Raw genomic sequence first — 72,089 nt, 5'->3', positions numbered from 1 at the left:
GCTAATAAGTTTGTCGGTTATAATTTTTTAAACGGTAGTTTTTACAGGTAACCTCGTAATGATTTAATATTATGAGGTTACTTGTATGATACATATGTACTTGTTTAACAAGGTATCTTTCAAAGGGAGTCAACCAAAATTTTATTTAAGTACTAGAGGATGCCCGCGACTTCGTGCGCGTGCTATTTAGATTTTTATAGATCCCGTGAGAACTTTTGATATTCCGGGATAAAAATTTGCCTATTTCGATAACAGGGACGCAAGCTACTTCGGTACCAAATTTCATATAAATCTGTTAAGTGGATGGGTCTTTAGGAATCCTCTTTGATTTTCCGGGAATAAAAGTAGCCTATGTCCGTCCCCGGGATATAAGCTAACCCTGTACCAAATTTCGTCAGAATCGGTTACACTGTTGGGCCGTGAAAAGGTAGCAGACAGTCTACCAGTCTTCTAATCTTAGGTTTAGTATATCAACGGTGTGTTGTGTCAGGATGCGATTCATAGTGTATTGTTTATGTTACGACGTCGCCGCAAATTTCACACGGTGCTTCGACGTGACGCAACACATCAGTATTTGAGGCATGGGCATTCTTCATACCGTTGGCTTCATGTTGCCTTCAATCATTGTTCTTGCGCCGTGGAGAAGCATTTAAGAGGCCATAACGAAACAAAATTTGAGAAGGGTAGATATTTATTCACTGTAGTGTATCGAAAAAATCCATATCCATATCATATCATAGGCACAAGAAACCAAAACTTTACTATCCTGTGATGCATACAACTTTTCACCTCAATAGTGAAAAAATACAATATGTAAAAAAACGGAATTATTGAAAAACTTAAAAAAAATAAAAATTAATAGTTTAAATAATAAAATAGAGAATTTTAAAAGTGTTTATGAAATAAAATGCTGGTGTAGAAGATTTCGAACTTTTGTTGAGACAACACTTTTCTTCATTGAGTGAGCAAAAACGATTTTTGCTCACTGGTTTTAGACAGCAAAGGTGCCCTTTTTGAGCTAGTGAGGTGAAGAAATTATTTATCTATGTACTTATTTTAATAAGTAAATAAAAAGTTTTTAAAACAACGTGTGACTTAACAAACACCCTGTATCTATAACTCCACGGCGAAGAAACTTGTTCTCGCATGTTTATATTCGCTAATTAACTTTTAAGTGTGTTGCGTTAATTATTGCTAAATTATTATTGGATGCCACTGATACAAAAATAAAGATACCCAGTAAATCTAAAAATTAGAATTTTGCTGATTTTATTTGAATATGAAAACTACGTGCAAAGTAGTCACAAATTATCGATCTTATTAAATAAGAGATTAGTTAAGTGCGAATCACAATACTTGCGCGGGCAGGATTCCATAGCCGTACTAACTGCTGAAAACTTTGGAAGTTATTTTTAAAATTGTAGCTTTTTCCAAAAAAAAATCTCTCTGATAGTCACAGTCATAGTCATTCATAAATTATAAAACACATTCATAAATAAATATACATTACGTAATGATTTTTAAATATCTATTTTACAAGGTTCGAGGTAGTGAACCAAAACTTTACAGTACTTGTGGTTTATTTTTAAAATGAATGTGACACACACAGACAGACGGACTGAACGAAACTATATATTTTTTTGTTTTACTACGGATCTTAAGAAGCTATAAGTAGTATTACATTATGAAAGTCATAATAAAATTATTTTATGAGGTATATGGATGGAAATGATTGCATAGTAGGTATTTATCATATTTTTCTTATAAGTACCTAGATATTTTTCATGGAACACTCCGGAGGAGAGGTGTTCTTGTAATTTCATATATCAATGGCTTAACATTGTTTGTTAATTTTAATGTATTTAAAAACATTATTGGGAGCACTTAAAGTTATTATCGGTTTTATGACATACCTACTGAATGAGCTATTTAATATTTAAGTTCAAAAACTTTAGGTACCCATTTGTACTATCAGAATTTAAAAATTGTACTTACCAACTTTTAAATTTTAATTAAGAGGGCTCTCTGCGTCACTCGTTTCATACAATCGTAGTTCCAATTTCATTTGAATATTAAGCAACCAAAGTCCATGAAATTTTGCAGACATATTCTAGAAACTAATATCTATGTCTGTAGTTTTCCAGATTTCTGTTAAAATATTCGGTTTCAAAGTTACACGGTCTTAAAAATTTTCATACAAATCTTTGAGCTCCTGTAATTTTAAAACTACATATTTTTAGAAAATCTAAAACACCACAGACACAGATATTAGTTTCTAGAATATGTCTGCAAAATTTCATGGACTTTGGTTGCTTAATATTCAAATGAAATTGGAACTACGATTGTATGAAACGTGTGACGGAGAGAGCCCTGTTAAATCTACTTTATAGACTCAACTGTAACACAAGCTGTATACCTAATTAAATACATCGGTCAATGAAAAACATGCTTCATAATAATATGCGCTTATAGGTACCTAATAATAATATTATACTTACAATAAATATCGAAATTTTTCGAACCTTGGTAATTATGAAATATTTATGTACAAACTTATACTAAATATAATATACAGTTGGTACCTACTTTCATTTATTATCTTAATGTAGGTACTTAACCAAGCATTTCGCATACAAAACTTATTTGGGCTTATACATTATCATAATTGCATTAATTAGGGGCGACCTCATAAGGTACCGTGTAACCAGTTATAAAGGTAAAAATATTAAAAAGATAAGAAAAAATATCATAAAGGCAAAAGATAAATGGCGTCAAGTCGTTAATTCACTGCTAATTAAACGAACACCTTTTCGACATCAATCAAAAAGTTGTTGAAATACAAGAAATTGGTTCGAGAAAACCTGATTCTGAGTAATGAGTAAAAAACTTCGTTTTCATTAGTGACACGTTGGAGCACGATCATTATTTATTACAATTTTTAAGCTCTACACATAATGATGCTGCAGCAAACGGAGAATAATTGTTAGAGATTTTCTGTGATAGAAAATGCCCGTAGAAAAAACCGTACAAGTGCCAGTCAGACTCGCAAATGAATGGTTCCGTACCATTATGCAATTATTGATAACATTTTTCCGTACCTCTAAGAAAAAAGGAAACCTTATAGGACCACTTTGTAGTCTGTCTGTCTGTCTGCCCGTCTGTCGTGTCTATCAAGAAAACCTATAGGGTATACTTCTCGTTTACCTATAGACATGTTTGACAGGTAGGTCTTATAGCACAAGTAAAGAAAAAAAAACCGAATACTGTAAAAAAATAAATTAAAATGTGTTAATGAACAGATAATAAAATTAGTATTTTCAACTTCCAAAGTAAGAACTATACCAAGTGGGGTATCATATGAAAAAGCTCTACTTCTACATTCCAAAACAGATTTTTATTTATTTTTATGCATAAAAGTTTTTGATTTATCGTCTAAAATGTCGAAAAAATTACTCAAGTACCCTCCGAAGCGAGTCTGAGTCGCACTTGGCTGATTTTTGTTTTTTTTGGGATGGAACCACAAAATGGTTGAAGGATATTTCGCTTTGCTTGTGCTTTAAGATTGCTGCACTTATAGGTTTTGTTTCCATTGACGGGTCTTGACACACACGACAGACCAACAGATTCTCTAAGTATTAGTCAAAATATAAGTACCTAGTTACAACTTTTATTGAAACTTCCAAAAACAGTATTATAATATAAAGAATATAAAAAAAAGCATGCATAATGTGGCCATGACCTACTGGAAACCGAGACAGGGATAAAAACTTCCTGCATAATGTACGAAATACTGCAAATTCATTTGAATTTGACCAATAAATATCAGACCTTTGACGGTTTATATCAGTAGCTACCTACCAATGGTAGCTAAAGGTATAGGTATTTAATTTTGAAAGAAAACTTTAATCACCCGTCAAAAATGGGTTAAAAAACACATAACTTGCTGATGTCGATAATTTCGTACACATGGTAAATCCATGGTTTAAAACGATAAAAATCTGATAGTAAACTTTAGCAAGCAATTTAGAAAGGACTTGAGAATAGTGAAAATTACGTAAAAAATAAATAGCAACCTAATTATTCATTATATTATTCAATTTAGGTAATAATGATTATAGTAGTAAATAAGATTATATTATGTACTTACCTATTAAGCGTAAGTATTATCAAACACACCTAGTCTCTCCTTTCACTAAAGGTTGTCTGGTGGAGATTGCTTTAAGCAATAAGGTCGCCTTTGCACACAATTGTTTTTAGTTTATAGTTTTGTCTTGGGTTTTTCTTGTTTTGTGTGCAATAAAGTTTTTTATGTATCTCTATCTATAGATCTACCTAAGTACCTATTTCGTCTGTTTGAGTTGAGATGAATGTATTAAAAATTTCATACAATAATTTCATTATTATCACCTTAACTTAAATGTTTAAAATCACTATAATACCCGGCAGGAAATATTGCACATCGAACTTTAGAAAGAGATATTGGTTTTGTAGAGCGTTGTCTCTGTCGTTGAAGTAACGAAATGTCACATAGGTATGAGTGTGACACAGACGGTGCTCTAGGAAGCCGAAATCTAAGTTCAATGTGCAATGTTCCCTACCCGGGTACTTTACTCGGCTTCGCTTCCAATTTCACTCCGCCTTAAATTGCTTTATTTTCGGCCTAGACAGTAGCTAATGTACTAGTAATTCATACACTGCGCCATCGCATTATTTTATCAAGTAGGTACTTAAGAGGGGTCTCTCCGTCACTCGTTCCATACAAACGTAGTTCCGATTTCATTTGAATATTAAGCAACCAAAGTCCATGAAATTTTGCAGACATATTCTAGAAACTAATATCTATGTCTGTGGTTTTCTAGATTTCTGTTAAAATATTCGGTTTCAAAGTTAAGCGGTATTAAAAATTCACATACAAACCTTTGAGCCCCTGTAATTTTGAAAAATCTAAAACACCACAGACACAGATATTAGTTTCTAGAATATGTCTGCAAAATTTCATGGACTTTGGTTGCTTAGTATTCAAATGAAATTGGAATACGATTGTATGGAGTAAGTGACGGAGAGAGCCCTGTTAATTTCAATTTATTCCAAATATACCAAAAACCAGACTTCAGCTGCAAGGTCAAAATATTCAAGTACATAACACTACATTATTCACGTATGACCGACGCCGAAATGTCAGAATTATACACGGACCGAACTGCAAATATGCAGTTGGCATATAATGTCGGTCATTTATCAGGAAAACTCAACATCAATTCAGTGTGCCTCATGAATGATGTATCCATTTTGATGCGACTATACAAAGTATACTATTAGCATTAATAAATCTGATCAAATTGTGATAGTGCTGACTGCTTATCTAGGATTATGAAATAGTTTCAGTTTTATGCTCTTCCGTACCTCAAAAGGAAAAACGGAACCCTACTAGGATCAGTTTGTTGTCTGTCTGTTCGTCTGACCGTCTATCCGTCTGTCCGTCTGTCGTGTCTGTCAAGAAACCTATGGGTGACCTAGAATCATGAAATTCGACAGGTAGGTAGGTCTTATAGCACAAGTAAAAGGAAAAAATCCAGAAACCGTTAATATGTGGTTACATCACGAAAAAAAAACCGGTCAAGTGCGAGTCAGACTCGCGCACTGAGGGTTCCGTACTCGTGTATTTTTCCAACATTTAGCACGATAAATCAAAAACTACGATACATAAAAATAAATAAAAATCTGTTTTAGAATGTACAGGTAAAGTATTCCTTTCGTATGATACCCCACTTGGTATAGTTACTGTTATGTGTAAAACTGCATTTATTAATCGTGCATGTCAAATAATGATTCAGTAGCCAATAAACCATGAGTTAAAGTAGACGTGTTTCCTTTCTTCTGAAAGCCAATTCAAGTGAACCTTATTACCACAACATATGGTCCTTCGAGCCGGATCGAATTCGCGAGTTACGATTCTAAAAATACATTCCTACCGGCGATAATACATTTTTGTTCGAAGCGTGGACATTTACTTACCTACGTAATCTATCATTCATTACTTTGCGAAGTTATACAAAAATTATGCTGTTTTAGAAGATAATTTAAAGTGAACGTGTGTTTGTAGTGAAATACAATGAGTGTACCACTAAGTAATGAACAACAACAGTTGGTAAATGCATTGGAAGACACGTATAATTTATTACAAAAAGCACAAACCAACTTAAAGAAATGTTCAAAGCAGAGATTAACGCGAGGATACATTGAGGCGCGTCTGCAAAGTATTGAGGGATACTGGCAAAGTTTTAAGACTACGCATCAAGAACTGGTGAAATGTACACCAAAGTGCAAAAGGAACGAAATTCCGTATTTCCTCAACGAAGATTTCTTTGTCGTCGAAGATTTGTACACTTGCACCGTGGGGGATTTAAGGGATATGCTTTCATCGCCGTCACAGCTCTCACAACCAACAGCAAGTATGAAACACAATGAATCTATTGTGAAATTACCTCGAATAGAAATACCAAAGTTCACCGGATCTTATGAAGACTGGCCTACATTCAGAGACCTATTTACATCATTAGTTCACAATTCATCATTAAGTAAGGTTGAAAAGTTACACTACCTTAAGACAAGTGTCGTCGGTGAACCTGCTGAACTCCTTAAACATGTTTACGTATTGGAGTCAAATTACGAACAGGCTTGGAACATACTGAACCATAGATATGGTAACAAAAGATTAATCGTAAATTCCTTACTGCACAAATTATTTAATTTGAAGAAACTCACTTCACCCTCCGCTAACCACTTAAAAAACTTATTGGATACCACCACTCAGTGTCTGAACAATCTTAAAAATCAAGACATACCTACGGACTCCTGGGATCAAATTATTATTTATCTAGTTGTTCAAAAATTAGATACGGACACTCACAAAGATTGGGAAGAGTACTCATTTCGAGAAGACACGAATAGATTACCTGCCTGGGTTGAGCTAAGGACATTTCTGGAGACAAAATTCCGATCATTGGAGATGGTGAACCCCACAACTATTAAGGCGAAATCTTTCCATGTGACCACTTCAGAAGATAACGACTTTGCCTCACCACCAAGAACGTGCTATATGTGTAAAGCTGATCACAATCTATGTCACTGTAAAGAATTTTGTAGCTTACAACCATCAGAACGATGTGAATTTATTAAGAAAAATAGGCTTTGCTACAATTGCATGATGATGGGACATTCAGTGATAAGATGTAGGGTACCGACATCTTGTAAGATATGCCATCGCCGACACCACACATTATTACATACTAGCGACGGAGCAGCTGAAAATGTAGAATTACATCACAGTCTAATAGAAGAAGAAGAAGAAGCAGAACCTAAATCAGAAAAACCAGAGCAATCAGACATTGCAATATCTACACACTTTGCTTCCGGAAAGTCGACATCACTACTACCTACTGCCTTAGTCATAGTAAAGGATGATGAGGGTCATAATACAATTTTACGAGCTTTAGTGGATCAGGGTTCTCAAGCCAATTTTATTACCGAGAGAGCAGCACAACTATTGAAGATAAAAAGAATACAAGCTAAGGGAACAATCACAGGGGTTGGTAATACACAAACAACAGTTAATCACATGGCACAGCTCGAGATCTTATCTAAATATGAGGAGGAATTTAAGCTTAGCATAAATGCGTACATAATGCCGACGCGATTAACGACCCAATTGCCATCAAAACCTATTACAAGTACAGTCTATACGTCACATATACAAGGAATCACTCTAGCTGATCCAAGCTTCAACACACCAGGGCGAATCGACATGTTGTTAGGAGTTGAAGTTTATGCGCAGATATTGAAGGCTGATATTCTGAACGGTCCTCCAGGCTCTCCATGTGCTCAGTATACAAGCCTCGGCTGGATTTTATTCGGAGATATACATGAAGAAACTTCACAAGAACAAATACTTGTAACGCATCATGAATTCAAGGTAGATGACATGAGGGACGGAGATACAGATATAACAAGAATGTACACTAAAGATAAAGAAGATTGTGGAACCATATACAAGGAAACACGTAACAGAAATGAAGATGGGCGATACCGAACAGAAAATCCAAAATCAAAGAGGCTATTACAGCTAGAAAGGTGTTCCAAGAAGGATAAGAAATTAAAGGTTAAATATACACAAATAATGAATGAATACGGTGAAAAGAGACCTAATATAGAACGAAATCCTAAAGACGAAAGAAACAATCCAGGCTTTTATCTAGTTATCTTTTATTTTATTTTTTATCTTTTAATTCATCGTCCAGTTTTTAAATACGATATTCAAACTACGCAGACTAGTTCGATATTCGATACCTCATATATAGGTACAAAATATAATGTAGCATTCAACATCGAATTGCGTTTGAAAAATGTAGAATATGTCTCAGACATACAAAAGATAAATCAACAGTTTCCCCAACCAACCACCAAGGAAGATAAGGATTTTCAACGCATTCTTTGGCACCCTAACAACCAATATCCAGTTAAGGAGCACCGTATCGTTATGGTGACGTTTAGTACTGCATGTGCACCATATCTCGCGGTAAAAACTCTTCACCAAATTCCCAGTGATGAAAAGCAGATTAACTTGGGAGATGACATGCTGAAGTTTCATATAAAATTACCGCCTGTGTTGTTTATCATAACAAAGAGAAAAATATTGTCTGATATACAAACTCGGTTTACTCCTCTTGGTTGTTTGGCTCCTTCACTTGTACCTGCAAAATTAATTATACAAAAGGTATGGCTTCGAGATTTACAGTGGGAAGAAGAACCGGAACCTGAAATTAAAAATGAATGGTTAGAAGTCAGAGAAAGTTTAAATGGCGTTACACATACAAAGGCGAATAGATCGTTAGACACTTTACAAAAAACTTTGAAGGAGGTTACTATACTTGAATATTGTGATGCTTCGATGAAGGCTGAGGAAGCCGTTCTCCTCTTCAAGTCACTGAAACAAATCGGCGAGGCGATGCGAATGTATATGACCCAAATATTCCAACTCTATGATCGTATTATCAGAGCTACAAGGAGACCCTAATAGACGGGCCAGATCTTTGTTAGAAATAGGGCGATCACAATACTCGAGAAAGTTGAAAATAAATGGTACCACATGCAATACCAAAACAGAAGAATTTAGCTGTAGAAAGATTAAATAATGAAGATACCGAACAAGAGAAGGTAAAACCAATGGATACGTACTTGAGCTGAGTGTTAAGGTTGTAGATACCACTTCAGTTTGTAAAAAAAACTGAAGGAAAGCCTCCAGGAAAGGGACATTTAGGACAGATAGTTAATATACATCCTGATCCCGATAGACTCACTAGAGTTTATAGTGTGAAAAGTGGATACAGCAATGTAAACCGATCTATTTCTATGTTTTGTTTTATACCAGTTGATCTAATTAAGTAATGAATTAATGAATTTTGTATACCTATTTGTTTTACACAATTTAAAATTTAATTTGTCTATATTTAAGTATGATGCGAGAAAACCATTTTATTGTCAGCGATAAAATAGTTGCTTAGATGATTTATACATGCTGTAATGGACCTAATTTCGTGAAATCATTTAATATGTTTAAAGAATAATTATTTAATTAAAAGGTCTCTTAGAGCCCTTTTGGCGGGCGGCATGTTATGTGTAAAACTGCATTTATTAATCGTGCATGTCAAATAATGATTCAGTAGCCAATAAACCATGAGTTAAAGTAGACGTGTTTCCTTTCTTCTGAAAGCCAATTCAAGTGAACCTTATTACCACAACAGTTACCTTACTTTGAAAATTGAAACACATTTTAATTTTTTTTTTTACCTGTATTTGTACTATAAGACCTACCAAATTTCATGATTCTAGGTCAATGGGAAGTACCCTATAGGTTTCTTGACAGACACGACGGACAGACAACAAAGTGATCCTATAAGGGTTCCGTATTTCCTTTTGAGGTACGGGAACCCTAAAAAAATTAAAAAGTTGTTATGAACAAATAATTTAGTACTTAGTGAGGTTTCTGTCGTGGCTAAGTTACCACTTTTAGCGCTCCGGTACGATGCCGTGTAGAAACTGATATGGGGTATCACACTAATATTATAAAGGCGAAAGTTTGTATGTGTGTGTGTGTGTATGTTTGTTACTCCTTCACGCAAAAACCACTGGCTACTTTTTATCCCGGAAAACCAAAGAGTTCCCACGGGATTTCGAAAAACCTAAATCCACGCGGACGAAGTCGCTTGCGTCAGAACTCCCATACCCCTTCCAAGTTAGTCCGCTAACATAATTTGTATCGATACAACACTATCAAATGCAGTACTGAATGATTCATGAAGTCGATCCATAAATCTGTTGTCGGCTAGAAATAAGATTTTTTGGCTAAAACCGAATTTACACATTATTGATACGGGTTTTATAAGCTTGTAAATAAGTGCGTCTGGTGCTTGACACAGACAGTTGAGGATAGTGCGCACACTTGCCGACAAAATTATCATACCTTCTTCCTGCCCCAAACTCCCGTTTAAACTATACGATATCCTCCCTCCTAATATTCCCTGTCCTTTAAATCTTGAATATTTCTTAATGTTATTGTTTATGTTATTTTTAGGGTTCCGTACCTCAAAAGGAAAAACGAAACCCTTATAGGATCACTTTGTTGTCTGTCTGTCTGTCTGTCCGTCCGTCCGTCCGTCCATCCGTCCGTCGTGTCTGTCAAGAAAACCTATAGGGTACTTCCCGTTGACCTAGAATCATGAAATTTGGCAGGTAGGTAGGTCTTACAGCACAAGTAAAGGAATAAATCTAAAAACCGTGAATTCGTGGTTGTGTCCGTGTGGTGGTAAAATACCAAGTGGGGTATCAAATGACAGGGCTTTACCTGTACAATGTACATTCTAAAACAGTTTTTTGTTTATTTTTATACATAACAGTTTTTGATTTATCGTGCAAAATGTCGGAAAAAATACCCGAGTACGGAACCCTCGGTGCGCGAGTCTGACTCACACTTGGCCGGTTTTTTTATATAAAAAATAGTGAGTAAAGAAGCAAAATGTTTCGTGCGTGTAGATGGAATGCCGACGACATAAGAATGGAAACTCGCGCGACGTCTTGCGGTTTGGTGGTAAAATGGTACGAATTGTTATTTGAACTATCTTACAGTGTGCGAAGCCTCCAAATAGTGCAGTGTGGAGATCATTTGTCAAGTGGCAGCATTAATATTTCATGTGTCAGTGTATTTTGACGTTTCGCCTCCGTAAGTGCATTGACGGCTCTTGTCTGCGCATACGTAATAGAAAGACACCATTTCGTATACCTAGATTATTATTTATTTATTTTAGGTGCTAAATGATGCCCGTGACTTCGTTCGCGTGGATTTCGATTTTTACGGATATAAGTTCGCCCTTGACTGCAATCTCACCTAGTGGTAAGTGATGATGCAGTCTAAGACGATACGGGCTAACCTGGAAGGGGTTTAGCAGTTTTCATTAAACCCATATTCCTTTGGTTTCTACAGGCATCGTATCGGAACATTAAATCGCTTTGCGGCACGCATTTACTAGTAGGGTGATTACTAGCCACGGCCGAAGCCTCCCACCAAACCAGACCAGAAGTTTAGAGATTATAAAATTCCAAAGTCCTGCCGGTAATCGAATACGGGACCTCCCACTTATAACTTACCTCTGCCCCAGGAATGCCGTCGAAAAACGGATGGCTTTTGAAAAATCCTGTAGTTCCTCCAAACACACAGATTTTACGAGAAGCTACTTCCTTATTTTTTAAGCAGACTAAGGAAAACTGGGAAAACTAAAGCATTTAAAGGAAATAAAAACCGGCCAAGTGCGAGTCAGACTCGCGCACTGAGGGTTCCGTACTCAGGTATTTTTTCCAACATTTTGCACAATCAAAAACTATTTTACATAAAAATAAATTAATATCTGTTTTAGAAAGTACAGGTAAAGCCCTTTCATATTATGATACTCCACTTGGTATAGTTATCTTAATTTGAAAATTGAAACACATTTAAATTTTTTAAATGATGTAACCACGAATTCACGGTTTCAGATTTATTCCTGTACTTGTGCTATAAGACCTACCTACCAAATTTCATGATTCTAGGTCAACGGGAAGTACCCTATAGGTTTCTTGACAGACACGACGGACGGACGGACGGACGGACAGACAGACAGACACAAAATGATCCTATAAGGCTTCCGTTTTTCCTTTTGAGGTACGGGACCCTAAAAATCAGCTTATCTTTACATTTCACCTGTATCAGAATATTTGTCAGGTGTTAATAGTTGATACTAAAGAGTAGAGGGCATTTACACAAACGGTCCTAAAGATAAACACCTATGTCATCAGTAGGTAGCATGTCGTGTAATTTACGGCAATCGTCTAAGTATCAGTATTAAAAAATCGTAAAACCTTAAACAGATCCACTTTGATGGTGTATACCTAAAATAAAAGCGCTTCTAAGTATAGTACGGTTCAATTTAGTGTAAGGTTTTTGACAATTTTGTATGTTCGGAATATTTTTAATATAAAAGCAATCGTAAGGAAATCTTTTTATATTCTATTGTTTTTGACCGACAAGCTCTTTGCCCAGCAGTGGGAGATTAAGTATGTTGCTTTATCACAAATACCATAATCATTTCATTCTGTTCGTTCGATATCATTCTTCTTTTTTTAAGACAAGTAGGTACGTAAAATGGTGGATTTCATCATCATTATCTTAACCCATCTCTAGCCCACTACTGAGCACAGGTCTCGTCTCAGAATAAGAAGGTATAAAGTCGAATTTACATTACAAATCTTGCCTGCCATGCTGGCCAAGTGTGAATCGTCACATTTCACACACGTTTGGGCACATTAATGAGGACTCTCAGACATGTAGATTGCCTCAGAATGTTTCTCTTACCCGTTAAATCCAGTTTCTTTTTTTCTTGATATAAAGTTAAACAATCAAGGTACCTACGTTAGCAATTTTCCCCCCTTTCTTAACATAGGTATAAATAGCAAACAAAAGAGCATGCGGGTCACCTAAGATGTCTTATGCACATTTGCAGCACCAAAGGAACCGCCAATGCATTACTGGCTTTTTAGGAGTTTGTTGACAATATTACTGTCAATAATATGTCACATAATACCACTATACATGGTCCGGACTATCGCATAATAACTTGTAATAACATACAGCGATCGGTAGTAAAAGGGGAATCATAAAAATGAAATGAATGACGTCATAAAAACGTTCATCGAGTTGTGACTCCATTTATGCGTGTAAGCCGTTGACATTCCCCTTTATCTTTATCTGCCTTCGCCTTAAGAGGCCATAAGGGCGGTATTTCCATAATCTATGTAACATTGTATGTGTTACGGGCTGAGTTCGATGAGTATAATGAATTAACTTTGCCTGGAAGAGACCGTATATGAAAAGCCCTTTAAACCCGACTTAAAAAAAAAGGTTTTTCTCTATGATTTTCTAAGCATTTAATAGCCTCAATACTGACACAGAGTGCAATCCTTCGGTTCAAACACCACCCGTTGTACAATAATTGTCGTACGTACTCCATGGAAGGGTAAGCGGAAATACTAGTCATGATTAGCACGGCTAATATTCTTCTTTTTTTTTAAAAACAGAACCCAAGCTACATAACTGTTTTACAACGTAAAAATTGACAGCTTTTGTAATTCATCTGGTGGTAAGTGATGATGCAGTTTAAAATGGCAGCGGGCTGACCTGGAAGGGGCATGGAAGTGGTCCCGTTAATAGATCTCAGCGATTACTTACAATATTATTTCCATCAATTTATGTAAATGAAGCGAAAGCAGTAAATTACAAAAGCGAAGTAAAAGTAATCACGATCATCAATAATAATCATAATATAATCTATAATAATGATAATATAATATAATCATCATAATGATAATCATTGGCAATTGCGTAATTAATGTATATCCACGCTACGAACCGTTTCGCAAAAGTTCACCAGTAATCCTTAGTAGCTAGGCAGTTACAGGTTTCCGGAATAATTCCGGCAATCGCAGCGATTCCGGCGATCGTAAGCAATGATTCCGACGATCGTAATGCGATCGTAACTTTATAATTTACGATTATGATGCAACCCGTAATATTATCGATATCGAAGCTTATATTATTGCCCGTTTTATTTTCCTCTCGTGATTGTTCGATAAATAGTGTTGTAAATATTCATGCGTTGTTATTGAAATCTTGAATTAGAGATGTCGGCATTATGTTGTGGGGAAGACGTTTGTGGCTTTGTGATTATGATTATGTATTCTGATGATTGTTTTACGGTTTTCTTGTTAGGGGTGGCGCTCGATATGCTATCGCATTGGTTATATTACGTACTCTAAAATTAGATTGCAACGACCGTACCTACAACCATAATGATAATTTATGTTCTAAGATTAATATTAAAGGTCTTAGGATTATTTTATAGGCCAAGGATTTCGTATAACAACGGAATATTTTTACAAATCACAAGATTAAAAATAAAAATTAGATACATGGCAAAAATAATGGTATGAAATCAGTAAAAGGTCCTTTATCTATGTAATATATTTTTTAACAAAGATAGTACAATTTTTAAATTATGACTGACTTCAAAAATATAACATACTACATTCCCGGGAGTTGTCACAACAATTTGATTTATTCCGTCCTGGAAACTCTTAGATTTTCCGGAATAAAAAGTAGGTATGTACTTCGGACGGTCCGTCTTCGAAATGCAAGACACATAAATGTCTAAAAACATTTGTCTTTACAGACATACAAACACACTGTCATATTTATAATATTAGTATGGAGTAAGTACCTATAGATAAAGTGAAATTAAATAGAGGGCATTAATTAATTTTAAAAATGCCCAAATTACCAGTTAACTTTTGAATAAATTAAATAAAAGTCGCACATCGGTTTTTGAGGTTCCGTAAGGAATGCCAACGGGACCCTATTACTAAGCCTGCGCTGTCCGTCCGTCTGTCAGCGAGATGTATCTCATGAACTGTGCTTAATAGGTAGAGTTGAAAATTTCACAGAATGTGTATTTCCATTGCTGATATAACAACAAAATACTAAACATTTAAACATGGCCGCCTTTTTAAAATGACTCACACTTGACCAATTTTTTCTTATATCGATTTGATGAGAATCGCAAACGAGCGTCATTTTGGCTTTACATGCTTATGACCTCATTTAATGATGACGGTAGGTACAAATATTATTGTCAGCATTTTGGATTATTGTCTGCATAATTATAGCGTCCCGCTGTGCACAATTTTTGGCAAGCAATTTTAATATGTACTTAAAATATATCACTGAACTTTAAAAAAAGTTGTTATGTATTTACTTACCTAAATTAAAAATATTAAATTTTTAGGGTTGAACTTTACAGTTTATCGCTTTTTATTTATTTATTTATAAAACTTTTAGAATAAAGGTATATACAGGGCAATTTTGTTGTATTATGTATGGGAAATACCTACCTGAAATGACAACTAGTTGATTATTATAATCTAACTAGACAGGGCCCCCCACGGTCCGTCCCTGCATAACTGCATCAAAACTATTGACTGCCGAGGTAACTGACTGCGCAGTTCGTGTGCAGTTGACATAGCAAGCCAGTACTAGAACTGCCCATTGAAACGCGAAATACGCAGTCGTCAAGCAGTTGCGCAACTGACGCCAAGCACAAACCTTTGACTTTCCTCTCCAAATAACAATTTACGTCAATTAACTTCGTATACGAACTTAATTCCAGTTATTACGTATTTTACGATTTATCAAGCCCTTTGGAAGTTTTGACTCACGGTACAAGATAGCTATAATAAAAGTCAAATTTAACCTTAACAAGACAATTCCAAAACTTGTTAAAAGTGCGTGGAGCTTAATACTACATAATTATTATACCCGTGGGCAGGTAGACATTTATAGATTATTTATTATATATGCAAATGCTTTAATAGCCTTTTAATGGGTCAGCCGGTTGCGCGATTAAATATTTGGTGCAGAGCAGGTAGGTGTAGAGGTGTTATTGGGCATAGACTGAAAAAGGTATCTTAAAGACTAGATTTTGTCGTTTTAGGGTTCCATCCCCAAAGGTGCCAACTGCCAACGGGACCCTGTTACTAAGCCTCCGCTGTCTATCAGTCCATCTTCTCAGGAACCGTAGGTACGAATAGGTGTCTAATAGGTAGAGAGTTGAGATTTTCAGAGACTGTGTTTCTACTTTCTATTTATTTTACCGCTATATCAATAGGTAAATAATGACACAAAATTGAAATGAAAAATGAAACCGAATTTTATAATGGCTGCCTTGCAAATTAAAAAGTACATAGTGTTATATCTTGTATGATGGTACGGAACCCTCCGTGCGCGATTCCAATTCGTACTTGATCGGCTTTTTGTCATTATTGGCATGATTCAAATGAGCAGACGCTATAGTAGTTTAATTCCATTAGCAAGCATATAATATTATATCTAAGAAATAATAGAGTAGGTAGGTAGTCGCAGGAAGACTGAAGGAGACTTCATTGGATAGCAGCGGCGCGCGGCGGGGTTGCGTAATACCGGAAGTCCTTACAACAGACCTATGCCCAGCAGTGAGCATCTATCGATTAATAATGATGATGATGATGATCATTATTATTCATTAAGTGTTGTACCTGAATTGTATTATTCTGCGCCAAAATTAATGTGCGTTCTGTCGCCCGGAGGTGTTTGGGCAGACATGGCGGGATGTAGTCATTATAGCATGGTTAATAATGAGCCTATGATAATTTATGGGCGATAAAATTTGTCGGAACGAAATTGTTAAGACGTATAATTCACTCAAAATTGATATATTCATCGGCATCTGAGGTCATGGTTCCGTCGCTGTTTTGGTGTTTTTTTTGTTTGTTTGGTTTTCAGGGTTCCGTAACCGTGTCAACCCTATTACCACAGTTTTACTATTTGTAAGCCTCCGATGTCCGTCAGTCCGTTCGTCTGTCTGTCAGAGGGCTAATGTTAGAGGTTTAAAAAGCTCATGTATTAAAGGTTTAAAATATTCACAGAATGCCGCTATTGTCGCTACAACAACAAATAATAATAATTTCAAAATGACCGCCATGAAAATTAAAGGAAAAAAAAGTGTTACTGTACTTATTTCTTGTACAAAGGTATGGAACCCTTTGTGTGGGAGTGTGTAATGTTTTCATATACATATAGGTAAATACCTATGAGAGCTTCTTTTTCCACCATAACTTCAAAATGCCGGGACTAAGTTGGACCTCGAGTGACGCTATAAAATTGAAAAAAATTCAGTATGGGCGGCTCTGTAGCGTCATTTTTAACCCCCGACCCAAAAAGAGAGGTGTTATAAGTTTGACGTGTGTATCTAATATCTATGTATCTGTGTATCTGTCTGTGGCATCGTAGCTCCTAAACTAATAAACCGATTTAAATTTAGTTTTTTTTTTTTGTTTGAAAGGTGGCTTGAGCGAGAGTGTTCTTATCTATAATCCAAGAAAATCGGTTCAGCCGTTTGAAAGTTATCAGCTCTTTTCTAGTTACTGTAACCTTCACTTGTCGGGAGTGTTATAAATTTTTAATTTACACTTGTCAAATGTGAACATTTTTGGTCATTAGTTCATTTTTTGACAGGGCAGTTAACATTTTATTTATTTTTAAATTACCAACAGCTAAATTAAAACACAATTCTCCTACTTTAAACCACTCTTTATCGATTTACGATTGAGTGTAAAGCAATAACACTTTAATTTAACAGTAAACGTTTACATTTACGAATTACTCGGAAACGACAAACATGGCCAGCTGCCCGGGATAATGATGGCTCGTAAGAAATTCATGCAATTTCATTTCCATTATCATTTTCATAAAAAGTTGCATTCATAATGAGAATTTTTTTTCTAAAGGTAGCTGCTAACCGGAACGCTTCACCCGTAATGTAACATGCGTAGTATGCAAGCATCCATGTACTAAGATTAAGACTATGAAAGTGTATCTGTCTGTGTACTTATTCTTATAAAATCTGGTCCAAACACACTTTGTATTCCGGAAAATCAAAGACATTCTTAAATCTAATCCAAGTGAATGTAGTCGCGAATAAAAGGTAGCCAAAAACTCAGGTCGATCTTTTACTCCGTTGCGCCGTTGCAACACAAATCAACAAACACAATTTTGCCTTTATGATGATGGGTAGTGGATTATTATCCACTAGCTGCTGCTGCCCGCGACTGGCGTAGAAGATAGTAGACAGACAGACAGACAGAAAGACTTTCGCATTTATAATTTTTATGTAGATGCTCGCTGAAGCACGTCTAGTCGTTATTGGCAACTTTTTGATTTGCGAGATAAAAAATAGCTTAACACGTCAGCTCTTCAGGTCAAGTTCTTAAACTAGGCATACTATGCAAAAAGTCACTTTAATCCCTTGGGCATTGAAGGACATATCAACAAATAAACACACTTTCGCATATATTATAATAATATCTAATATGCGTAGTGATTAAGGTATTTGTGGGATTTCAAGTTACATGCAATAACCACCAGTGGGAGTGCACCCTAATAATTTCACCTGAATTTAATTACATTGTTAAATTATAATGCTCACCTTTGTGTAAAGTGGGACAAAAACCCGATGATTATACTTATCCATTGACTGATCACTTTTTACGTTAATTTTATGTTGTAGTGGAAAATTATTGTAACCGTCTATCTATACATATAAAAATACTTGCCATGACTGACTGACTGACTGATCTATCAACTATACTAAACCACTGAGCTTAGAAACTTGAAATTTTGATAGTAGGTTTCTTTTATGACGTAGATGCACTAAGAAAGGATATTTTATATCCACTCTTAAGGTGAATGGGGTTTTAAGGAAGATGAAAGTTTCTATGAATGCTCGCCATTTCTCAAGTTGTATCAGCTATGAAAATTGATATTTGGGAGTTTGGTTCAAAAATGATGCAATAGGGGAAGCAAGTTTGTATGAAAATCCGTTATTTGTCAATTTATATCTACGAAAATTGGTATTTGGGTTTTTGGGCAAAAATGAAAAAAAAATCGGGATTTTCACAAATTCCGCTCGAGCAAAGTCAGGGCGGGTTAGCTAGCTTTAAAAATTCCACAATGTGAAGTCTTAATTGTTATTGCAGCAGCATACTTAATAAATAAAAACTAAAAAAAAATTAGCATTTAACATTGAAACACTTAATTTACTAAGTCTATATGTCATGTAGGTATGAGCTATGATGAAATAATTAACTATATTTCATATATTCATTTATCTGGAATTACGGATAATTGCATACTTTTTATCTATACTACGAGTAAGTAGAGTAAGAGGTAAAGTTTATAGGTTTGTTTGTAGGAAGGAAGTAATCTCTGGAAATACTGAACAGATTTTGAAAATCTTTCACCAGTACAAACCTACATTATTCCTGAGTGACATAGGCTATGTTTTATTTTCAAAAATTAGAGATCCCTGCGAAAATTGCAATGAGCTACCCGTGCGAAGCCTAGGTGGGTCCCTAGTTCATTAATACATGCAATAATTTGCACATATTAAATTTTCGCTTGATCCATACTCTATACTAATACTAATTATTATTATTATAAATGCAAGCGTGTCTGTCTGTTTGTCTGCTAGCTTTTCACGGCCCAACATTTAACCGATTTTGTTGAAATTTGGTAGTGAGTTAGCTTACATTCCGGAGCAGGACATAGGCTACTTCTTATCCCGGAAAATCAAAGAGTTCCCACGGGATTTTCAAAAACCTAAATCCACGCGAACGAAGTCGCGAACAAATTCATCTAGTAAAAAATAAATAAATAAAATGTTATTGTAGAATTACTAATTTTGACTCCAGAATTTAATAACACGCCATCAACTCCAATGGAAACGTACCAACAAACAGTTTGACAATATTTATTGACACGTTACGACACGATTAAACTCATGTTATCGTCGGACGTCGTCTATTTTGCATTTAATGCGTCGTAAACTTTTACGACTGTGTCGCGAAGTCCGTACGATTCTCAAATTGATATTTTATCGATATGTGTCAATGTGTTTTCGAATTTAATATAGTTACCCACTTATATAATATTAATGCATACTTACTATGTTTTAAGAAATGTTTATATTTTTATAAGCGCATTGGTTGGCTTCGTCTGTCTATTTAGATTTTAGAACCTATTTAGAAAGGGAGAGATTATTAGTAAGTATAATTAACTAAATATAATTAAATATATTAATATTCTAAATAGGTTCTAAAATCTAAATAGACAGACGAGATAATAGAGAGAGAGCCAGCGCGTGCCAGACCTTTGTCATTTTATAAAAGCTGAAGTATTGTTACCAACACAGGGAGGAACGATCAGCGACTATGAAGTTTGAGTAATGGTGGATTTCAGAAACAACAGGTAATAAATGTGTAAAAAATCTTACGTCAAAATATATTAGGTACTTAAAGACTAATTTTTTTTATATTTTTAGACCACACGACACGATTATATACGACAAAGTGGAGATGATTGTATACTTTGCATTTGTCAATAAAACAACTCGCTTGCAACTCTAATTCGTCGAGAATTGTAGTCAGATCAACCGATTAAAAAAAAAATCACAACCAAAAACACAGCTATTCGCAAAAGAAAATTCATTCATTTGCAGTCTGTGGCTCGAGGCGACGTTCCGCTTCCGGCGCGCAGAGGGCGCTGAACGCGGCTCCATTTCCGGCGGAAGGGAGCATGGCGGCACTTCCGGTCGACGACTGATTGGGGCTTTATTAAAAACTGACACCTGCGGCGGTGAAATTGCGTGCTTTGTTTTGTGTGTTGTGCTTTCCTTGTTTTTGGTGATGAGATATCGATCGGCTGAGATTGTTATTTGCTAAACTGGCTAGTTTCTTTGATTCGGGATTTTATAATCATCATCATCGTCAAGCAATAGACGTCCTCTACTGGACATTGGTCTCTTGTAGGGACTTTCACACGCAAGAGTCTTCGGCGCCTGAATTCAGCGGCTCTATGCAACTTGGTTGATGTTCTCCGTCCACCAAATGCGGAGAGGGGATCCTTCACCGGTGGGTTTTCCGATGCGAGGTCCCCAGTCTAGCACTTTTCATCAGGATTTTTAATTTTTATTAAATAATAAAAGACTAGAGGTGACGTGAAATCAAAGATACCTCGTCGTTTCAAAGCTTACATAGCCTACCGCTACGCGACAGGTCGACTCCAGGGTATAATCTATCTCCATTCTAAATTTCAGCCCAAACCGTCCAGTAGTTTTTGCGTGAAGGAGTAACAAACATACACACACACACACACACACACACACACACACACACACACACACACACACACACACACACACACACACACACACATACAAAATTTCTCCTTTATAATATTAGTGTGATTGCCATATCGAGCTTTCGCGAACTATACATTTGACAGTCATCGATTTGACAGGTGAAGCCTCGACGTTTTCTTACAAGTCTCATAAGTCATAACTGTCGTGAACGGGCTGTTGCCATCTTGAATGTCATTATCACTTGTCACTGGGTGGTGATTCACGTGCTGAATTTTCGACGAAAAACAACTCTGAAAAAAAGGTTGTTGTAATAAATTGTCCCCAATCCCTTACAAGACATCAAAACAAAAGCTACAATCATCAAAACAGTGAGAAGAACAATAAAAGGTTTTTTACGACGTCCGAAAGCAAATATGGGTGACAAGTTTAATCGTTTCGGGAGCCTCCCTGGGTCTGTTGCGTAACTCGTGATTGATGCATTGCGACTGTCACAATCGACATTATTATAGACTAACTAGCCGATGCCCGCGACTTCGCCCGCGTGGATTTAGGTTTGTCGAAGTCCTGTGGGAACTTTTAGATTTTCCGGGATAAAAGAAGCCTATGCCCATAATCCAGGATATTATCTATCTCCATTCCAAATTTCAGCCGAATCCGTCCAGTAGTTTTTGCGTGAAGGAGTAACAAACATACACACACACAACACACATGTACACACACACACACACAGATACACACAAACTTTTGCCTTTATAATATTAGTATGATTAGTGTGATGGTCTATTATTATAATTATGGTAATAATGATGGTGAAAAACCGATCAAGTGCGAGTCGAACTCCCACACGAAGGGTTCTGTACCATCGCACAAGGCATACGTAACACTTTTAAGTAGAACACCGCAAGTTAAGATAGACTGCGGCATCTATACCACATTTTTTTTGTGATGTAACCACAAATTCACGGTTTTCGGATGTTTTCCTTTACCTGCCAAATTTCATGATTCTAGGTCAATGGGAAGTACCCCATAGGTTTTCTTGACAGGCACGTCAGACACACGGACTGACTGACAGACAGACGACAAAGTGACCCTATAAGGGTTCCTTTTTCCTTCGGAAGTACGAAACCCTAAAAAAAAAAAAAAAATTATATGCCCCAAGCGTGCATCAATTGAAAGGATTGCGACTATTTTTGAAGCAAAATTTTGTAATACAGGGTCTGTTCTTTATTACTGGACCCTGAGGGCTAGTTTGAGTTTGTATTGTTAAAACTATTGTATCGGACTTTAATCGAACGGTATCGTAGATAGAGGAAAACTGTTGAGTGCGGATTTTATAGGAAAACTCTTTTATTTTGACGACAATTTTGACATTTCTATATAAGGAGTGAGAAAGTGGAGGCAAGTGGCATCATAACGGCAAAGGTTTCTGCCTTCATGAAACCGAATTAGGGTATCGCGCGATAATTTGATAATAACTTGTTTTTTTTTTTATTTTATTCGACCAACCTACAACTTTTATACATAAAATATTTACAAAAATATAATTGTTTAAAGCTAAAAAGATACATAGTATAAACGTTAATAAAAGGCTAGTACAAAAGATAAAGTTTTGCCGTTGGCCGTAGCATACGTATAAAAATATAGAGAGAAACATACGGGACAAGAAAATGGACAGGACGTGTCATCCCGTAGGTATATTTTTATATGCCAACGATGTCAAAAAATCGTCCCGATCCATCCGACACGAGAAAAAACACGTCACGTATGCTACGACCTTAAATCTCACCGTGTTGTGACCTGTGTCTCCGAACAGTTTTAATTTGAAAGGACATTCCAATTATTCTTTTTTTATTCAAATACAACTTGCCCTTGACTGCAATATCACTTGGTGGTAAGTGACGATGCAGTCTAAGATGGAAGCGGGCTATTCGGCAAAATCACACTTCACACTAATACTATAAAGGCGAAAGTTTGTATGTGTGTGTGTGTGTGTATGTGTGTGTGTATGTTTGTTATTCCTTCACGCAAAAACTACTGGACGGATTTGGCTGAAATTTGGAATGAAGATAGATAATATCCAGGATTAGCACATAGGCTACTTTTATCCCGGAAAATCAAAGAGTTCCCACGGGATTTCGAAAAACCTAAATCCACGCGGACGAAGTCGCGGGCATCATCCATCTAGTATTTCAATAATTCCTGATTTCCTGAGTGAGATTGAAAAATGCCTTGTCTTATGTATGAGGCTCAGAAATATCTTCTTAACTGTACTAATGGTTAGTTCAAACAAAGCGTTTAGGAATATTAATAAATCATCGAACACACTGTTTGCACACATATTTTAGTGTAGTTGCGCTAATCATAGAAGAAACTCGGCGTTAAGTTGTTAGCAAACACCTTGAAGAGTACTTTGCTAGCGATGTGTAAAGGTTGCCACATAATGGTAAATACATGATTATTTGAAGTTGTTTAGAAATTCAAAGTTTTGATCGACTAATGAAACGTATCGCGCCGGCCCATTACTGAGCACTGGTCCTCTCTCTAAATGAGAAGGGCTTAGACCATAGTCTGCCACGCTGGCCCAGTGGAGAGTGACAGGCATACTTATTCCTTACAGAGCATTATGGAGAACTCGCGGGCATGCAGGTTTTCTCATGATGTCTTCCTTCACCGTTAAAGCAAGTGATGTATTTTCGTTGTTTAAACATCTATTTTGACTAAGAATGGGAAATACAGATACATAATATGAGTGTCTGTTATACTTTTCCAGTCAGCCGATTTTGATGGAATTCGGTACAGAAATTTGATATTTTTTCCATACAAACAAAGCAGAGGTCTGAGTGATTTTTAAGAACCACGAACCAAAAGTTAGTTTCTATAGTATCTTTGTTTTTAACCCCCGACCCAAAAAAGAGGGGTGTTATAAGTTTGAAGTGTGTATCTGTGTATCGGTGTATCTGTGTATCTGTCTGTGGCATCGTAGCTCTACCACTAATGAACCGATTTTATTTTAGTTTTGTTTGTTTGAAAGGTGTTTTGATCGAGAGTGTTCTTAGCTATAATCCAAGAAAATCGGTTCAGCCGTTTCAAAGTTATCAGCTCTTTTCTAGTTACTGTAACCTTCACTTGTCGGGGGTCTTATAAATTTTTAATTTACACTTGTATTTAACTCATTGTCTTCATATCACACTTCAAACTAATACTATAAAGGCGAAAGTTTGTATGTGTGTGTGTGTGTGTGTGTGTGTGTTTGTTACTCCTTCACGCAAAAACTACTGGGCGGATTGGGCTGAAATTTAGAATGGAGATAGAATATACTCTGGATTAGCACATAGGCTACTTTTTATCCCGGAAAATCAAAGAGTTCCCACGGGATTTTTAAAAACCTACATCCACGCGAACGAAGTTGCGGGCATCAGCTAGTCAATAATTAAGAAGTAAGTCTGTTAGACTTATAGATTTACCGCGAGCTGGTTTGAAATTTGAATCCCAACCGTATCAAGTGGGTGATGTACTTGAAAAGAGCAACCGCCGAGTTTCTTGCTGGTTCTTCTCGGTACGAACAGCATTCCGAACCAGTGGTAGATTATTTTGACGATTCAAAAGCACTTGCAAAAGTTTAATTGAATAAAATCATTTTGAATTTTTAACTGATTTAAAATCTTGTTGCAAATTGCAATACGCATCATATCGTACTGGAATTAGTCTGCACAACGCCATACGAGACCGAGAAAAAAAATTTGTTGCGCCAAACATCAAAAACAAGCAACAGAAAACAAAACAACGAGTAGCTAGAAATCTGTTTCCACAGAATTACAGAAACGATTAGAGTGTTCGTGATTAAATATTAGCGTCGCTTTAGCATTTAGCGTCAACCGGCGTCGGTTTAGCGTAAATACGTTAAAATGGCGGTGCGTGTGCAACGTTCCCAGAAGGACGAATGGTCAATAGGGCATATTTGTAGGTGTTTGTCCAACAATCGAGCCTGTATCGGCTCGTCACGGAGCGAAAAGCCGCCTACAGATGTTCCGACAAATCTGCTGTCGATACGTTCCAACTCATATTCATATTGATTTATTCATTAAATGTCAATTAAATACCGTGATAAATAGTAATTAATTGATTTATTCATTAATAACTATATATAAATACCGTGTAAATACAAGGAATAATAAAATTGTTGATAAACGTCTCTACAGATTGTCAATTCTGAAGCGCAACATACTTAACGACCTCACTAGATGGCGCCACAGGTATCTTCAATCTGAAATTAAAATGGACAAGGCAGCCTGAATCACGCTAACGAAGTTTTAATTCCAGAAGACTAGGTATGGGCTGGGCCCCCTAGCATGACAGCCGCTTGGAGGAAAATCTATCTATTTACGGTCGAGCCTCCAAATCCTGCCACGTATAGCAGGGTACCTAGCTTCAAGGCAAAATGAAATAGGTCTAGAATTTTCTAGGCAAGTGGGATACAACTTAGACCTCATTATTGCTTTCTTTAAAGAACTATTGTCATCATGGACAAGCCTATCATGCAATAAAAAAACCCACTGCACCTTCAAATAAATAAATTTATTTCATTTCAACTGAAATTGGGGTGTATATAGTAGCCGAAAGACGTGTATTTATGTCGACGCGATAATAAGGGACAAAAGGACCGCGTAAGTTTTTTGAGGTTGTGGTCAGGTGTTAATAAGGATTCGGTAAATTTTTGACAAGTTTTTTATCATACATGTAAAGCTGCTTATAAAGACTTAAGTATTTTTATTTCGGCACTATATAAATATATCACACTTAATATCATAAAGGGGAAAGTTTGTGTGTGTACATATGTTTGTTACTCTTTCACGCAAAAGCTACAGACTGCACTGATTTGGATGGAATTTAAAATGGAGACAGCTTATACCCTGATTTAACACATAGGTTAGTTTTATTCCGGAAAACCGAAGATTTCATTGGACTTCGAAGAAAGACGTTATGAGGGTACCTGCATGCTTGAGAGTTCTCCATTTTGTTCTTAATAGTACAAATATGAAGTATGCTAGTCCGCACTTGTCCAGCGTGGTGGACTGTAACCTGAACCTTATCTATGACGCATCATTCTGAGAATAATCATACTTCTCTCAGAATGATGTCTACAGTCATACTGTGACGTGCTCATTCATAATCGTGGCATGTGTGTGGGAGTTGTATGAATGAAAACAATCAATCAATCAGCCTGTTTGCGTCCACAGCTGGACATAGGCCTTCCCGAGAGCGCGCCACCACATAAATATGAAAACAATATTTATTTTATGCCCCACTTCAGATAAAATTTGTAGTTACAATCTGGAATGGAAAAGAAAAGCAAAGATTTCCACACAAGCGGTAAGCACAATGGGCAGCACTCAGCGGCCCGCAGCAATAAAATCAAACAATGCGACCCGACCTCTAGCCGAGTAAATTGGAGTTTGTCGTGTCTCATTCACATACCACGAGACGGTAACGGTACGATTTCTAAAACAATAAGAAACATTTTCGTGTGCGTTATACTCTAAAAATCATCTTTGCATTTTAACAGGTTTGACAGGTCTAAACATTAAACTAAATTAGTATCTATAGAAAGGCTATTATTTCGAGCAAAAATCGTGTTTAAATCTCTGTCAATCCATCTGTCAAAATTAGTATAGGGTCAGGGTTCGTCTTAGGGAAGCTATATGCCCAAGAGTGAGCATGCACAGGCTGATGATGATGGGTATCAAGTTGTAAGCAAACCCCAAAAAAAATGTTCGGAGCAACCATTCTAGTGCGTACTACAGAGAGATCATTGGTTTTAAATATGGACCCGTGCCTATTTATAACTATCTACTTTTAAATCAAGAAAAATAATATTATCACACAAGTAGGTAGTTTCTTGTTAAAAAGGCAAAAATTATTCAGCAAGAAACAGTTAAAAATTATTTTGCTATAATCCGCCAACAGAATAAATCTGTATGGTCAAACATGCAGTTACAAGCTAAGCACCGCTTACCTCCCCAACCAAGCAATAAAGCCAAGTTCCCAAGCAAGCACTGCCACCACCATTCACATGCAACACCACACAAGACTTTTCCACTACTCTCGACGCACGTTTCGCCCCGACACCGGAGCATCCTCAGGAGATTTCGACTTTACAATGCTGTATTGTCAAGTGACGTTCTAATCAAATGCGCGGTATTATATACTGTTATTTAGTCCCACAACTGTTGCCCCACCCATTACCCCCCTCACCCCCTGTACTACCCCCGCACCCCTCCAGTCTACCCCTTTCAAACAAACGAAGCAACGGTGAATTTGAAACATTAACTTGTTCATTGAGTAATTTAAATTGATTATTATTATTATGTTTTATTATTTCTAATTGTTCAAACATGCTCAATCGAAGACCTTTATCGCAAGTGTGTAGGATTTTATATGAATGGTCGGATGATAATTTGTGTCCACTATCTAGGAGATGTTTAGCAAAATGTGATTTTTGGGGTTGGTTGTTCCTAACCGCGGCTAAATGTTCTTTGTAACGTGTTTCAAATTTACGACCCGTTTGACCGATATATGTGGCTTTGCAGTCTGAGCATTCGAGTTTATAAATGCCGGATTTTTGTTTGTTGTTTAATTTATCTTTACCGTTGCAAATATTTTTAAGTGTATTATTAGTCCTAAATGCAACATGTATATCATGCGCTTTAAGTGTCTTAGCTATACGCTCGGACACTATTCCAAAATAGGTTAGACTGGATTTGTATTTGTTTATTTTATCTGATGGTGATGAATATAAATCCTTTTTGATCCGTCGTAGTTGTTGCTTTTTTATTATATTATTAACAATATTAATATTGTACCCATTTGCCTGAGCCATGTGGTAAATAATTTAATTAGGTAAAACTGAATAATAAAAATTATTCAGTTTTACCTGACTTGGTGAGACTTTGAGTAGGATATCGTTTTAATACTGCCACATCCGGAAAAATACAGATCACTTTTTTTTATAAATCATAACTTAGAAAACAATACCTAAAAAAAAAGTATTACCAACCCTGCTTTATACCTACTATTCAAATCATTACTCCACATTATCCATAATCATTATAATTAATATACGTTCAGTCGTTCATGTTATTTAAGATTCACATAATGCGATAAACCTTTACCTCTGGATGTATTTACTAAAACAAACTTTTTTATAGACCGCCTGGTAACAAAAACAGAACTACTGGAAAAACATAAACACTAGTGACGCGGGTAAGCATAAGAGTTTCAGAATTTGGAAAATCACGTCCACATTTAATGGATCATAGTGTTTTAAGTCCTGTAAACAAGATGTCGTGTCGTTTCCATCACGTCACGTGTAAAACTGGCAAGAATTGATCAGAGCCAGTACGCGTATATCAGACACTGGAAACGTACAGACCACTAGGTTAACGTACAATCAGATTACGTCTCTGCTCCATTTCCCTCCGATATTGGACACCTTGCGAGATGGATTTATGTCAATAGTCTGTGTATTGAGTACTAGCTAAAGTTTCGTTTCCATTTCAACGTATAGTCTGCTAGCCGATGCCCGCGACTTCGCCCGCGTGGATTTAGGTTTTTCGAAATCCCGTGGGAACTCTTTGATTTTCCGGGATAAAAAGTAGCCTATGTGCTAAACCAGGATATTATCTATCTCCATTCTAAATTTCAGCCAAATCCGTCCAGTAGTTTTTGCGTGAAGGAGTAACAAACATACATACACAAACACACACACACACACACACATACAAACTTTCGCCTTTATAATATTAGTGTGATGTATAGTCTATCGCCTTTATAATGGGGAGTGCTCTGAAGAGCAGTTTGACCTCATTCCACCCTCCTTTTTCTACAACCGCACCGCACGCCACCGTAAGCAATTTCACCCTCACCACCTGGGTGCCTGGTGCACTTCGACCGCCCGTTGTGCCAGATCCATTTTTCCACGTACCTACATGCAAACTGTGGAATCAACTCCCATCGCGGTGTTCCTACCTACTAGATACAACATGGGGTTATTCAAGGGGCTACCAACAAATTCCGAAAGGCCGGCAACGCATCGGCGGTTCCTCTGTTGCTGCAAATGTTCGTGAGCGGCGGTGATCACTTAACATCAGGTTTAAAAGTGTAGTCCACGTGGACGAAGTCGCGGATATAAGCTAATTTGCTTATAAATAAATGTTCTGCTAAACAAAGATTATGTTATCGTACATGTATTGAGATTGAGAAGGCACTGTGTATACCAATACATTCATAAGTTATTAATAAGTTATAAGTTATTGTTACTATTGTTATTTTGATATTATTTAGATCCTACATATTTGGTAGACTTATTTATTCAGTGTATTGTGACTTACGTAAGTGCTTTTATAAGTCTGAAACGAAGAAATAAATACAAATACAAGTATATTGAAATTTCCAAACTGTTTGATCGCCATGCGCTTGTGTTTTCATGACCGCGCCATTTGCTTCGTCAATACGCGGTCGTGTTGAAAATTTTCCAAATCAATTAACGTTATTAACCGTCCAGAAACAGCCGTGGTATGAATGTTTGAGCTATTCATACAACAATAGTCGTTTCAATTTTACCACATTATCATCATCACGCGATGTTTGGGCAAACTATCGTTATAATGGGATTTTGAAATTGGAATTTCACTTGGCCACACTCGGCGCATAATGAAGTGTCAATTAAGTTGCGTTTCCGTTCAAATGTACATTGCTTGTGTAGAAAGAACACACACATAAAAAAAAACCGGCCAAGTGCGAGCACTGAGGGTTCCGTACTCGGGCATTTTTTCCGACATTTTGCACGATAAATCAAAAACTGTTATACATAAAAATAAATTAAAATCTGTTTTAGAATGTACAGGTAAGGCCCTTTCATATGATACCCCACTTGGTATAGTTATCTTATTTTGAAAATTGAAACACATTTTAATTTTTTTTTAAATGATGTAACCACAAATTCGCGGTTTTCAGATTTATTGCTGTACTTGTGCTATAAGACCTACCTGTCTACTAAATTACATGATTCTAGTTCAACGGGAAGTACCTTGTAGGTTTCTTGACAGACAGACAGACAGACAGACAACAAAGTGATCCTATAAGGGTTCCGTTTTTCCTTTTGAGGTACGGAACCCTAAAAAATTAATAGTTGTCTAGATGCTTATTTATTGGTAGTGTTATTTTTAATTTCATCACAGCAGAGAATAATCGCACGCATCAAGTCGTGGGTGTCAGCTTGTTAGGCGATAATTAAGCGCATACCTTTTTTTAAATTCAGATACAAGTTAGCCCTTGACTGCAATCTCACCTGGCGGGAAGTGATGATGCAGTCCACAATGATAGCGGGCTAACCTGGAAGGAGTATGGTAGGTTTTTATTAAATCCATACCCCTTTTGGTTTCTACACGGCATCGTACCGGAAAGCAAAATCACTTAGCGGCACGGCTTTGCCGTTAGGGTGGTAAATAGCCACGGCCGAAGCCTCCCACCAGACATAACCTAAAAGTATACCTAAAATAAATTACAGTTATTCAAGTCAAAATATAATCTATGAGTTCTTTAAGCCTATCAATTATTGAACATTGAGTATAATATATATTATTATCAGCGTTAAAAAAGTTATTCAAATTAAAACATAATCTATGAGTTCTTTAAGCCCATCAAAAGTAAATTATTGAACCTATTATAATAGTAGCATTAAAGAAAAATTTAATAGTTAGTTATCAGGCATATAGTTAAGAGGGGTCTCTCCGTCACTCGCTCCATACAAACATAGTTCCAATTTCATTTGAATATTAAGCAACCAAAGTCCATGAAATTTTGCAGACATAATCTAGAAACTAATATCTATGCCTGTGGTTTTCAAGATTTCTGTTAAAATATTCGGTTTCAAAGTTACGCGGTCTTAAAAATTCACATACAAATCTTTGAGCCCCTGTAATTTTAAAACTACATATTTTTAGAACACCACAGACACAGATATTAGTTTCTAGAATATGTCTGCAAAATTTCATGGACTTTGGTTGCTTAATATTCAAATGAAATTGGAACTACGATTGTATGGAGTAAGTGACGGAGTGTGCCCTGTTAATGGCGACGGTGTTTTGACCGTGTTAACACCGCTCTCGGCACTATCCGGCGTCTTGGAATACAAATGAATGCGAACCGGGAAAGCCATAGAGATGGATGATATCATAATTTGGAAAATTAACGATAATCATAATCACACTAATATTATAAAGGCGAAAGTTTGTATGTGTGTGTGTGTGTGTGTGTGTGTGTGTGTGTGTGTATGTTTGTTACTCCTTCACACAAAAACTACTGAACGGATTGGGCTGAAATTTAGAATGGAGATAGATTATATCCTGGATTAGCACATAGGCTACTTTTTATCCCGGAAAATCGAAGAGTTCCCACGGGATTTCGAAAAACCTAAATCCACGCGGGCGAAGTCGCGGGCATCGGCTAGTATTACATATTTATTATTAATTATTGTTATGAATGAATGTATTATTAGTATGTATATTATGAATCTGATCAGGATTAAGTTTAACTGCACTAAAAATAGGAACCTGTTGAATTGACTCATTCACATGATACAGCTGACCTACATACATCAATCACTATAGTTATCCATACTAATATTATAAATGCGAAAGTGTGTCTGTCTGTTTGTCTGCTACGTTTTCACGGCCCAACCGCTGAACCGATTTTAATGGGCACAGACATGAGGTACATCCCGGGGAAGGACATAGGCTACTTTTTATCCCGGAAAAGAGTTCCTACGGGATTAAGTTCCACGCGGGTAAAGCCGCGGGCACCCTCTAGTCTTAAATATGGTAACATTATGTTACGATTCAACATTAGCTAATGTCAAAACATGTTGTTTAAATAAAAATTCGACTATAGATAACTATATTCTGATTCGGGTGTACCTACCTAATAGTTTTATATTAGACATTTATTTTTAGGCATATTGTTTTTTCATAGTGTATTTTATCATGTCACGTCTAACTTAGTTGACGGACCTTCAATTTTTAGGATTCCGTACCTCAAAAGAAAAACCCTTATAGGATCACTTTGTTGTCTGTCTGTCTGTTGGTCTGTCCGTCTGTCGTGTCCGAAAACCGTGTATTTGTGATAACATCAGAAAAAAATTAAAATGTGTTTATGTACAATTAATAATAATTAGTACTTATTTAATATATTTAATACATATATTTATTCAAAGTAAGATAGCTATACCAAGTGGGGTATCATGTGAAAGGGCTTTACCTGTATATTCTATAACAGATTATTCATTTATTTTTATGTATAAAAGTTTTTGATCTATCGTGCAAAATGTCAGAAAAAATACCCGAGTACGGAACCCGCGGTGCGCGAGTCTGACTCGCACTTGGCCAGTTTTTTATGCTTAAAGTGATTGCCATTGATTAGCCTCCACTTTTTACTGCCCATAAATAATAACACGTTTTACAAGCTTGTCAGCAATTAATCAAAATTAATCACAGTGATTGAAAAGGCACCGGCCTCAGGAGGTCAGGAATTCTATTCTGGGCACGCACCTCTAACTTTTGGAGTTATGTGCGTTTTAAGCAATTAAATATAGGTACTAGTTTCTTTATCGGTGAAGGAAAGCATCGTGAGGAAAGCTGCATGCTTGAGAGGTCTCCATAATATTCTCAAAGGTGCGTGAAGTCTATGTAAATGCGTATATGCGGTACCTAATAGGTCTATATAACTGTATTAAACAAGATGTTCGAATGGCGACCTTGCACCGGAAAGAGCTTGAAGGTTACGCTACAGACGCTACAGCTTGAAGTGAAGGCTTGTAAATTACTACAAATTCTATTTAAAAAGTGCATAGTTTCTTGAGCATCTACCTATGTAATGTTTTGCTGTGTGTGTGGAATAAAGACTTTAAAAAAAGTGTTCTTTAAGTTTAGTATCTAACATTTATTAGCAAGGGTAAGTAATGGTCGAAAATATTAACAAGTGTAAATTAAAAATTTATAACACCCCCGACAAGTGAAGGTTACAGTAACTAGAAAAAAGCTGATAACTTTCAAACGGCTGAACCGATTTTCTTAGATGATAGCTAAGAACACTCTCGATCAAGCCACCTTTCAAACAAAAAAACTAAATTAAAATCGGTTCATTAGTTTAGGCGCTACGATGCCACAGACAGATACACACGTCAAACTTATAACACCCCTCTTTTTGGGTCGGGGGTTAAAAAATGCTCCATTTAGAAGAATACTGCATATATCAGAGAGTTCTTCATATTGTGTGAAGTCTGCTAACCTGCACTTGGTCAGCGCGGTGGACTACGACCTAAACCCTTCTCATTTATCATAGGAGACTTAGTCCAGCAATTACTATGTCCAACAGTGGGCGTCTATCTCTTGACGACGTTGTTGTTAATGAGAGTATTAGAAGCTCCACATATTTCCCTGTTCCCACTTGTAGATTTATGCAGCATTTAACTTGAGTCGGTTCAGATTAGCAGTTCAAAGGGCTTTCCGCTGACCCCAGCGGCTTGCGGCGCTTTGTGGCACAGAGCAGCTCGCTACAGAGGGCACAGCTTGAAGAGAAGGCTTGTGAATAAGTGAAACTATGTATCTCTAAGATAGTTAGGTACTATGTTTACTAGCTTACCTATGTTGATAATATTTTAAAAATACTTTCGGAATAGGTACCTATGCCCGACTAATTTCGAACCTAATGTACTTTCTAAAGGGATTCTGTTCACAACGCGGTGACCAGAAGACCGCGAGCCGCGTGGGTTAAGACACGCATGCCACTAAAACATGCTGTTAGAGGAGCAGAGGTCCGACTAAAGGCCGATTCACACCAATTGCGTACACGTGACACACGCGTAGTGCCGCGCGTAAACCCCTAACACACCGGGTTACGCATACGTCCACGCTTTACGCAAGCGGTGTGCCATGTTTCATACAGTTCCATACATTACAACGCAATGGCACGCGCTACGTCTACGCTGCCGCAGACTGTGTGAACGAGCTATAACAGGTGAGTTCAACCGTCAAACAGTCTGCCCATCCACATATTTTGGTTAGCGTGGTGAACTATGGCCTGAACCCTTCTCATTCTGAAAGGAGATCCGTGCACAGTAGTGGACCGATGATGGATTGATCAATGATGATGATACTTAATTATGTACGTAATTATGTATGTATATATGTATGTATATACTTTATTGCACCACAAAACACAAATGACAGGTTACACAAAGTATAATATAATGTTTTACCGTTTATTTCGCAGCTTTTGCTTATCAACTTCCTTACTCGAAAATACAAAAGGTTTAAAAAAGTCTTCAAAAAAAACATTATATCTACTATTAATTAATACCTCAAAAGATTAAAAAGCGAGATTATAAATTCTAATCCACACAAACTCGGGGTATTTTTAATGTCACTAAATTCACGCAAAGGAAGTCCTAATTCCTTTATTTCGGTGACAGTACCACACGAGTGGCTTGTCCCCGTATTTTTAGGGTTCCGTACCTCAAAAGGAAAAAGCAACCCTTATAAGTTCACTTCTTTTTCCATCTGTCTAGTGTCTAGCTAGTCTGCCTGTTTGTCAAGTTTGTCTCAGGAACCCATGGAGATATCAAATTGAAATTAATACGAAATATTAAAGTCTTAAAATCCGTTGACAGTCAGTCAGGTAACCGGGACATGTTCTCAAACATGGCCGATACAATTTCTTTCAGACCATCGTGACGGGCAAAATGGAGGGAAAGAGAGAATTGAGAGGCAATTGAGTTGGTAAAAGAAGAACTTCGTAGCTTAGGAACATCCGAGAATGGCCTGGGATAGCCAATATAGCACAACTTTTGTGTTTGACGAAACACAGAAATGGCGGAAACTATATGACGAGATGTTGTTGTGATGTTGATAATGTGTTGTACCTACTTATCATTTCAAGGTACGGAACCTTAGATGCGAGAGTCCGACTCGCACTTGTCCAGTTTTTTATACAGGGCCGTACTCGATTAATCTTGCTTATCTTCCATCGCGGGCGAGTTGAATAATCGCGGCACCGACGAGTTTAACATAAATTAAGTTTTCCACGACACCTGAGATACCTCCCTGTGTTAAAGACATTACCAACTTACTCGTGTCACTCTACAAGCGATTGTAAACTTAATTGCTTTTAAATTAAGAGTGGTGTAGAAGGAAACAGTAAGTTGGTTTTAGTGTAATAATAAGCCGTATTCCAACGATGTATATCATGGGCACGAAAGAAAGGTTAAGTGTGAACATTTGTTTGTTAATGCTCTCTTGTAATGGATTTCTGTTTTTTGTCCGACAGATGATAAGTTGTTTTAGTTGAGTTGATCGATGGTAGCGCTTTTTACTCGTTAAGATGTTGTTATTTTTCATTCGTATAGAATTAATTTACTTATCAGAACGTTATATGGCATCAAATTATAGCTTGTGTATAATTAATCTTGGTAATGAATATATTTTATGCTTAATTTTTTTATAGGAATGTTAATATTAGTCAAACTACCTAAGTGTGTAGCTATAAAAATTCTACACGGTCAAAGTGCAAACGAGATTCAAACCGATAAGGGCTTTTTAAAACTTCAACGTTAACGGGAAGTACCCTATAGGTCTTCTTGACAGACACGACAGACGGACAGACAGATAAACAACAAAGTGATCCTATAAGAGTTCCTTTTTCCTTTTGAGGTAGGGAACCCTAAAAATTACGTGGATCCATTGCGGCGTTATTGACGGGCCGACGAATAAACCAACAAACAAACACATTTTTACATCTATTACTAATAAATAAAATTGAAGTGACTTTCTGTTTGAACGGGCTAATCTTCGGAATGGCTGAACCTATTTTGACGGGACTTACACAGACAAGTAGAGGATTAACCAAGGAGTAACATAGGCTTTTTAACTGACTTTAAAAATGGAGGAATTGTGTTTACCTATGCACTGATATCTCCGAGATTTCTGAACCGATTTTTTTTTATCGATAGAGGAACTTTGCGACATTGTTCCATAAAAAATTTGGATTCCAACTCCTCAATTCTGATGCTGCAGGGCATCTGATCAATTCACGCAGGCGAAGCTGTGGGCATCATCTAGTTAGTATAGTTAGGTAGGTTAGTATAGATAGTGATTTAAAGAAGATATATAGTTGGAAACGATGAAAATATAAGTAATACTGAAATCATAAATTCCAGAACGAAAGGATATAAAAGCGGAACAATAATATTTGGACATAAAAACGAGCGTATGACATTCGACAATAAACGCGGGAGCGTTATTGTAAATGCCGAACGGAGTATAAATTTTTCATTTGTATCGAAAAACTTTTGGCTCTGCACTTACAGATATAGATACCTACTAACCTATCAAAAAATTAAAAAACACGACTGTCCTGCCAAAAACGAACTATTTAAAAATTAAATACTTTCACATTTCAAAATGGTGGCATAGAGCCACCCTATTAACTTTTTTTTTTTAATTTATAGTTTGTGTCACTTGGGATGATATAAAGATTCTAACAATACCCCATACATCTATATCTGTTCAGGCATTTGGAAGTTATGGTGGAATAAATAAACTCTCACCCTCTTTGATTCGTGTAATAAGAATAAAATTTTGTTAAGCTAACTGTACCTATTTACTATTTTATGATGGGTCATACATAATACTATTTATAAAAGCAACCATAACCGTAACCTCAATCTTAACGACACGATCAAAAGGGCTCTTGCCACCATAGACGTTCCTGCGCTCATTGAGCCGGCAGGGATTAGTCGGGATGATGGCAAGAGACCCGATGGATTGACGCTGGTTCTCTGGGAACGGGGACGGGCGCTAATGTGGGACGCAACGTGCGTTGACACATTGGCCCCGTGTCATGTCAGGGAGACAGTATCAAGACCGGGAGTCGCAGCAGAAATGGCTGAAAACGGCAAGCGGCGCAAGTATGCCTCTCTTATTGAGAGTTACATTTTTGTTCCGTTTGCCGTGGAGACCCCGGGGGCCATGGAGTTTAGTGCAAAGAAATTTTTACGAGACATTTCACCGCGTTTAATAGCCTCATCGGGTGACAGAAGGGCTGGCTCATTTTTTGCGCAACGGATCAGCCTGGCTGTCCAACGCGGAAATGCAGCCAGTATTCTTGGCACCATTCCACGCGGGCATGATTTGTATAGTAATTAGATAAGGCTAGCTTTAAGTTTTATTGTAATATTTTCATTAAAAAAATATGATTAAAAAAAAAACCACAACCTTAATTCCCTAAAATCCGCCCTAGTCAAATGTACTGTAAAGGATATGCACCGCCTGCCCTCTCACTTTGAAGATGAAGGAAAAGCAAGGATATGAATCTCTTTGCAATAGTGCATTGTAGAGTTTACATCTCTTAAGTCCCAAGGAGTGACACGTACGTTGAGTGTTTTCTAGAAGGTTTGTGTGGTGTTGTGTGTTGGTGGTGTGTATTGCTTACTTTTCCCGCTTCTATAGTATTGGGAGGGCGGACAGCGCATACCTATCACATACTGCACAGTTATACCTAACTAGCATAACTTCGTCCGCGTGTCCACAAACCCCTATTTTACCGCCACGGAATTGAATTTTCAAAAATCCTTTCTTAGCGCGGATGTCTTCGTCATAATAGCTATCTGCATGCCAAATTTCAGCCTGATCCATCATGTAGTTTGAGCTATGCATTAATAGATCAGTCAGTCAGTCAGCTTTTCCCTGTTAAATGTATAGATTTTTTAGGCTGCCTTAAAATTGTCGAGTCAGCCATCACAAAAAGTATTCAAATGTGTACCATCACGGAAAAATCGAACGTCTATAATACGCAAGTGAAAAATGCCAGAGCTGCCAATTACACTAAAAAATGTCCGCGGGCACCAATTAAAATGATTTACATATTGATAAATCGTTTCTATAAGCCCGGCTTAAATATGGTTTTATGGCGAACATGGCCGATGGTGTCGCGTTACGGACGCGGTGGCTTTATGGGAGCGCTTATTGAAAAACGGGGTTTCCTTTTCATTTATTGCCAATACAATTTTGGGAACCATGGTGCAATAAATCATGCACCTGTATACATCTACATACCGTCACAATGTCACCTGCGTATCGGTTTGCTATCGGATATAAAAAATAAATAATCGTTTATGTAGTATAGAAGCAGGCGTTATTTTGTTGAAGTCCATGATATACAAGGAACCAAAAAAACGCAGCACCACACGAATATTATTGTAAATTGAACAATTGAAAAGAGCAACCACCGAGTTTCTTGCTGGTTCTTCTCGGTAGGAACGGCATTCCGAACCAGTGGTAAATTATTTGACGATTCAAAAGCACTTATAAAAGTTTATTTGAATAAAAATCTATTCTATTCTATTCAAATCCCAAAACCTGGTGGCGTATGGCTTGCTTGATGGCTGGCTTTTCCTGCATGTTTGTCTGTGGAAGAGCGGGCGGTGCATGTCGCATGCTGCATGTTGCCCATACAGATTTGTTTGGTTCACCGGATTATAACAAATTAAGTTTTTGGTTCCTTGTAAATAAAAGTTTATTTCAGACGTTTCCATCCATAGATTGTTAGTAACAATTTTTGCTTAATTACTAAGTTAGTAGTGTTAGTTCATTAATAGGTACAATTCCTTATACTCGCCCAATAGCTACCTCAACACAGTGATGTAGTATGGGGTTGTCGGGCCTGGCAGCAATTACCTTTATAGCTCGTTCACACCTGCTGCGTAAGCGTTGCGTAAGCATAGACGTAGCGTGTACCATTGCGTTGTAATGTATGGAACTGCATGAAACATGGCACACCGCTTGCGTAAAGCGTGGACGTATGCGTATTCCGGTGTGTTAGGGGTTTACGCGCGTCACTACGCACGTGTCACGTGTACGCAATTTATGAGAATCGGCCTTTAGGATGCCGTTGTCGCTGGTACGTAAGCGCTGTAGGAGATACGCTGGTTTTTTACGCATGATGGTCATCGCAAAAGTTGCTCTGGTACGTCGGCTCGGCTTTGCCTTGCAGCGGTAGTGCGTAATTATGATTCTTCATAGTTTATTGGATAATCCGGTGAGCGCTCACCTTAACATTAATAGAATGTTAGAACGTTAATTAAAAATTCAATTATTAAAAATACATAGAATTGAAATTGACAAGTGTAATTCCCAGTAATGATTGCGAATGGCACAACATCGCATGTCAAAATGCAATACAAATACATTTCAATTATTTAGCGAACTATTTATACGCTAGCTTTTTATTATTGAAAAGTTGCAACTTTGTTCTCTTTCATCTTTTATGAAATGTAAATAATTTAGTAGCATCGTTACGTTGCGATATTCGATGTAATTTTTTTTACGATAAACTTTACTACCATGTGGGTTAATATTACCTATAGTTAAGTATATTAATTTCATTTATTTCAACATTTTTATTGCACCTAAGTATGAGTACTATAATAGGTACTACGTAGAATAATAACTTTTCAGCCAGCACATTAAAGCATTTAAAATCAGCTTTTTGGATTTTTTAAAAGAGTTTTTAATAACCTACCCAGTGATACTCGCTCCATCAAGATGAATCTAATGAGGTACCTACCTCATTTATCAAAATCGGTTGAACCGTTGGGTAGGAGGTATACATAAGGTCAAACACCTAACCCTCCTTTTGGACTTCGCCACAGTGGTGTAAAAATAAAGGGAGGCCCTTGACCATGAGGAAACTTTGCCTGAGATTTGTCCATAATGTTCCCAAAGCTGTTTGAACTTGAGGTCCCAGAAGTCTGCCAATTTGCACTGGGTTATTGATGATGATTGTATAACGAAACTAAATATCATGGACACGTCGAAAAAGATCAATACTTAAATTTAAATATTTTATTCGGCTTTCGAAACACGTAAGATATAAACACGTACCTATTGTGAGACAAGACCCGTGCCCCGTAGTGATTATGGATGTATTAAATGAATATCAAGGATTATGTTACGTCACAGAGAAGATCAAAAAATAATAAATAATTCAATTAAAGAATTTATAATTTATAAATTCAAATAAATAAAAAAATAAGTTCGGCTGTCGAACGTCAATGATTTACACGTGAGGCCACGGTATTGGTACACCGGCCGTTTAACACAAATCATCCATTAATTACATAGTTGCGTGTGAAATGATGCTAACACATTAATCGTCGGACATGCAAGAGGTGCGCTGAGATGTTAGAGTGGATACCATCAAGAGGAGTACATTTGTACCTACTTTAAATAAATGATTTTGACTTTGACTTTGACTTTAAAAAAGACACTTTTTCATTCGTTCTAAGTTTGATGGTTATCCTAATAAATAAATATCAAGAGCATGTTACGTCAAAGAGAAGATCAATAAATAATGGGTAATTCATTAATTCAAATAAATATTAAATAAGTATTTTATTAGACTGACAAACGTCAATAATTTACACGTGAGGCCACGGTATTGGTACACCGGCCGTTTAACACAAATCATCCATTAATTATAGTTGCGTGTGAAATGATGCTAACACATTAATCGTCGGGCATGCAAGAGGTGTGCTGAGATGTTAGAGTGGATACCATCAAAAGGAGTACAATTGTACCTACTTTGAATAAATGATTTTGACTTTGACTTTGATTTTGGATATTTAAAAAAAGACACTTTTTCATTCGTACTAAGTTTGATCTAATAAATAAATATCAAGGGCATGTTACGTCAAAGAGAAGATCAATAAATAATGGGTAATTCATTAATTCAAATAAATATTAAATAAGTATTTTATTAGACTGTCAAACGTCAATAATTTACACGTGAGGCTACGGTATTGGTACACCGGCCGTTTAACACAAATCATCCATTAATTATACTTGCGTGTGAAATGATGCTAACACATTAATCGTCAGACAAGCTGAAATGGTAGAGTGGATATTGGGAATATTTTCATTTCCAGGGTCCCTTACCCGAAGGTTGTCATCGGGTACCAAACCTCCGCTGTCCATCCGTCTGTCTGTCAGCGGGCTGTATCTCGTGAACTGTAATAGGTAGAGAGTGGAAATTTTCACAGAATGCGTGTTTCTATTGCCGCTATTAAAACAAATAAGTAATGAAAATTTCGAAATGGTTGCTGTAAAAATTAAAAAAATTAAAAGTGTTCTTTCTTGTACCAAGGTATGGAACACTTCGTGTGAGAAACAGACTCGCACTTGGCCGATTTTTTGTGTAATTATACACAAAAAATCGGTAAGTATACCGTTTATCGGTTCGTCCTATCTGTTACTAATAAATAGCGTTTAAATATCATGGGTGCGAATCGATGCTAAGACATTAATCGTCGGACATGTTTACACGACTTTCAATGCACGCGAGTTTAATGTGGCATATCATTAAGGTTCAGTACATAACAAGCGTTTTAGACGCGCGTTTTAAATGATATAATATTTTGAAAGCTTGACATAAAAGTTTTGAACTCTAACTCAAAGCATTTATTCAAAATAGGTAGGTACCATTGCACACTTTTTGATTGTCGATTGTCGAATTTGTAAGAAAATTATGTAGGTAATGGCGTTAAATAATTCATTGCGTAAATTTTAAAGCTACGAGCTTAAAAGATAACTTTATTAACTAATAATAATAATTACTTACCTACTGCCATTATTACCATTTTAATTCAAATTATATTGCTAGTAATATGTACCTAGTTACTAGCACCTATATTTATTTTTAGGGTTCCGTATCTGAAAAGGAAAAACGGAACCCTCATATGATCTCTTTGTGGTCTGTCTGTCTGTCTGTCCCTCCATCCGTCGTGTCTGTCAAGAAAACCTATAGGGCATTTCCCGTTGACCTAGAATCATGAAATTTGGCAGATAGGTAGGTCTTATAGCACAAGTAAAGGAATAAATCCGAAAACCGGGAATTTGTGGTTACATAATTAAAAATAAATAAAATGTTTTTAAATTTTCAAAGTAAGATAACTAACTATACCAAGTGGGATATCAAATGAAAGGGCTTTACCTGTACATTCTAAAACAGATTTTCATTTCTTTTTAATTTTAATAATTATTTATTAATTAATTAACATTTTCATTTCGTTTTTGATTTATCGTGTAAAATGTCGAAAAAAATACCCAAGTACGGAACCTTCGGTGCGCGAGTCCGACTTGGCCGGTTTTTTATTTTGCTCTAAATCTTATCAGTGTTTAAAATCAAGTTTAATATGAATGCTCATGTACTTATTACGATATGCTAATAAAAACTGTAGAGAACATGTTTTTTGTTTGGAATGTGCTAATTTTTGCGCCTATCCATCATTGACTTGCTCTACATTATCGCAACTGACAGGTTTTAAAAATAAATGCAAATTTCTTGTTAATTAGGTATGTGTGCCTACCCAATAATTAATTTCCACTCTAACACCGGAATTCATATCTATAACCTTAACTAGCAGATGCCCGCAAGTTCGTTCCTATGGATGAAGGTTTTCAAAAATCCCGTGGGAACTCATTGATTTTTCAGGATAAAAAGTAGCCTTTGTCCTTCCCAGGGATGTAAGCTAACTCTGTAGCAAGTTTCATCAAAATCGGTTAAACTGTTGGACCGTTCGTGAAAAGATAGCAGACAGACAGACAGACACGTTTTCGTGGGATTTTCAAAAATCCATATCCACGTGGAAGAAGTCGCGGGCATCATATAGCATTAGTTATAAATATTCGTAATGAATATGCATTTGACATTCGACACGGCTTGCACGTTTATTAATAAATATTAATTGCATATTCCGTATAAATTAGGTAGGTAAGTATTGATTTCAAATAGCTATAAACTACAAGGTAATATCTTGTAGGAAATAATTACTTACTGTGAATAAAGAATCTAATTAAAGTCTACAGCCAATAGCTCAATAGTTTTTTGTGATAGGTACTTCTTTTCTTAGCTGTATTGGTTTCGTGTGAGACTATATGGCATCTGGCAATCTTCACTTGGCCAGCGTGGCGGACTCTGGGCAAACCCCTGGCATTCTAAGAGGAGACCCGTGCTCAGTAGTGAGCCAGGGATGGGTCGATGTTGATAGGTTTGCCGCGGGGGTGATAACTAGTCACGGCCGAAGCTTCCCATCTTCCCAAATCAGATCTGAAACAATTATTTAGAAAATGTAAGGAAATACTACTGAGTTTTTTTATTAGGAGTATGGATTTAATAAAAACTGCCACATCACTCCTAAGCTAGCCTGCTTCCATCTTAAGAGTGCATCATCACTTACCACCAGATGAGCGGACGACGAGTTGATCATGATAATGTGAAAAAGTAATAAGTGGGTTATTGCAGGGTAAATATATTTTTCCCTGGTTTTTATATTTTATTATACAATTATAGACATTCAAGTTCATAAATAATAATGAAATAAAAAAGCTAGTTCCCCTTTATCTTTGATTTATGGCTACGTACCTATTATAAAATTATTGTTGACTAGCTGACGCCCGCGACTTCGTCCGCGTGGATTTAGGTTTTTCGAAATCCCGTGGGAACTCTTTGGTTTTCCGGGATAAAAAGTAGCCTATGTGCTAATCCAGGATATTACCTATCTCCATTCTGAATTTCAGCCAAATCCGTCCAGTAGTTTTGGCGTGAAGGAGTAACAAACATACACACACACACACACACACACATACAAACTTTCGCCTTTATAATATTAGTGTGATTCAAACATCGGATTGTCAACAGCACAGGAGTGAAACTGGAAGTGTAATTGATTGTGTATTGAGTCGTGGCAATAAATATGTCAAAATAGATCTATTTGCGCCGGGGGCCATAATAATGGTTGCAATACGTTTGCACGCGGAATTAATAAATACTGCCCATAATAGGGCTGGTACAGATCTACACTAATATAACTAGGAGGTAGAGTTTCATAAAACTTCGAGAAAGAAGTTAGCTGCCGAATCTAACTCGGCTGGGCAGCGTTCAGGAAGCTTCGACATGTCTTCTCGTTCAAAATTCCTCAGTGATTGAATACCAAAGTCTTCGAACAGTGCGTGTTGCTAGTGATGACATAATATTATGGATCCGAAACATGGTCGCTAACAGCTATAGGGCCTCATAAGAAAGCTCAGAGTCATTCAGCGGGCGATGGAGACAGCTTGGAGTTTCTTTAGTGATGAAGTCAGAAATAAGGAGATTCTTTTTTTTTATTCAGATATAAGTTAGCCCTTGACTGCAGTCTCACCTGGTGGTAAGTAATGATGCAGTCTAAACTGGAAGGGGTATGGTAGTTTTTATTAAGCCCATTTGGTTTCTACACGGCATCGTATCGGAACCCATCAGAATAACCGACATAGCTTTCGCTTCGAAGATGTAGTGGCAATGGGCAGAGCATTTCGAAAAGCCGATAGATGTTGGGACCCCAAGGTGCTAAAATGGCGATCTCGCACTGGAAGGCGCAGTATAGGTAGATAATATTTTGATATTTATAAAGGCTTTATCTTTACCTATCAGAAACAGAAATAGACAGATTACTTATTTGGAAGAAAATATTAAAATATACTCATTCAAGGAGTATTGATTAAGGACATAATAATTTGTTTGTGGATTTTAAAAATATTACCTAGTAAAATATATACGCATGCTTTAACTTTGACTGATGCAGGTAAACGTAACAACTGACACCTTTGATATATTCCGGCCGAATTCAGCATCTATGACTAATATATAATATAATGAATTAAATAATGTGAACTTTAATTCCAAGAACTAAGGTTTATTTTCTAACCTATATCTATAGAATATTTGAGTCACAAGAGATAGCGTCTTGATATTATCTAAAGTCTAAACTGATTGACGTTAAACAGCATTTTGTACGCATTATACTATACTAATATAACTACTGAGAAGAGCCAGCTCTCCAACAAAGAAAACCTCCAGTGGTTACTTTTCAAAAGGCAAAATTTTGAAATTATTGCGTCCTTATTATGTATTATTTATATATATTATTAATATTTATTATTTATTATTGCGTCCCTCCACTCCTGCCGCTTATTCTTTGTCCCGCACCACAAAGCAGTGACATCTAAATGACACCCAGTAAATATTCATAATTCATTCGCAATTAAACGCGGCGCGCCGTCAACTATCATTGCAAGTAAAATATGTGCAAATTGCGTTGCTTAACTGCTCTGATGTAGCGGGATATGTTAATTTTATATTAATGGCTTATATTAATATCTTAGATTAGCAGCTAGTATCCAACTGAAAGTCGATTTCTGAAACTGAAACCCATTTAGTAGACTGTCAATACATACCCTCGGCCAAAGACGTCTCGATACCAACCTAGGGCGGAAAGTAACTCACAACGATCCCACTAGATGGAACCACAAGTGTGTACAATCAGTCACTATGAAGCTTGAATCACGCTAAAGCAGTTTTAATCCCAGAATACTATATTATAACACCTAGCATGGATGGCTGGAGTGAAGACTTCACACACCAGACGGAAACGTTTAAATGCGCGAACCAGCCCAGAAAGAAGAAAGAAGGAAGAACAATTCGAAATAATTATTTGCTTAAAATAAGTTTGAATTTATGTAGTTCAGTGGTTCAACTTCGGCTTTTCATAGAAAAACTTTGTCCCATTTTGGCCAAAGCCAAGCAAAGCAGAAGGTTCTTCGAAGGTGGGTTTTTGACCGAAGATGAAGGTTTGTACCTACTTGTTATGCTTGTAGGATATCATCATCATCATGATTATTATCGTTAACCGAAAGACGTTTACTGTTGGGCATAGGTCTGTTGTAGGAACTCCCACACGCCACGTATTGCGCCGCCTGAAGCCAGCGGCTCCCTGCGACAAGTCTGATGTTGTCTGTCCACCGACGAAGTGAGTGAGAGGTCGCCTTTCTACCTTTGGACCCCAACGTCCATTAGTTTTTCGAAATATTTGCCCCGTACACAGCCACTTCAGCTTCGCAACCCGTTGAGCTAGGTATGTTGGTTACTCTGGAACTCCTACGGATCAACTCATTTTTGATTTGTTTACCTCGTAGGTATACCTAATTAGGTTTCTTAGATTTATTTGTAAAAAAGCTGCCGTTTAGGAAATGAAGATTGTCAAAGTTCAACAAGATGTGAAGTGTGAAAAATATGTATTTTGATTTGGAAAGACTCGTTAATCGTTATAAAATAACATTATCAGCCATTTCTAGTTTCCACACTAATTTTATACAACCGTAAGTGGTAAATTACTACTTTAAAAGGTATTTTCATTTCGTTAGGTTTGAAATCGCGTAATGTGTTGTATAAAAATGAAATAAATAAACTAAATCGATACTAAGACTTCGACACTATATTTAGTGGATTTGTTTACAAATTAGCTAATAGGCAGTAAAGCTTCCACATTAAAAGCTTTTTTCTCGCATAATATATTGAAATGAACATGTTAAGGGCAGGTTATTCGAGACTTCATGAAAGGAGCCAGATATTATGACCATTCCTGATCAAATTATGAATATACTAGCTCATGTCCGCAATGTCGTCCGCGTGGACTACACAAATTTAAACCCCTATTTAATTTTACTCCTATAGGGATAGAATTTTCAAAAACCATGTCTTAACGGATGTCTACGTTATAATCCCTACATCCCGATCCATGCAGTAATTTGAGCTGTGCGTTGATAGATCATCAGTTAGTCACCTTGTAGCGGTTGCCACCTTCACAAGATGTCGCTTCTAAACTCAATCAATCAACAACGCTCGAAACACGAACCCCAGCCTGATAACTCACGACCTACGCCTAGATGGCAGCACGGGTAGCTTAACTGGAATACAAGGAGAAAACACGCAACTTCCAATCGCATTGACAGAGCGTTTACCAAATTGCACTATATATAGAGGAGTCAACGTCTAACCGTCGGCCCAGCTGGCGCCACCGAGCACAACACCGCTCGGTTGGGAAATTTCCCTATTGCTACGGTCGAGCACACAGCCACAGCTCCCGTACAACCTTTTCCTTTTATACCCTTATGAAGACTAGATGAAACCTGCAACTTCATCCGCGTCGGTTTTTTTAAAAATCCCGTGGTGACTCTTTGATTTCCCAGGTAATTTGCCTAAATCTTTAGGATACAAACTATCTCTGTGCCAAATAGATGATGCCTGCAGCGACTTGTACTTCGATATATATAAATCCTGTATTAATTCTTTCACTTTCCGTGATAAAAAGTAGCCTATGTCCTTTCCAAGAAAACGGAAGCCAGAAGGGAGGGCATTCCAAATTCTGGCAGTGCGTAGAAACGAGGAAGTGAATCGCTTCGTACGAGTTCGTGGAATTTCGACTATGTAGGCCTCATCATCATTTTCTATCTGGTGTGATTGTGGTCAAGCGCTTGCCTATCATATAATGAATTTAAAAAAAAAAAATGCGCCGATGTTCTAAACTTTGGAGCTTAGAAATAACCAGTGCTTGCTCGCCAATGGGACTTCTGTAGCAATAAAATGCCTGTACGTTTAAAACAAGCTTGAAAAATCACTATGTCAGAAGAAGAACCTGGCTTTAAGAGTCAATCGATAGCGATTCGAAAGTGTCTGCAAGAAACAACATTTCTCTTTAAAGGAGATCATTCTAGCTCCATACATTTTTGGGCCTTTTCTGAAAGTGCCGGCCAACGAAAAAAAATGGTACGAATCGTTAGAACTAGCCATTTGGAGTAATAGTTAATATGGCAGAAAAGTTGTAGGATTGCTCTGAACCAAGTTATACAAGGTCGAAGATTCGTCATTTTCATACATTTTATTGATTTCTAAAAGTGCTGGGAAACATAAAATAATGTTAGATATTGCTAGAACTAATGATTTGAAGCAATTGTCATTATGACCCGAAGGCTGTGGGGCCATTATATATCGTGTTATACAAGTTATACGAAAAATTAATATACTTTGTATAATTAATTGCAACCGATTTTATGATTTTGTTACTGTTCTGATTGTTTTACACGAATTTGAATACACGTACAATTATCTTGTCTCCCACGAAGTGCTGGATCAGCTGCAATGTGGACAAAATTCGTTTATACATACCTGGATTGTATACGGCCTTGTAATACTAGGTGATCTCATCCAGCCATCTCCCAAACTTCTGCCACTGGGAATTGGGATATCTCCGGCGAGCTCTGTGATGAATGCACCATTTGGTTATACGTACTGTTCACCATAGTAACTACGGGCTTGCTTCAGTCGATAGCTGCCCAAAGCAACCTGCGTCAATTCTTCTGTGAATCTAGGAAAGTCATTGAACGGAGGATGTTGGCTTCCATAGCCTGGAAATGAGCTCTCCTTCTATTATAATTACATATTGTTTGTGATAACAAGTTCTGCTGAACTGTTTTGCTCACTGGCCGTTCATGGATTACGTCAAGAAAATCACGTGCATGTACGTTGTTGTCTATCAGAACATGATAGCCGTTCAACAATGCTGACAAAATCTTGAAATAATCGATCATGTTACTTAATGTCCGGTTACAAATCCTGAATAACCCTGAGTAAAAAAAAAATCTCTTCCAAAGCGGTTGTTAATCATTTACATTATCCAGCAGCAAATGGTAAAAAGTCTAGATTTATTGGCTTCGTCAGTAGTTAGCTGGGTTTTTACTGATGTTTTGTTACTGGGATTTGTGCCACATAACCGCACACCTCAAGAAAGAAAGATTACCTCAAGATTGTTTATGGTATCTCTAAAACCATGGACTAAGATAAAAAACCAGTAAAAATCTTCTATATCATTTAAGGTATCATTTAAAATCTAGGCATTGTAAGTTGCTGCAGCGTGTAGATTATTGTTCCATCGCAACAAATATAAAGGCTTTTAGTGGTTTCGGAACTTGTGGTTAGGGTATGATTTTCACTGAAAAAAGTAATTAGTGCTTTTCTGAAGATACATGTACATGCCTGTATCTGTCTGTACATGCCCTTTATAGATAGCCTTTCTTTCTTGAGGCGTGCGGTTATGTGACACAAATGCTAGAAACAAAACATTTAAATGAAATCCAGCTATTTACTGACCAAACCAATAAATCTAGGCTTGTTACCATTTGCCGCTGGATGGTGGAAGTGATGAACAATTGCTTTAAAAGAGATTTTCGTTTGCTCAGGATTGATCAGAGTGACCGGGCATTAAGTAACGTGATTGATTATTTCAGGATCGCGGTAACATCGCTAAACAGCTATCATGTTGTGATAGACAATAACGTGTACTACAGACGTGATTTCCTTGACAAAATCCATGAACTGGTCAATGCGCAAAACAGTTCAGCAGAACTTGTTATCACACACAATAATTATAATAGAAGAAGAGCTCATTTCCAGGCTATGGAAGTCGACATCCTCCGTTCAATGACTTTCCTAGGTTCACAGAAGAATCGACGCAGGTTGCTTTGGGCAGCTATCGACTGAAGCAAGCCCGTAGTTACTATGCAAATGGTGCATTCATCACAGAGCTCGCCGGAGATATCCCAATTCCCAGTGGCAGAAGTTTGGGAGATGGCTGGATGAGATCACCTAGTATTACAAGGCCGCATACAATCCAGGTATGTATAAACGAATTTTGTCCACATTGCAGCTGATCCAGCACTTCGTGGGAGACAAAATAATTGTACGTGTATTCAAATTCATATAAAACAATCAGAACAGTAACAAAATCATAAAATCGGTTGCAATTAATTATACAAAGTATATTAATTTTTCGTATAACTTGTATAACACGACATATAATGGCCCCACAGCCTTCGGGTCATAATGACAATTGCTTCAAATCATTAGTTCTAGCAATATCTAACATTATTTTATGTTTCCCAGCACTTTTAGAAATCAATAAAATGTATGAAAATGACGAATCTTCGACCTTGTATAACTTGGTTCAGAGCAATCCTACAACTTTTCTGCCATATTAACTATTACTCCAAATGGCTAGTTCTAACGATCCGTACCATTTTTTTTCGTTGGCCGGCACTTTCAGAAAAGGCCCAAAAATAATGATCTCCTTTACAAACCGCCTTACCAACAATCTTTATGGCTATATTCTTATCGCGATCTATTAGAAAAACATTTTATTGGTGCAAATGATTTCGCTACTTAAAGTCAAATACATAAACGTTATATTCGCTTGAGGGTAATAACTACTTGATTAAACACTTGTACAATATTACATCCGATGGATGCAAAAAGCACTTCCTTCCCTTCAAAGGGAGGCGTTATGCCACTTTTACCTTTGTCAAAATACCGGACCAATTGGTCGTATATTATATGCTATGTCGTCAAAATATGTGTACATTGTTAATATGTTAGAGCTTTTAAAACTACAAAAAAAAACGATAGACCCGCAGTTGTTACATTTTAAAATTACATGGAAGAAGCTTTGTCAGGTGTTTTAAAGTTTTAATGAAATCGCCAGAAATTCAATAACTTCTGTATGTGTAAAGCTAAACTGGCAATAGACGGCACCCAAACAAAAAAAATTAACATATATCAGGATTTAATGGTGCCAGATTTACCACACTGCATCGTAAAACGCAGTGTTTGGGAGACACTGAGTTTAATAATTCAAGCAATTCAATGTATTCGTGCTGAGTGGGGAACTTTATTCGTTCGACGTTTATTTGAATAGGTTTACGTCTTTATAAGTATGAGTTATTAGTAAAACTGAGTAATTATTAGTAAAGCTGAGAGACAGCCTCGCTCCGGGAAGCCTTCGGGTAATTACTCGGCTTCAGAGAGTGAGCTTGAATGGCTGGGATGACGACTGCGGCAGAAAGAGACACTGCACACACAATGGACGGAAACCTGCCCAAATAGAAGAAGAAAAAAAGTAAGTGTTTCGTGGACAAGTCACGTTTTATTTGTTATAATATTTTTATCGTGTTTTGTTGAGAGTCTCGTAAGTAGAGTTCGTCCAGAAATAATAGACATTTATTTATCAGTTGGAACAACGTCGATGTTTTCTTCTAGCTGTGTTGCTCTATGGATGATAGGATATAAAAATCCATATTAGATAAAACGACAACCATTCCACAGGGTAACGGTATGCCATAATTGCAACAAAAACGGAATTACCTCACGAATTAAACTCGGTAATAGAATGTAGAAACAACCAATAAAATGTGTTCTCCAGCGATAAAAATAACTGTTCAAGTGCCATTTAATCCGTATCTATGGAGAAACGACGGACGTTTATGGTTGGAGTGAAATAAAATGAGATTAGGTAGGTTTTCGCGGATCAACAAAAAAGTGAATTACTTTTTAGTACTAGCAACATTGCCATTTTAATCACCTTTTAGATCTTGTGATGGATTTATTACATACAATGTATTTTACATAATTCGCTCTGTTTTGGGCGCCACCCTATTAGGTACCACGCGTTCACTATCCGTCCGTCCGTGCGTCCGTCTGTCAGCGGGCTGTAGTTATCTCGCTAACCGTAATAGTTAGAGAGTTGAAATTTTCACAGAATGTATATTCTTACTAGCTGACGCCCGCGACTTCGTCCGCGTGGATTTAGGTTTTTCGAAATCCCGTGAGAACTCTTTGGTTTTCCGAGATAGAAAGTAGCCTATGTGCTAATCCAGGACATTATCTATCTCCATTCCGAATTTCAGCCAAATTCGTCCAGTGAATTTTGCGTGAAGGAGTAACAAACACACACACAAACACACATACACACAAACTTTCGCCTTTATAACATAAGTGCGATTGCCGCTATAATAACAAATCATAAAAATTTGAAAATGGCCGCCATGAAAATTAAAAAAAAATTAAAAGTATTATTTCTTAAACAGTGGCACGGAATCCTTCGTGTTCGAGTCCAACTCGCACTTGACCGATTTAATTAGTATTATCAACATTGCCATTCACATTTAATAAAACAAGCACCTTTTAGATCTTGTAGTAGATTTATTACATACAAAGCCTTAATAGCTCAACGGTTAAGGAGCGGACTGAAATTCGAAAGGTTCAAATCCCACCTGTTTTGACGATATCTTAAAAAAACATATTATTTTATTTGGCACTAGCTGATGCCCGCGACTTCGTTCGCGTGGATGTAGTTTTTTAAAAATCCCGTGGGAACTCTTTGATTTTCCAGGATAAAAAGTGGGCTATGTGCTAATCCAGAGTATAATCTATCTCCATTCTAAATTTCAGCCCAATCCGTCCAGTAGTTTTAGCGTGAAGGAATAACAAACATACACACACACACACACACACACACACACACACACACACACACACACACACACACACACACACACACACACATACAAACTTTAGAGCCTCGATAGCTCAACGGTTGAGAAGCGGACTGAATTCCGAAAGGTCGGCGGTTCAAACCCCACCCGTTGCACTATTGTCGTACCCACTCCTGGCACAAGCTTTACGCTTAATTGGAGGGGAAAGGGGAGTATTAGTCATGATGAGCATGGCTAATATTCTTTATTAAAAAAAAAAAACTTTCGCCTTTATAATATTATAGTGTGAAGTGTGATATAATATTAGTGTGATAGTGTGATACAATTTCCTTTACAGACAGGTAATGTGCTTCTAAAAGTACGAAACTGCTTATTACATATACAAGATTGTTAAAATTTCATAGTATAATATTATGTTGAATAAAAATTCAAATTAAGTAGACGCTATTATCACACAATTGCACTTGAATTTTATTTGAATATTTCAAAAACAAAGTAATATCAATTTAAAATTTCAAGAATAAATTACTTGGGTATCATATTATTTCAATTGTGCCCACGTGGGTTATCCATACTAATACTATAAATACGAAAGTGTGTCTGTTTGTCTGTCAGTCTGTCTGTCTGCTACCTTTTCACAGCCCAATAGTTTAACCGATTCTGACGAAATTTGGTACAGGGTTATCTTATAACCCGGGGACGGACATGGGCTTTTTATCCCGGAAAATCAAAGAGTTCCCACGGGATTCCATCCGCTTAACCGATTTGTATGGGTACCGAGGTAGCTTGCGTCCCTGTAATTGACATAGACATTTTATCCCGGAAGTCGAACAGTTCCCACGGGATCTTTAAAAACCTAAATCCACGCGGACGAAGTCGCGGGCATCCTCTAGTATCTCGTAAAACGTAATAGGTAGAGACTTGACAGTGTATTGCAGTTTATAACAACGAATAATAAAAACAATAAAATGGCGGCAAATTTAAAAAAAACATTAAAAGTACATACTTAGTGTTATATCTCGTACAATGGTACGGAACCTTACGTGTGTGAGTCCAACTCGCACTTGACGGTTTCACCAGAGCGAAGCAGGTGCAGGCAGGCAATTAGTAATTAATGAAAGTGAAGATAAAGAAAATTTATTGAAAATTTGTCATTTTTATCAATTTACAATTTCAATTACGATAACCTAAATTAATCTTAGAATTTAGTGAACAACTATAAAATGTTTCGTTAATCCACAGCGTAAATACATACAGTGAGGTGACGCCCTTTATGTTTGCGGACGAGCCAACTTTACGTAGCACTTCCATTGCGCATTGGTGAGCGCCGTGTTCTTATAAGCAAGAGGTCCCGAGTTCGCTTCCTGGCAACAATTTTGGTATTTATAATTTCTAAATTGTCCTTGGTCTAGTTTGGGGTGGGTGTCTTCGGTCGTGGCTAGTTACCACCCCACAGACAAAGTTTACTGCCAAGCGATTTAGCATTCCGGTACGATGCCATGTAGAAACCAAAGGGGTATGGGTTTAATAAAAACTGCCATACCAATTCTTGATTAGCGCGCTTACATCTTACTTACACCATCACTTACCACCATGTGAGATTGCAGTCATGGGCTAACTAGTAAGTATAAGAAAAAAAATATTTGGGAATGGAAAAATGGTGATTGGTTGGTGACTCAAAATGGTTAGCCACCCATTGAGATTTTTGTCTCTATCATCTGTATGGGATTACGTAAAAGAGAGTAACGCTATACTAAATTTTTTACGCGGATAGAGTAAGGCGTCTTCATCGGCCGACTGTATGATGTATCTATTTAGGCTGTGGTAAATCTTAGTAGGGCAGGCAGTTTCGTGAGATTTTATAGCTGAGTTGGATTGTAAATTAACAATTTATCGCTTTATTCGCCTCTCGTTTAGATTTTATATTGCCGATACAGGTTATTAATTATTGTAAATGGCAGTAAACTTTATGGCGCTGTCGGTCTGTGCTGATGTAAGTGTTGAATAACCTTCCATTAGGCCTGAAACATACTTTTAACACGCAACGCAATCCCGATGAAGCATGAGGTTTACCCTGTAATTGAATTAAATCCGGCAAGGTTGTACTTTCTTTTCCATGATTACAAACATAATACTATATAATATTATAGTTAGTAATAGTTATAGTAGTAATAATGGCCGGTCAAAGTGATAAATTAATCACTTTGCCCATCACTCTTGGGCATTATTAATAATGGCCGGTTCTTATTAATAATGCCCAGTTAATCACGTTGCCCGTAACAGTTACATCAGAGGCGATGTAACTCACAGATAAACCCTCAATAGCTCAACCGGTAAAGGAGTGGACTGAAAACCGAAAGGTCGACGGTTCAAACCCCGCCCGTTGCACTATTGTCGTACCTACTCCTAGCACAAGCTTGACGCTTAGTTGGAGAGGAAAGGGGAATATTAGTCATTTAACATGGCTAATATTCTTTAAAAAAAAAACCGACCGAGCGACGCCGACGGACGGACGGATAGACGGACAGGACCAAACTGTAAAGGTTTCTTGTTTCACTACGGAATCCTCAAAACACTTGAATTAGAACATCAGCTCAACCTTATTATAAGCTCATAAAACTACTCATTTCCATTATAAAAACATAAGTTATAATTAATATTAAAAAAATAAACAATTTATATTCTTGCAACATCCTTAAACTATTAATTACCGAATAAATCACGACTTTACATACTACCTAATTATTTCCAACCATTTATTTTGTATAATCAGTGGCAATAAATCTTTGAACAAAAAGTTATGCTTAATTTTAATATTATCGACTGTATTTTTGTTATGACTTTGTTCGCGTAAAAAGAATAATATGATTTATTTACCGAAAATCTACTTACTTTATTGGTAGTAAGTTATCATTTTTTTTTCTTTTTCTTTTTTATTTATTGATGAACCCATCTTCAACCCACTACTGAGAATGGAGCTCCTCTCAGAGTGAAGAGGGTTTATACCGCAGTCCTCCTATGCGAATTTGCAGCCGTTACACAGCTGTCTGGCTCATGCAGGTTTTTAACCCTCGACCCAAAAAGAGGGGTGTTATAAGTTTGACGTGTGTATCTGTGTATCTGTCTGTGGCATCGTAGCTCCAAACTAATGAACCGATTTTAATTTAGTTTTTTTGTTTGAAAGGTGGCTTGATCGAGTGTTCTTAGCTATAATCTAAGAAAATCGGTTCAGCCGTTTGAAAGTTAACAGCTCTTTTCTAGTTACTGTAACCTTCACTTGTCGGGGGTGTTATAAATTTTTAATTTAAACTTGTCTCACGATGTTCTCCTTCACCGTTAGTACACTGTAGGTAAATAATATTTTTTTTTAATTTTTAATGTTTATGGTTACTGAAGTCGGTTTTTATTTTAATCCATTGAAGGTTTTCTACGAAAAATTTCTTTGATGTCACTCAGTGAAGCTGCAATGTAGAACCAGCCGACAAATGAGCTTGACAGCTGTCATTTTAGTGTTGATGATAATTGAGTTAGCTCATCAGCTCTTGCACTGACGAGATTATCTTGTACCTGTAATAGAATTAAAAACAGTATTGTACCTAAAGACAAAATTATACCTAATGGGATATGAAAGGTTTTGTGCCTCCCAGGCGCGGTGGTAAGAGTGGTAATCTTGTTAGTGGCAGATCCCGGGTTCGATTCCCAGCAGGTTTAGAATTTTGTAATTCCTAAATTTCTGGTCTAGGCTGGCAGGAGGCTTCGGCTTTGGCTAGTTACCATCCTACCGGCAAAGCCGTGCCGCCAAGCGTTCCGATACGATACCGTGTAGGAACCAATGGAGTGTGCGTTTAATGAAAACTGCCTTACCCCTTCCAGGTTATCCCGTTTCCTTATCACTTACCGCCAGGTGAGATTGCAGTCAAGGGCTTGCTTGTGTCTGAATAAAAAAAAGCCTATTGATAAGTTAACACTGTTCAAATAAATCCAATAAAGTAAATGATAGGTAAATAATTAATTCCTGTCATTGTATTTAAATTCAAACAAACTTCTTTCGTTACTGTAGGTAGGTATAGTGAATACTGAATAGTCTAGTATTTAAAAGAAAAAGGTTATTAGGTTAAGGCACCCCAAAACCGAAATAGCCTAGTAGGTACCTAAGACACCCGTAGCGCCTAAACTACTGGGCCTATTTTGATGAATGAGGTGTCAATTGATTCGTTGTAAGGTCTGAGTGACATAGGCTATATTTCATACGAAAAAAATGGACCTAGCGGATGTAACATCAAAAAGAGTCGAGGTTTCCAAAAAATGTTTTCCTATTGTATCGAGTGGGATGTCAAATTAAAGAGGAGAAAATTCTGAGCTCATGAATATAATTAATGGACGATAACATTACAATACACCAAGCGAAAGAAAAACAATTTTACTCTGATATTTCAGAGTTTTTTAACAGGGCTCTCTCCGTCACTCGTTTCCACTCGTTTCATACAATCGTAGTTCCAATTTCATTTGAATATTAAGCAACCAAAGTCCATTAAATTTTGCAGCCATATTCTAGAAACTAATATCTGTGTCTGTGGTGTTTTAGATTTTTCTAAAAATATGTAGTTTTAAAATTACAGGGGCTCCAAGATTTGTATGAAAATTTTAAGACCGCGTAACTTTGAAACCGAATATTTTAACAGAAATCTGGAAAACCACAGACATAGATATTAGTTTCTAGAATATGTCTGCAAAATTTCATGGACTTAGGTTGCTTAATATTCAAATGAAATTGGAACTACGATTGTATGAAACGAGTGGAAACGAGTGACGGAGAGAGCCCTCTTAAGACGATCGCAGTCGGGTTTTAGTTTTCAACTTTTTCTTGTTCTTTTGAATATTGCTAAATAAGGACGGAACATGAATTTCACATTCAAGGACTCTTAATTTTAGTACTCGCTACAATAGGCTCGCAACTGACAGCTAAAGCCACGAGGTTTGACAGCTCCAAATTAAAAAAACTGTCAAACTGTGTCAAAAATATTATAATGGAAAGTCATATCTTAAGTTAATTTTATATACTAACCATATACCAACATACACATTTATAACTTCGGTGTCTATGTATGTACATATTTAATTAACTTTATAAATATTAATGCGCACTTAATTAATCACTAACTTGCGCTGTTTGTTGCGATTACGAAACGAGGTCGCGACACGAAAAATAATTATAGTATACTTTGTTACAACGCTTCATGTATACTTCACAGTCTTTGATAACATGTCAAGCTATATCATTATGTAGAAGTGGCTTATTCTCGCGACATCGTATGAATTAATTCAGTTTTATAGCTCCTTCACACTGGCTGCGTAAGCGTTGCGTAGACGTAGCGCGTACCGTTGCATTGTAATGTACGAGTATGGAACTGCATGAAACATGGTACACCGCTTGCGTAAAGCGTGGTTTACGCGCGTCACTACGCACGTGTCAATTACGCAATTGGTGTGAATCGGCCTTTAAGGGTTCCGTAACTCAAAAGAAGAAAGGAACCTTATAGGATCACTTCGTTGTCTGTCTGTCTGTAGTGTCTATCAAGAAACCTTTAGGGTACTCCCCGTTGACCTAGAATTATGAAAGAACACTAAATAGGGTAGGGTGGTAACTAGCCATGGCCGAAGCCTCCTAACAGAAAAAGTTGCTTAAAATGCTGAAAACGCAAATAACTCTAAAATCTTAGAATAAAAACCTCTAAAATGTTAGGGATTTTTGCCCGGTATTGAATTTAACCTCCGTATTAACCTCCGGTCAAGGACTTTACCCACTAGGGTATCACCGCTTAGGTAATTAGGTATAATAATATATCTATGATATACCTATACAATGTAGTGATATCGACAGGAAGTTGAAATAACTTAGTAATCGTGCATTGCAATAGCATATATACATAGATAACTTTGTATTAATATGCACATATGTAAATATTTGCATATTTAAAGCGCCGTGTTTAAATAATGGATTTTATAATCGGTTTTTTAACGACCACGTTTTATGATCACAATTAGCATAGGAATATGGTATAGGTAAAGTGGTTGTGAGTTTTTGTGGGTGGATTTGTTAACAAACAATGTTTTGCATGAGTACCTACCTACCTAGATAGGAAAAAGTTATACTGCTGCCTATTATAGTCACTAGTATAACTTTTCCCATATACTTAATAAAGGTACCTACGTAAATTTTCAGTTATAATAATAAAATCATAGTAATTTATTTTGCGTCAATTGTTATAGGTGATTTTTAACCCCTGACCCAAAAAGAGGGGTGTTATAAGTTTGAAAGGTGATTTTTAACCCCCGACTCAAAAAGAGGGGTGTTATAAGTTTGACGTGTGTATCTGTGTATCTGTCTGTGGCATCGTAGCTCCTAAATTAAAAATTTATAACACCCCCAACGAAGGTTACATGAAGTAACTAGAAAAGAGCTGATAACTTCCAAACGGCTGAACCGATTTTCTTCGATTATAGCTAAGAATACTCTCGATCAAGCCACCTGTCAAACAAAAAAAACTAAATTAAAATCGGTTCATTAGTTTAGGAGCTACGATGCCACAGACAGATACACACGTCAAACTTATAACACCCCTCTTTTTGGGTCGGGGGTTAATAAAGAATCTTGTCTCATTTAAAGCTTCATTGAAATTCAGACAACAACGAGATGAGTCAACACAAAAATTAGCCCAATTAAGGGTACTTTAAACGGCTAAAATTAAAAATAAAATACTTCCAAGATCACCGTAATCGCTCGCCCGTATCGTAAATCCGTGTAAGTAGGTGGCGGAATACATTACCGTCTGTTATCGTGCGTATATTTCACCTTCATAACATGGTATAAACATTTTTTAATTCAACATTAAATGTCGCAATAAATTACGTTTGGAGTCGTCGGATCGTCCCACGCGATGCGCATCTATAGACCGAACCTCGATTAAAATTTCTTACGTACTTGTCCATATAGAAGTTTTACGGCGATTATACTATTATATTTTGATATTCTATATCTATAAATAGCTGATACCCGCAGCTACGCCCGCGTGGATTTAGGATGCATGTATTATACATATAAACCTTCCTCTTGAATCACTCTATCTATTAAAAAAAATTGCATCAAAATCCGTTACGTAGTTTTAAAGATCTAAGCATATATAGGGACAGACAGACAGGGAAGCGACTTTGTTTTATACTATGTAGTGACTAAGCCACATATCGATTTATCTCTCCCTTACCCCATAGTAGTAAATTTAGTAAAATTACATTTAACATTGAGTCTCCATTTTAGGGCAAATATGAGGCAATTTAGTTCCTAAATAAACTATATTTAAGAAACTAGAAAATTGAAAAATTTACATTCATGTCACACTTTCCCTTATAATAATTTCAAATGTCTTTAGTTTCTGTAAATTTTTTTTCTTTTGGGAAAAATAGGCGTATTTCGAAACGCCGATTTGAATTCTCCCTTTGCCGTTTTTGATTAAGAAATCTTGAACAAAATTCATTCACCCGGCCTCTCTCGGGGTGAGGTGCAGTTGGAGAGAAAGGATGACACGCACAGATAACGTTATTTTCTTCATCTGTGGAAATGACAGTAGTGCCATACCTACCTATACCTACTACTATCGAAAAAAAATCATAACTACAAAACTATCAAAAATCGCGGAACATACATGGGGGTGATTTGGATAACCCACAACATACCAGATCTAATTTTTTTTTATGACGTCAATTGACCGGCCACCCTGTATACCTACCAACGAGTTGTCGCTACCGGGAACGGGGCTCTTAAGTCAGTCAGTTTTGTACGTCGATCCAATCCAATCCAATCCAAAATCCAATAGACGGTCGGGATCCCAAGGCGATGGAAGTGCCAACTCACTGGAAAGCGCAGCAATAGCAGTCAGCATGTGAATCAAACGGGTTCTCAATCTCTATAGATAGAAAATTATGTCGGTGTTGGCAAAGTTCATAGCAAACGTTTTTCATACACATGTTTATTCAAATGTTTATTTATTTGCATCGCGGTAATTTATTGCCCAGGATTAATGTCACTGACATAAATTATTGTATAATACTAATATTTTGAAAATATACCTAAGTATATCTATATTTTTTACATAATAAATGACTCTTAATACAGCAAAGAATCATAAATCAAATCATGACCTAGTAAAAAAAAAATTATATCTACCTATTCATTAATATTAGGTATGTTATTTACTTTTGTTTCTAACTTGTCTATTTGAGTTTTATAATAACTTAGGTTGACCAAAGTTCTTATAAAACTTCAGGCATAGGCATAGCTCATATTATAATTTATTGTATTTTGAAAAGTGAAGACAAATAATTCATATGCTTGAGTGTGTGACACATAGTACGCGACAAGTTGAGATGGCAATCGGGTTGGGGACGCCTAGCACACCCAGCCTCCGCGCTATCCCGGTGCGGGAAAGCGCGGGTGACGTGCGGGTGTGCGGTGCGTCCCCCCGCCTCATACCCCGATTGCCATTTCGACCTGTCGCTGTCGCGTACATATATAACTACGCGTAAAAACCAGGGTTGGCATTGTTTTTTTAAAAAAAAAAACAGCCCGGGTAGCATCTCTGACTTAATAGTTCGATGCTTACGCATCTTTTGATTTCAGGGTTATTTTCAATTAAGTAACTTCCACAATTACTGTTTTAAAAAAAATCTACACTTGCATACCATTACACTCACACTTGTGCAAATAAAAATGAATACTTTATCGCCCGAGGCTCATTTAAATATTAAATTATTGCCCATAAACAAGATAAATCGTTAAAAAATTCGCTCGTAAAATAAATTATAATCACCCAAATCGACTGTCCCAAATTCGCTTTTCGTGAAAATCGATTGTAATCTGAGCCATCGATTATAATTATGTCTCGGTTTCGTTATCGATTGGTTCGATGTTTATGCATGAATCGAGTTAATTGTCGATTCACAGACTTATGGCAAACACGCAAGTCGTTAAAAAACCTGTTAACGTTTTTTTTAACGATTTGCTTAACATTTTGTTCGTGTCAATGGCTATAAAACGACTATAAATTTGACATTAGACGACGATAAATTATGTCGAGGTGAAAATAAGAAATTGAGTAATTGTGTATCACTTAATTTCTGTTAAATAAGTTTTCTATTAATCGATGACTTATTTTGAGCTTGATTAAGAGGATCCTTGTCAACGATCCCCCGTCGATTTCCTACGTATGATATTATTGTTCTCATCTCTATCTGCCCTGGTTCGTGCATTCTCGGTTCCTAGATCGGTGCATTTGTGATAACCAATTCTAATTGCTGTGATTGGCTGAATTTACCATGTTCTTGATGCGACAGTGAGTTTGAGCCACTAGCGGAACAATGTTAGCCGGTCAGAAATGATTGCAATTAGTCAACCTGTATGACGTCCGTGTTCTGTTTTTGATTACATAAAAGAAAAAATTGTTGTTGCAATCATCAATTTTAGCAAATAGTGAAAGAGAGTCGGCCAATCAGAGGTCACAACTACCGTCACACTTTCTGTCAAACTATGGCAGTAGGCTTACCGAGTAATGAAAACAATTTTTCATTCTGTAATGGCATGTGGCAAGTAGGGTTGCCACCTGCCTCTTTTTGATTTACAGGCTACCACCATCAAAAATACGGGGTTTAGATTTGAAGAAATTTAAAAATTTGAAGTATTTGAAGAAATAGGCGGTGGTTCTCTCTGAAATGCATGGAAAGCCTATTTAGATATTTCAGTTTATTTGTAAGTTTTGTATTTTTTCTCTGTATGTTGCCGTGTCTTGATTGGTGAACTGTGTTTGCAATCTGATTTTAAATAAAAGATTTATTTATTTAAATAGCTTTTAAAAACTCTAGTTTTGTAAAGCAAAATGTTATACATTTCATGCATACAATCTTTGCATTTTAACTTAAATTTACATTTAACTTGTAATTCCACCTTCCAGTATCAATACTATGGCCGTAGCCAGGAATCGATTTCGGGAGAGGTTTTATCAGGGCCGGAACTGAATCCTGTCATGAGGAAAAAACATTCGCTCAACTTTATGGGCTAATTACCTGGTTAGTGGAATTTCGCCTTTCAATTTGACAGTGAGATAAAATACAACAATAAAAAAGCGCGAGCGCAGTGAGCGTAAGTGTTTTTGGTTCAATACAGAAAGAATTAAAGTGAAAGGGAAACGAGTTTAGGCATAGCAAGATTTTATTTTTAAAGCTCCCTATCCATACTAATATTACAAATACGACAGTATATCTATTTGCCTATCTATTTGTTACCCTTTCATGGCCCATCTTCTTTACCAAAATTTTGGTACTTACTATTCAGAGGTAACTTGCATCCCAGACATAAACTTTTTAGCCCGGAAAATCCCCCACAGAATTTTTAAAACTCTAAATTCATGCAAACGAAATTGCGGGGCTTACACCAAGTAATACAAATTCAAAGCGCGAGTGAAGTGAGCGCGAAATGTTTGATATATTTCCAAAAAAAAATTGGTAAGCAAATGCAAGAAATAGTGTAAGTATTATTTTAGGCTTAGGTTTTTGACGGCTTCCCAGGCGCAGTCGCCATTTCTAAATTTCTGGTCTGGTGGGAGGCTTCGGTCATGGCTAGTTATATGGTTAGTATGGCCCTAACGGTCAAGAAATTAGACTGCATCATCACTTACCACTAGAAAAGATTAAAGTCACGGGCTAACTTGTATAAAAAAAGGCTAACATCCTCAAACCAAGCCCCGCCGCCTTGGCTACGACCATGATCAATATCGAGTGGGTTTCGGCTACGCATTGCCGCAAAAGGAAAATATTCTTTCTACTGGACATAACGTCAGTGTTCGGTTTCGCCAGCCAAGTGCGAGTCAGACTCACGCACCGAGGGTTCCGATTCGGGTATTTTTTTCGACATTTTACACGAGAAATCAAAAACTGTTATCCATTAAAAAAATTATGCATAAAAATAAATAAAAATCTGTTTTAGAATGAACAGGTAAAGCCCTTTCATATGATAACCCACTTGATATATGTAGTTATTAAAGAAGAAGTTAAAGAACACAAGAACAAAGTGTCTTTCAATGAAAACTAACTGTAAACTAAGATAAGTTAATGGACCGATTCTTAGATATAAGTACTTTTATAAGTTTAGGTTAATATAATATTGCTTATTAGCGCTATTCGTAGGCTAGATTGTAATGTTAGTAAAGTACTGTCCTCAGCACTTTATGATATTAAAAAAAAAAAATATGTAGTTATCTTACTTTGAAAATTGAAAATACTAATATTTGTTCATGAACACATGACAGACGGATAGAAGGACAGATGGACAGACGGACAGACGGAAACACAGACAGACTGATAGACAACGAAGTGATCCTATAAGAGTTCTTTTTGCTTTTGAGTTACGGAACCCTAAAAATATTTAGTTTTATTTGCCCCGTATTTTATTTTCATAATTACCGGTTTCTCTATCCTGACATACGGGGTAACCAGTAAAATACGGGGCCTCTGGCAACCCTATTCGGAAAACACTGTCACATTCAAGTTAATGTCAAATATTTTGTTTTCAATTACAGAAAGCTGCATCAATCATTATTACAATATTTTCTTTGTTGTGATTGGCTGAATTTTTGAGTTTCAGCCAATAAACAGACTGTTTGCCAATTAAACGTCATAACAATATAAATGCCAGAAAGTTTAACCAACAAAAACAAACTTAGTGAGAATGCAAACGGCACACAATTTATAATACATATTATATTAGTCGTATATAATAGATATGATAGTAGTCATTCACTTTGGTAATAGTCAGATTGTCATCAGTAAAATTGATATTGGTTGATGTATCGTAAATTATTGTTTCGGTGACAAATATTTTTATTTTCTATTTATCTTTGAACAGAATGGAATAGAATGAAATGGAATGGAATACAATGATTAATTTTTATTCCTGTAAACTTTAAGGTAAACTTCAAAGTGTTTTTGAATGGTCAGAAAAATTTACCACTGGTTCGGAATGCCGTTCCTACGTTTTCTAGGATTTCGTACCTTAAAACGAAAAACGAAACTCTTATAGGATCACTTTGTTGTCTATCTGTCTGTCTGTCGTGTGTGTCAAGAAAACCTCTAGGGTACTTCCCGTTGACTCAAAACCATGAAATTTGGCAGGTAACCTAACTGCGTAATTTTGGGTAGTTTTTTGCGACATTGTTCAATAAAAAATTTGGATTCCAACTCCTCAATCCTGATGTTGCAGGAGACCTGACTACTAAAGCTAATGTCGATTATTAATTGATATTGAAGGTATCTATACCAAGTAAATACTTTGTCGTTGACCTCAACCCTGATGCTGTAAGAAATTGCATTCCTAAATCCTGGTGATCCCTCGGGATTTGAAAAGGATCATCCGTTTAAATGTTCTTACGTGATACAGAAACAAGTTGCATCCCGGGGACGGGCTATTACGGAGAGGCAACTTTTGTTCTGGGAAATGAAAGGATCGGGATTTTTAATAACCTAAATCCACGCGAGCGAAGCTGCGGGCATTAGCTAGTTGTAAATATATTTAGAAGCTACTATAAGATAATAGATAAGGTACTTATTTCCTTATATTTTTATTGTATGGCAGCGCGCGGTTTTAAATTATAAATTGCACGTCCTGTCCTTTTCTGTAACACATTTTTTTCTCAATATCTACCGCTTTATCTCATAGGAAGAGACCGTAAGACATAATACAGTGAAAATAGGCAAAATATACAATTTTTGCAGTTTCCACGTCAGTACCTGTCGATTTTTTCTAACAGTGTAAGCAGCAGAGCTGAGTTTACCATCAAGTGTTGATATATGGGTGTTCCATAGAAGCTTTGCATCTAACGTTATACCGAGAAACACGGGGTTCTCCTTTATTTTCAACATATGATTATTTATCAATGAATTTAGTTATGTCATTTAAGGTCCTGGTATTGGGCAGTGTGAATTCAACACACTTAGATTTCTTTGCATTTGGAAGTAAATTGTTAGCAATAAATCAGAGAGTGACCTGTGATATGGCATTACATATAGTATACATTGCCAGCAAACATGAGACATATTTTTATCTACAGGCATACGTCTGAGTAGGTAACGCATACGTCTAACGCAAGTTGAAATGTACCAGTGTATTTAGTTAGACCTATCAACAAGTTTGGAGTCGGGTGCAGTCTAAATGTGGCCCGTGTGTTTAGACTGTCAGTTTCTGTCAGTTTCACGTGTCGTCCCCCGCACTTCACCACCCCGCTTGCACAAATCGAGACAGCACGAAATTTTCAAGATTTCTGGGTATAATTTCTGCTTTTCGTAGTTCCAACATAATTATAACAATATAAAATATATAACGATAATTTTTATACTGCATAATATTCATTAAATTTTCTAGGTCTGTGGTTTTTCCAAATTTCATTAAATTGCTTCGTTGTCTAGAAAAACGAGCACAAAGTTAGGCCTTTTTTTAAAGAAAAATACAAATCTTTGAGCCCCTGTAATTTTAAAACTACATATTTTTAGAAAAATCTAAAACACCACAGACACAGATATTAGTTTCTAGACTATGTCTGCAAAATTTCATGGACTTTGGTTGCTTAATATTCAAATGAAATGGGAACTACGATTGTATGGAGTAAGTGACGGAGAGTGCCCTGTTAAGAAGAAGGTAGGTAGGTAAGTATAAAAAAGGTCAAGTGCGATACGGGTCACGTTCTTTTAAGGTTCCGTACAAAAATGAACACCATATTTTGGGTGTAAGTATAAAATATTTCTTTTTCGAGCTAGAACATCTCAGTAAATAGTGAAAGAAAACCCCAAAATATGTTCGTATTTTTTGGTCACAGCTTACAAACTATTTTATAAATCGTTGTTTTTAGTATTTTTTGTTTAAAAGCAGTACCTACATAATACACCGAAATTTCTTATTCCTAACTAGTTTAGTTTTTGATATAGCCTTCGTCACAGAAATGGTCTAAAACTGACAAAGACGGCTTCCCATTTATAGTCATATGTTTATAGGTATTTTATTCATTGAGCTTTAAACATCCACATGCTAGGGTAATTTTTTTTCATGTATGGGGGCCCCCAAAAAAAAATAATTTCACTGAATTTCGAATACAATATTTGATTTTGGGTCAACGTTCTACACTAAATACCAAAATTTCAAATTTGTTACTCATTTAGTTTACGAGCCTGCGGCCCCAGGTTTGATGCCCGGATACAACTAGGTACCTACTGTGCTAGAGCGGACGTTCATCATAATTCAATATTCACATTGCGTGGGCACTAAATACTAAAGTCAATATGCATTACGCTTCAAAAACATGACTAATTAACTAGTCATTCCTAACATACAGTAAAATGAATATTCCATACATTATTAATTACTATTACACGCCTACGGGCTCATAAAAAACCGGCCAAGTGCGAATTGATTCTTACGTAGAGTGTTCCGTATTATGGGTAGGTAAAGTATACAAATTCCTGAAAGGCCGGCAACGCATCGCCGGTAGTCGGTACCTCAGGTGCTGCAAATGTTCATGGATGGCGGTAGTTCTCTGGTTGGTAAAGAAAAAACCGGCCAAGTGCGAGTCAGACTCGCGCACTGTGGGTTCCGTGCTCGGCAATTTTTTCCAACATTTAGCACAATAAATCAAAACTATCATACATAAAAATAAATAAAAATCTGTTTTAGAATGTATACGTAAAGCCCTTTCATATGATACCCCACTTGGTATAGTTATCTTACTTTGAAAATTAAAACACATTTTATTTTTTTCTAAATGATGTGTGTTTTCAGATTTATTCCTGTGCTTGTGCTATAAGACCTACCTACCTACCTTTGGTCAACGGGAAGTACCTTATAGGTTTTTTGACAGACAGACAGACAACAAAGTGATCCTTTAAGGGTTCCGTTTTTCCTTTTGAGGTACGGAACCTTAAAAATGCCAATATTATGCGTTTATATTAAGAATTGTTAGGTACCTATCTGTACCTAATATTTCTTATTATTTTCTTTCAGGTTCTTTTGAGAAGTGCGGAACGCTAAAACATTCAACATTATTGTACTGTGATGACTCGGGAAACCAAGTTTTGTTGTAATATTAATTCAACCTTAGTACCCAGAAAATAGGGTAAATTTTCCCCCGTTTGCATGAAACGATAAACTTGCCCACAGCATAGGTTATGAGGCATTCATCATAATAAAATAGCAGAACATAAATAATACAGTTGGTCTGTTCTACTTTGAAACCTTAGGTATTCAATAAAATGTTGAGATACTAATTTCATTGCTAGTCCCAATTCCTAGCCTCCAGCCTTCTAGTCGGAGGGTCCCGGGTATGATCTCGGTCCTCTTGACTTTTCGGAGTGCGTTTTAGAAATTATTATTGCTTTAACGGTGAAGGGAAACATCAAGTTACAGGCATCATCTACTTAGTAAAGGTTCCGCATATGAAGAGTGGCGTCGAGACCCCATTACCTCCACAATCTGTCCATCTGTCTGTCAGCGGGCTGTACCTATCTCATGAACCGTAGTAGGTACCTAGAAAGTTCAGATTTTCCCAGTGTGGATTTTATTGCAGCTATAACAACAAAATCTAGTCTAATCTTCTAGGTAATCGCGTCTCATCTTAAGCCACGTCATCACTTTCCATCAGGTGTGATTGTGGTCAAGCGCTTCCCTTAATGAATTAAATAAATTAATAAAAACCAAGATGGTGAATTTCGAAAAGACCACACATGCCAATAATTTTTTAAAGTAAGCATTTACATCTTGTACGATGGTACGGAACCCTCTGTGTGCGAGTTCGACTCGCACTTGAACGGGTTTTTACTTATAAATGAATTTACATTGTTCTCGATACGGTAATTTCTGTAGGCTTAATGAATTCACGCATTGATTGACAGGTATTTACAGTGTGTGCGTAATTTTCTTATTAGAAACCTTTTAGAAACATGCCATAACGCTGGTAATTATTACTAGTTACCACTTACCACAGTACATAGAGTTAATCAAGCGAAACTTTAATTAACATTGTTATTTGTACCTAACGGTTTTTTTTTTCAGTTTTACACCTATTTTTTTTAGGGTTCCGTTAAAAGGAAAAAGGAACCCTTATACTCGTAGGACCACTTCGTTGCTATCTGTCTGTCCCTCTGTCCGTCCGTCTGTCGTGTCTCTCAAGAAAACCTATAGGGTATTTCCCGTTGACCTAGAATCATGACATTTGTCAAGTAGGAAGGTCTCATAGCAAAAGTAAAGGAAAAATATCCGAAAACCGTCAATTTGTGGTTATATCTCCAAAAGTTTTCTCAAAGATGTTTTAAGTCTGTTAATTCGTACTTGGCCAGCACAGTGGACTTAAATCTGTGAGATCTGTGCACAGCAGTGATGTGGTTGTGATGATGATGATAACAGTCTTAGCTCCAAACAGAATGTGCCTTTTTTCATATTCATCCATCTATCAATACTGATAACAAGGTCATACTGTAACTATAAACAGTATTTTACAACTGGGTTTATTTGCCCCTAAACATAAATGCGAGCCGAAGGTTGGGAACCGCTTAGCTATTAACCCTTTGAAATTTGACACTGGGTCTTTCGGACCCAAACTATTTGACTTATTTTTAAAAAACTACGAGTAACTTGGTTATGCCTGTTACTTTTAAAAACTTTATGTCTGCATATATTCATTTAAAAAGTCAAAAGTCAAATCATTTATTCATAAGTAACATTATACCCTATTTGATGGTCCGAATTGTTAGATTTGTAAATTGTTACTTGTGTTATTTATTTTTCAAATTAATATATTAGTAAATACTCTAATCGCATCATAAGTACCATTCGTTATTAGTCATTAATTAGAATTGAGTAATACAAAGTAATATTTATCAGTCGACTACTTTTTTAGTCCCATAGATTATCATCAATATTACCAGCTCACTACTGAAGTACTGAGCAATGATCTCCTCTGACAATGAGACGGCTATAGTTCACCGTGCTGGGTAAGTGCGGATTGGTAGACTTTACACGCTTTTGAGAACATTATGAAGAACTCTCAGGCATACCTACATGCCTCGCGATGTTATCTTTCAGGGCTAAAACGCACATAGCTCTGATAAGTTAGAGGTCCGTGCCAAAATTGAACCCCCAACCTCTTGAATAGTACATTATATTATTAGAAAAAATTATATTATAGGTCAAATTGACCCAGTGGCAAGGGCAAACGTGGGACGTGTGTATTAAAGTGTTAAACACAGTAGGCTATAATGATTCTAACATAATTTATTGTTATGACCTGAGCAGCAACGATTGCCGACATCTGATGAAGTTGTTTAAGCAATTTCAAACATTATGCAAAGGCAATAAAGCTTATGTTCGTGTGTCAGTAATGATTTATGTCTAGCTTTAATAGGTGGGCTTTATTGTATATTTAAGTGGGTGATAATAATATATAATCTATATCTGCTCATAGAAACATACCCTGACCACAGTATAAAGAGATCCTTACTCTGCGCCCTGACTGACTGACCCTTCAATACTGTATTGATTTGTTTTAATTAAGTCGATTTGTCTTTTAATCACGTCACATTGTCATGCCATGGATCAACATGTTTTTCCATGGTTCAATCACGCTTCACGCTGCAATTCAGCAACGGATTTACCTATTTGATAAGTGAAGACTAGGAGGGGGGGGGGGGGGGGGGGGGGCTAGTAATTTACTAACTAACTCAGTAATCATCATTGAATGAAAGCCACCAAGCTCACTTAACATTTACTTTTAATCCATTGAAGGTTTGTTACACAATTTACGTTTTATCGTTCAGTCAAGCAGCAATGTAGAACAAACCAATGTCAATTTAACGATGATCACAGAGTTAGCTAATCAGCGCGCTGGAGTGTGACATAAGCCAAAAATCAAAGAGTTCATTACGGACGTTTTAAAAACTGAAATCCACGCGGACAAAGTCGCAAGTATCAGCTAGCCTGTGTCAAAATCATGTTTGTGTCTTAAAATTAACTACGGCCGTTAATCAAATCAACGTTTATTCCATGAATATAAATTCACTGGATTATAAATTTAAATTAAACTAAGTTATAGAATTGTATACAATAGGTAATTGACGTGGTGATAAAGCGCGAATGTCTGAGTTCAATAAATAAATAATTAAAATTTAAAATGGCCGCCCCGCCTAACATCAGACGTTTCAATTAATCCGCAATACAAGATGGCTGCAATATTTTAACCACAGAATATTTATTTTACACAGATGCGACAATTTTCAAAGTTATCCTGGACACTTTATACACATTTTCTAAATATTCGCATAATTTATTATGTTAATAATTTTAAGCTTATTGCGTGGTTTCGACATATAAAATTTTAGCTAACGGGTACATACCACGATTATTTTGCTGACTTTATTTGTCGTATTTTTTATGTTCTGTCACATAATGATCTGCCCTCAAGTAAGACTATCGGTATAATAATTATTTAAATCTACTACTTTATTAGTGATTTCTCAAATCCCTGTGGCAGTCTCGATAATATACTGTCACTAGATGACACTCGTCGTATTCACACAAAAAGGTTTACAATTTTCACACGCTGCGAACATGCGAAGAAGCAAGTTACAAAGAACAAACTACTTAAGTAGTCTGTATTTGTGGAAACTATTCAGTAACATACCTATCATAATATTATTACCATTGTATCATTAATTTAATAATAGAGTCAGCGGGGTACCATTTTTAACGACTTGATTGTTATCTAAAGGATCGCAAAACATGCACATGTAAATTGATACTTTTTAAGTTTTATGCTGTTTTATTTATGCTTCATAGAACGCATCGGCGTTGATGTGTAAGTTTTTAATATTCATTGAATTATACATTTCCATTGATTGCTTGGTTAGTCAATTTTCCAACCAATATACATTTATAAATAAGTATTTGACCCAACTTCATAATAATTGAAAAAGTTCTTTGTTTCATGCGCATACTTAAATAAAAGTATAATATCTTTGGCCAATATTTCTAAAAGGTTTGTACTGCTGTGACACCTAAAGGAAGCAAGTCTGGTTAATCATTCAAGCGAGGCAAGGCAAGATTTGAAAATCGGTATCAAATACTTTTACTGTCTGAGTTATTTGTCAGTTTAGAGTTTTAGACCCAATGTTTATAAAATCTGCTATGGTTAATTTGAAAACTAACATCTTTTCAATGTTAGGCCAATATCCAATGATTGTATAAAATTTATTGATAGTTAGTACCACTGTTTATTCGGTATAGCACTCCTGTCTGCGTTAAATTTAATAATTTTTGTCCAATTCAACAAGGTCT

General features: G+C 36.6%; 1 protein-coding gene and 1 long non-coding RNA gene across 2 annotated transcripts; both read left to right on the top strand.

Annotated features, from left to right (window-relative positions):
- Nucleotides 1–6,112: 6,112 nt before the first annotated feature.
- On the top strand, nt 6,113–9,073 carry LOC123867689. The gene has a single exon (XM_045909870.1). The coding sequence runs from the start codon at nt 6,113–6,115 to the stop codon at nt 9,071–9,073; it is 2,961 nt and encodes a 986-aa protein (XP_045765826.1).
- Nucleotides 9,074–40,357: 31,284 nt separating this feature from the next.
- On the top strand, nt 40,358–68,438 carry LOC123867879. Its single transcript, XR_006796525.1, has 5 exons — nt 40,358–40,368; nt 41,823–41,828; nt 54,826–54,834; nt 58,499–58,506; nt 68,361–68,438. It is a non-coding gene; the product is annotated as an uncharacterized LOC123867879 (long non-coding RNA).
- Nucleotides 68,439–72,089: the final 3,651 nt, after the last annotated feature.

The sequence above is a fragment of the Maniola jurtina genome, chromosome 8 (assembly GCF_905333055.1).
Source record: "Maniola jurtina chromosome 8, ilManJurt1.1, whole genome shotgun sequence".
NCBI lineage: Eukaryota > Metazoa > Arthropoda > Insecta > Lepidoptera > Nymphalidae > Maniola > Maniola jurtina.
This window is presented reverse-complemented; position numbering and strand designations above follow the sequence as displayed.

Bases quoted from the DNA above. Each gene is read 5' to 3' on its own strand.
- LOC123867689 (XM_045909870.1), top strand. From the start codon at position 6,113: ATGAGTGTACCACTAAGTAATGAACAACAACAGTTGGTAAATGCATTG.